General features: G+C 44.3%; 1 protein-coding gene and 1 long non-coding RNA gene across 2 annotated transcripts; one reads left to right on the plus strand and one right to left on the minus strand.

Moving 5' to 3' along the window:
• Positions 1 to 5,712: 5,712 nt before the first annotated feature.
• On the plus strand, positions 5,713 to 10,632 carry LOC123428963. The gene is made up of 4 exons (XM_045113043.1): positions 5,713 to 6,403; positions 6,544 to 6,779; positions 9,646 to 9,784; positions 9,824 to 10,632. The coding sequence occupies exons 1-4, from the start codon at positions 5,713 to 5,715 to the stop codon at positions 10,387 to 10,389; spliced, it is 1,632 nt and encodes a 543-aa protein (XP_044968978.1). The 3' UTR covers positions 10,390 to 10,632.
• A 49,503-nt stretch (positions 10,633 to 60,135) lies between these two features.
• On the minus strand, positions 60,136 to 60,714 carry LOC123431346. Its single transcript, XR_006623090.1, has 2 exons — positions 60,551 to 60,714; positions 60,136 to 60,467 (listed from the first exon to the last, which is right to left on the minus strand). It is a non-coding gene; the product is annotated as an uncharacterized LOC123431346 (long non-coding RNA).
• Positions 60,715 to 72,089: the final 11,375 nt, after the last annotated feature.

The raw sequence follows: 72,089 nt of genomic DNA on the forward strand, positions 1-72,089 counted from the left end.
AAGCTCTCTTGGCAAAGCAAGCATGGTGTATCCTGCAAGCTCCTTCTTCTCTTGTGGCAAGAGTGTTAAAAGCACGACATTTTTCTGATCACACTATATTGATAACCACCTGTCCCTCAAATGCATAATATACTTTTAGGAGTATTTTGTATGGAAGGGACTTATTAAGAGAAGGGTTGATTTGGAGAGTGGGAGATGGTTCTAACATCAACATTCATCATGACAATTGGATACCGAGGAGTGGAAGTCTGAAACCATTGGGACAAGAATTTGTACATGGAATTACAAGGGTGGCCGATCTGCTCACTAGTTCAGGGAAGTGTTGGGACACACACAAGGTAGACACCCATGTTCTCGGAATCGGATGCTTCAGATATAAAGCAAATCCTTGTTGGAGGCCCAAATGTTGAGGATTACTTAGCCTGGAATTACACAAAGAATGGTGTGTTTAATGTGAAGTCAGCTTACCATCTAAGGATGTCATTGGCAAGAACGAGAACTGGACAGCCACAAAGCTCGAGTTCAGTGGATAAACACAAAGGTTATCTTGCGCTGTGGGATACTAATGCTCCAGCCAAAGCAAAAATACATATGTGGAGGATGATTAGAAATGGCCTAGCAGTAGGCGTAGAGGTTCATAGGCGTCGGATCAAGCCCGGTGTTTTTTGTGTTGCGTGCGGCAGAGAGGAAACAATTATCCACAGGTTTTGGACGTGCCAACATTCATTACAGTTTTGGCAGATTTTGCGTTCAGAAAAGGGCGTCTCGGTGGCAACCCCACCGATTCAGATCGTCTCCCAGAGCGCCCTATCTCGCTGGCTGTTGGGATGGTTTGCCGGTGCTGCTGATGACAAGAGGGAAGCAATGGTGCTGGCTGCATATGGTATTTGGCTGGCTAAGAAGGAAGCAAGGGAGGGGAAGAAAATTGCTGTCCCGCATACTATTGTGGAGTCCGTAGCTTCTCACATCCAAGAGTGGAGGAGTAAACATGAGCACATAGTGCGCCTGCCAAAAAACTTGATAGTTCAGAGATGGGAGACGCTTGAGGAAGGACGGATTAAGGTCAACTCCGAGGTCGCTATGTCAAAAGCTGGATCAAAGGGAGGTGGAGAGGTGCAGTGCTGCGTGACCATAATGGTGCGTTTTTGGCTGGTGTCAGCCATTTTTTCAGCAATGTTGTGGATGCTGAAGCTGCTGAAATACTAGCATGCCGGCGTGCTGTGCAGCTTGCAAGAGAAAGAGGGATAGAAAAGGTCTATCTCGAACTAGAAAATAAAGGATTGGTGCTAAAGCTCAAGAATCAACAGAAAAACTTTGCTGCAGTTGGGCCCTGGCTTCAAGAGATAAAATCTCTGTTGAGTTCTTTTGCATATTTTAAGGTGGATTGGGTTCGTCGTTCAGCTAATGTTGCTTCGCATAAATTTGCGAAAATAGGAGTAGGGGATGAACTTTGTAAGGTTTGGTTGGGGGTTCCCCTGAATTTTGCGTTAGATGTAATTTTCTGATGACATTCCTAACTTTGTTAGCTAGTTAAATAAGAGCTTTGCTACAGCTACGGATGCTTTACAGGACTTCTACGGACGAGGCTGAGCTGGGTTATTTTAATTTGTGATTAGATGAGGCCGGTCCCACGGTGAGAATCAAAGGGATAAGATTAGTGAAGGAAAAAGTATAAGTCCGTAACTTTTTGTAAAATAAATCCGTAAGTCTAGCATTTTTGGTTAAATAAAGCGGCAACAGCAAGTTTAAAAAAAAGAGTTGGAGTGGCAGTTTTGTGGATCCAGGAATCATTTACGATCGGATGCCACCTCAAGCGCAAAGTGAGTCACGTACCGGTTCTTCCGTTGTGGGCCAAGCCCATCCTCTTTCCTCCTGTCTCCCACCGATCCTACCTGTTGAGCCGACTGGGCTCCAGCCGGCTCATACGAGAAGCCGAAGGCAGCGAGGCTTTTCCATCGATCCCTCATGGAAGAGAAAATTGGATATTTGCCACTTTCAATACCTGACTTCTCACAATTGCCACTTTCAACGTTAGCTTCGCAAAATTGCCACTCTGATCGTTGGCTTCTTGATTACCATACCACTTTACTCCTTTTAGTGATTTTCTTTTCCTTTTTACATTTATAAACACAGGAAAAGACCAAAGTACCCCTGATTATATGTAAGTACACGTACGTATCTGATTATCCGTATGGAGCAGGGAAGAACGAGCTGCAGGAATGAGCATCGTCATGCGACGCCGCCGCCCGCCCGCCTGCCGTGGTCGCTCGCTCCACCCGACCGAAAAAATTTGATGCAAATCCAAGAGTCAAAACTCACAACACCTATTTTCTCAGTAAAAAATCATGTTTGCATATTCCATCAGAGATATTGCAAGTTTGGGCTACAACCAGTGGCGGAGCCAGCTCGGCTGACGAGTCGGGGCAAAGTATACGGTGCTCCTGTCTGCCAGTTTTTTGCCCCTGCAAAATGATGATTAGCTCTCTATTTGCTGTTAGTATTGAAACGTGAATGCATTGGAGAGCCCGGGCAACCGCCCCGGGTAGCCGGGAGGTGGCTCCACCACTGGCTACAACTTCAGGTTTTTACTACTCGGACAGAATGATTATGTACAGTCGGGCGATCCTGGGACACATTGACATGTCGTTTTCATCTCTCAAAACTGCAGAAAGTGGAAGTAATAGAAGCATTATACTAGAAGACTGACCAACATTATGTGATAAGCACATATGCGTAGGTATAAAAAATGGACCAGATCAAGGCACCTTGCCCATCGGGGTGTTCCGCCACTCATACAAAGCTTTGTTAATGAGCTGTGAAAGGAGAGATCGATTTCTGAAGAAACGGGACAAATCTGAATACAATACCGTCCAGAATCCATGCATAAGGCGTCGACGAGATGGGCGGCACACGACGTTGACGAGAGCGTTGACGATATCGGCGGCGCATGATGATGAAGAGATTGGTGGCCCGCTGCATATGGGCGATTGGCGGCACGCGACGTCCTTGCGTCGAGGAGATCGGCGGTGCAGCACACATGTATTCTCGGCGGCAGGCACACTCTGTATCAATCAGAACGTGGATAGTACCTGAACATATAATCAGGGACTTGGAGAGATCCTTGGATTCCTCGCTGTGGTGATTTTCGGCCTATTACCCCTAAGAGGAATTGTCGTTTAAATAGAGTTTCAGACTTTTTGGACAATAATGGTGCTTGGATCACCCATCGTTTAGAGAAACATTTTTGGCATATGGATGTTACTGAGATTCTCAAAATCCGCACTTCCCCACAAAACAGATGCGACTATATCGGCTGGTTTCCCGAGCCACGTGGAGTTTTTACAGTTAAGTCGGCGTACAAATTAGCAACAGAAACTCACGATGAGGTATTTGCTTGTGGTGCGAGTAGCACCAATCCAGATGGTTGCCGAACCATATGGAGTTCCATATGGAAGTCTCAAGTACCTTTAAAAATGCGGATCATGGCTTGGCGAACAGCGACTGGATCACTAGCCACTAATTTGGCCAAGAATCGACGTCATATTCCAGATAACAGTACTTGTCCTATGTGTGGGAACGAGAGAGAAAGTAGTTTCCATGCACTTATTGCATGCATGCATGCTCGGCAAGTGTGGGAGGGCCTTCGTATTGTATGGCCACTACCTGATGATTCGATGTTAAGGGATACCGGCAAAGATTGGGTACTCCAGCTTTTGGTAAATTGTTCGAAGCAGGTTAGAGACCTTGTAATTATGACTATATGACGGATTTGGCAGATGCGCAATGACATTACGCATGGAAGGAGAGGGTGCACAGTGCAGGCAACTGTTGACTACTTAGACAGCTACTATAAATCTCTCAATCTTGCGAAGAAGTATAGCATGGAGGATATTATCAAGGGAAAGATGCCATCTTATGTGCACAGCCGAGTACAAATTACAAACACTAACCATCCTCCATCTAAGCATTGGCCTCCACCACCGACAGGATGGGTGGCACTCTCCGTGGACGGATCTTTCTCTGCTCAGGACGGATGTTCGTCGGCTGGGACGGTGCTACGAAGGGAGAATGGTTTGTTGATATTTGCCGCGTACAGGTATATATTCAACTGTAACGACGCCTTCGAATCAGAGATTCATGCCTTAATGCAAGGTATGGCACTGGCTTTGCAGCATTCGGATATGCCCGTCATTGTCCAATCAGATTCTTCAAACGCTTTGGCCACCATTGAGGGCGATGCTTGGTCTAGGTCGGCCTATGAACACTTAGTTGAGGAGATTAAATCTCTTATGGTTGATAGAGAGTTTATTCCTTTGAAAATTAGTAGAGATCAGAATAGGGTAGCACATCACCTTGCTCATTATAGCCGTATCAATGCTTGTACTGCAGTATGGTTGAATTCGAGCCCTCCGTTTTGTGAGGATTTGTTATCTCGAGATTGTAACCCGAGTTGTTTGGAATAAAACTCTCTTTAACCTCGCAAAAAAAAGGGATAGCTTGGTCTTTTCCTGTGCTTATAAATGCAAAAAGAAAAAAGAAATTTACTAAAAGGAGGAAAATGATATGGTAATCAAGGAGCCAACGAGCAGAGTGGCAATTTTACGAAGCCAACGTTGGAAGTGGCAATTTTGCGAAGCCAGGTATTGAAAGTGGCAAATATCCAATTTTCTCCTCATGGAAGAAGCTGGAGTTGGAAAAAATCTTTACCTAATAATAAAGAAACTATCGCTTCCGTCTGAAAACCCACCGAGGTCATTTTACAAAAAAAACCTTACTGTTTATGACATTAAATTCGTAGTATATATTAAATGTTTTTTAAAATACTCATATCTTTTAAACCGTAACTCCAAATTTAACATATTATATATGAAATTTTATTAGAAAAATATGTAGAATTTAAATATGATATTATTTTATCTGTTAAACGTTTAATAAAAATACTATCTAGGGTGCAATCTTAATAAATAAGTCATTATTCGTCTTTCTTTCATACCGGTACTCATCCGGGTTGGGGATGAACACGTCAACAAAATCATGATTAGAGATGAAACTGAAGGTCACTTGACTGATTCTTTGTACGTATTAAATCTATATGCAAGCCGTGTTAAAATAGAGGACCTGTGAAATTTTGGACTGCATTTTTGTAAGATAAGACCATCTTTATTTGTGTCGTAACTACAAATTCTCAGATTATAGACCATTTTTTATAAATTAAAAGCGTATGGTATTTCTTTCTCCCATTGCAACGCATGAGCCCTTTTGCTAGTAAACCCTAAGCTAGGCCGGGAGAGAGCGTCGGCGGCGGCGAGAAGAGCGATGGCGGCGAAACGACCATCCTCCTCGACGTTTCGTCCTGCTGATGAGCCGGTGGAGCGATCTGATCCATGCCCGGCGGGTCCGGCGGCGCCAGGGCATGAATCTCCGGCTGGTCCGGCGGCGCCAGGGCATGAATCTCCGGCTGGTCCGGCGGCGCCAGGGCATGAATCTCCGGCGGGTCCGCCTGCACGTCCACGTCCGCGCCCGCGCCCGCGCCGGGCTCTTGGTGAACCTGCTCGGGCTCGGCGTCCGCGGCCGCGCCCGGCGGTTTCTGTTCCGGATGAGCCAGCGAAAGTGGGCGATCTGTTCACCACCAGTAAGCGGACCATTGCAATGACGAAGCAGCCCCCCATCGTTGAGGAATTGAAATGCACTGGTGGTGTTGGGGAAGAAGATATGGATGAGCGTCAGGAGGATAAGATGCCAACATGGGAACAAGATATGGATGAGGAGGAGGAGGAGCGTCAGGAGGATGAGATGCCAACAGGGGAACAAGATACGGATGAGATGCCAAGAGGCAAGCAGCAGACTGAGAGCACGAGGAAGTCAAGCTCTAAATTCATTCAGCCCCAGCTTGCCATGTATGACTTAGATGAGTCGAGGGCTGTCACAGAGCTCAAACTTATGGAGCAGGAGAAAGAGAAAAACAGTGAGCACGAGATCCAAGAGCAGGAGGTATGTGAGGAGATGACTGATGAGGAGGACGAGGATGAGATGGACGGAGACGAATCGAGCTCCCTGATCTCCAAGCAGCATATCAGGAAACTCTGTGGGGAATTGCAGGCGACCTTGTCTTACTTGACAATTGACATCGAACCAGCAGCCCCGCTGAGCGAGGCGCCACCGCTGACAATCCACACCATCTTAGAGCAGTTTAAACTTTTGCGCCGCCAAATGTTAAAGCTTAGATGTCAGCTGCTTCCTTTCAGAGAAAGGTATGAAGAGGAGCTGTCCAGGAGGGATTCCTACGAGGGGTTGAGCGAGGAAGAGAAGGCCAGGAAGAAAATGGAGAAGGAGAAGAACTTCTTTGATAGCTACCGTGAAAGCACCGAGTTCTCCTCCCGCCGCGTTTCCTTCGAGCAACAAAGTTAGTTCACGCTAAACTCCATACGATGCAACTAGTTAACAAGAGTGCTTGTTCTTTGCTAAATTCTAATAGCTTTGCAGCAACATATATGCAATCAGCACTTCAATTTGATTGATCTGGTCTCTTAATTAATTGTGCAGCCACATTGAGCCCCATGTTCTTCACGCATTGCACCCCAGGACGGCCCTTGCCGTACCATGCCGAGACAGAAGGGATCAGCCTGCAGGTCTATTCTTTCAAGATTGCTGAGATCAGCGGCAACCTGCACTGGCCGCTTCAGGTGTACGGCGTCGTCGCCGCGCGAGACAACTCGGACCGCAAGCGCGACATCATTTTCAGTCGGCCGAGGCACGACTGCCAGGAGCTCACCTCAGCTGTATGTGCCGGCTTCCATATTCTGTTTTTTAATCTTCCTGTATTGTTTGGCTTCCTTGATGTTGCGTGTGTCTTAGTCCATACCCAGTTTTCTCAGAATAACGAAACTTGACAGCATACATGTTGGTTCATACCCAGTTTTCTCAAAATAGCCAAATCATGTCAGCAAACATGTTGGGACAGAAAATATCACATTTTCAACTTTTTCCTGCTTCTAGTACCCATGGCAGGAAGCTTACTCTTGCTTCTAGTTCCCATTGCAGGGCTATCTGATGGTGGTATTATTGTCTTAGCCTTGCCTTTTCTTTTTGTTGGTGTTGAGGCAGTTTTACTTGCAGCCACTTTAACTTGGGCAGAACCAGTCGTTGACCTACGCCCCCCTCCCCAAAAAAAAAAGCACAGATCTAATCAGAATGCGAATAAATTATGGCAACTCATTATTTAGTTTTTAGATTGTATCTAACTGACTTGGATGATGATGTTGCACTAGTACCATCAGCATTCTTCTTTGATCCCTTCTTTTTCGTGCATGAACATATAGGCATGTTTCCTCATAAAAAATGTAAAGATAAAGAAGAGGTAGTCTAAAATGAAACTAAATGAGGCAAAACTATGATAGTAATCTTACATAGATAGACATGGAAGAGGAAGTGCAGTTTGACTACCCCCAATTGCTTGAGGTGTAGCTACAGTGGTCTTCTTTTTCCTCCTTTTCCTTCTACATGAACAATAATCAGCATTTATTTATTAAAAAAAACAGAAGTAAAGATGCTTCAAGTTTAAAGAAATTACCTTTCCTTCGCCACATGAGCATATGCTTCTTTAGCTTCAGGATCAGCTTGTTTACAATTTATCCATCTATATTATGTCCATAGCCTTTGCAGATTGGGGCACTGGTGTTGGCCTCTTTTCCTCTTACTTGTGTTCTCAACACCAGACCTGTGTCTCTGTACCTTTTGCCTACCCGCAGATCCTTTAAGTATTCGAGGATACAAAAAGAAGTCGTTGGTATTGTTTGGCCATTGTGACCTGTCTGTAAGCACAGGAAGAATTGGACCATATGCAAGGGCAAACTTGGCAACACTATAGCAAGAATCAACATAATCATGTAGTGAAATCCCCTTAATATGGCTGACAAAGCAGATTTTGCATATTTACATGGCATCCCTGAGACTTGCCATTCTCTGCATGCGCATGCATTTTTCTCTAGATTAACAATGTGGCGTTTTTCATCTGGTCCACTCTCAGTGACCTCTGCCTCCATGTCAGATGGTCTTTCAAGTTCGAAGTCAAATCCTCTACTCTTGGCATGCAATTCCTTCATGACACTTGATAGTGTTTTGCGACCATTTAACTTTCTAGCAATTTTTCTTCTCCTGGCATGCATCTCTGTTATCTTTCTCCTGATCTTCTCCATCATTTCAAATAGCATTAAGCCTTTGTGCTTTTGGATCCAGTTATTAAAAAACTCAGCAAAATTATTTGTGACATAGTTCACTTTGCATGAGGTGGAGAACTTGCTCCTGGACCAAAACCTCTTGTGATATTTCTCCAAGTATCTTCTCGCTTGTGGCTTTGCGCCCTCTATGGCTGCCATATGACCCTCAAAAGCTTCCAAAGTCCATGAATAAGCAGCTGGCCACAAATGTTCATCAAATGCCTTGACATGAAACTTTTTCTTGAATTTTACAACCAAATGTCACCAAGGTTTTTGAGTCGATGAGTTGACGAGTCTAGACACATGGTCGACGAGTCGACATGCGATGAGTCGACGGTGATTTAAGCAGCAGCAACTAGGGGAGGAGCAGAACAACAGCAACAGCAACCAGGAGAGGAGGGGAGGAGCAGACCAGCAGCAGCAGCAACCAGGGGAGGAGGGGACGAGCAGCAGCAGCAATCTGGGGAGGAGGGGACGAGCAGCAGGAGCAACCAGGGGAGGGGACGAGCAGCAGCAGCAGGAACCAGGGGAGGAGGGGACGAGCAGCAAACCAGGGGTGGCGGCAGCTGCCAACGAGAGGGTTGGGTCGGGGGGACTTGTTTGATCTAGGTTTCCAGGGGGATGGGCAAGCAAATACAGTAAAGAAAAACATATGACAGGTCGGGCTAAAAAAAAAGAGTCGTTCGACCCAAAAACCATGACTAGTCGTGACTAGTCGCTCGACTCATCCCAAGAGTCGAGTCGAGAGGTTGAGTCGACCCTGGAAGTGCGACTCATCGACTAGTCGCGGCTAGTCGAGCGACTCAAAAAGAAGAGAGTGTCACATGCATTCCCTATGTTTTGCATGTGAAAACACCTCAATGGCAGTGTCAATCCATTTGCCAGCATCTGAACATATTGTTAGACCAACCGGGGTTCCGATAGCTTCATGGAGCTTCTCCATAAACCACACCCAGTTCTCTGTAATCTCTAGGTTAATATCTGCAAATATGCTTGCGGTGCGGCGGGGCGGCGCATGATCGGGCGGCTGGGCGCCGATGCTGGACTGGTTGTCGGCGACGGGGTCACCACCATATGCGTGCCGTGGGGTGGGCTTAGGCGATCGACGAGGAAACGTGGGGTCTTCTCTATTCATGGGGGAAAACTGGGTGTTCTTTTCTTTATTTTGGCATAAAAGGGGAGTGGCTTTTTTTAGGATAGGTAAGGTCAGTTTTAGAAATTACCCAAAATACTGACATGCCAAAAAGGTTTAACGGAAGGCTAACGGAGATGGCATATTGTCCATAAACTTCATTTGTATTGTGGCATATAAGCGAGACATGTTTGTGTTTGTTTGATGATGTATCAGCAATTGACTCCTCATGGATGGCAAATAATCATGTTTTTTCTTAGAAATGTATGATGATGTTGTCATTGTTGTTGCTTGCAGGACCCTTTCTTGCGCTTGACTGGACCGTCTCGGGCGATTATGGCACTGAGCCCAGTTGACTTTGAAGTCCAGCTGAAGCTTAAGGGTGCGACGGAATCGGCCGACAGGGAGTTGATGAATCGGCGAGATCATTACATTGGTAGTACTATTGATAGTGAAGATGGTACTGACACTGAAGATGGTATAGAAACTCTTACCTTTTCCAACTATCTTTGCACAGCTGAGCTGAGAGTGGAGGAACTACATGGTTCTGTTCAAGCCACTTTTCTGGGTGTGCGTGTCGTTGGAGGAGGTCCATGGCCTTTTGAATACGGAGGCCGGATTGCTTGCTGCTCACCAGCTCACGAGATTGTGTGTGTGGCTTGTGATGGCATTGCAGAGGTTGTAGATGTTTCCTCACGTTTCCAAGTTATTCTGCTCGATTCTCGTGACTGTCATCTAACAAACAGAAAAGATCCTCGTGGCTGTGTGCGTGGGGAAATGCCAATTGGCAAAGGTGGTTACCTTGATCTCTCAAGATGTTTTGTTTCTGTTGAAGTGCGGAAAGAGAATCGCCGACAGTACAAAGATAGCCTGAAAGTTTTCCTTCAATCATACTCAGAGTCTGGTGGTATTGCTGCGCAATCCCATGTCAAGATCAGGCCCAAGACATGCAACATAAGCCGGCACACTTGTGACCTTGGTGGCTCTAAGGTGGAGATTACCATTGCTTGGTCGGCCATTGTCAGGACAGACCGTTGTTAGACGATCTGATTTAGTATCATGTTGGATGGTGCTCTGGTGGCCTGAATGCTATGGAGTGGGATAGGTACATCTATCTATCTCTGTTTTGCCAGTGGCTGTTTGTTGAAGTAATCATCTGCTGTATCGGTGAGCTTTGTAAGATATGTGCCAGGTACTATTTGTGCGTCAAACAGCTATGTAGTAGGATGCCCAGCTAGTCTGTGTGTGGAACTTATGAGCTACTCTAGAAGTAGGATGCTGAACTATGTGTGTATCGACTTTAAAAGTATGAGTCAAGTCTAGAATATTTCTACATCCATCTCTGTTGCATGCTGTGCTTTGCCTCGGTCGCATTATGCAATGTGCCTGATTGTTGTTTGTTAATTTTCTATATAGGATGACGTTTGTTTTATCTCAGAGTTAAACCATAACTGCAAACTGCCTAGTCACCAGCAGAAGTATGGTTTGTGAGCTCAGTTTTCACTCATGACATGTCATCAGTTGCTCATAGTATGCAGGCATGTCAGCTTGTTCATGAACCAATGTTCTGTCTTGTTTAACTTGTACTGTGATTAGCACAAGGGACTATCACACTAATCAGAACTAAATCTTGCCATCTTGGTCAGATCAGATGGACAAACTAGTCGACATTCTTCTTAGTATACTGAAACTAGTCGACATGCTATTCATCTTCGGGAAACACAAAACTTGTCAAGGTTTCGACCTGGCTTGGCAGCTCTGGGTACATGGATAGCTTAGCTCCTGGGCTTATTCTCGTGCTGTTGGAATACAATCCCCACTGAGTAACTGTTAGACCATAACCTTTCTACAAAAGATGAAACAAAATACTCCCTCTATATCAAAATGTAAGGCGTTTTTTCCGACAAAAAATAAAAATAAAAATATATAAGGCGTTTTTTTATACTCCCTTCCAGGACAAGGGGTGCGTGAAAGTTAGCTATCCACGTTTCAGAGCCATGACTTGGCTTCGAGATCTTATGAGTTTCAACTCTAGCCTACCCCAACTTGTTTGGGACTGAAAGGCTTGGTTGTTGTTGTTGTTGTTGTTTGATACTCCCTTGTATAAGAAAAGCCTTATATATAAGGGATTTGACACCATATTCCTGTCCAGTCATGCGCTTGCTTCTTAACACTACACCGCACCAAAACATAAACCATGGAGTAAAAGCATAAAATCTTTGTTACTTAGTTCAATGCTTCTTTGTTTCCTTTCAGCTTCATCATGCTGCTTCAGAAATACGTACCTTCAATTGAGAATGGCGTTTTGGCACTCGGCCTTCATGGAGGTCGGAATTTTTGAAAAAAATCAAAATTAAAGAAGTTTAGTTTTAAAAAATCTATTCTTTTTGTACAACTAAATAAGGGTGTGATCTGCGCGTGTGTAAAATTTCAAGCCGAAATACTTTGAAATGCGATCTGTATAAAAAAGACAAATTCATGGTCTCGAAAGATGAATAGTATGATGTGTTAAAGAGCCTTAGATTTGTCTTTTTTAAATAGCCCTCATTTTAACGTATTTTGTTTTGAAATTTTACACGCTTGTGTACTATACCTTCATCTAAGCTTATCCAGCAAGCCAAGGAGTGAGCCAATTCCATATCTATGTATTTTTTTTCAGAATTTTTAAAAATATTAAAATATGAATTTTCACAAAATTTGATGTTTGTCCTTGAAGGCCTTCATGAAGCTCGGCCTCCAAAAGTAATTTTCGCCTTCAATCTCAGTTTTTGATTATGCACTTTCCTTTCTTATTATTAAATCATTGCCACTATTTTTCCTTATTCACACGTTACCTTTTAGAGTAAAAGCATAAAACCACCACCCTTGCAGCATCATTAGCAGAAAACCACCACTTTTCCTTTTGGGGGCAAAAACTAGTGACAACTTTTCACGGAAAAGCACTCGATGACTCGTTGAGCGCTCTTTGATGGCGTTTTTGACTAGTGGCAGTGGGGCCTGTCCATTGAGCTGAGTTGGTAAAAAAATGCCACATAGGAATGTCTACTTGGTATTGGAGTGGCGAATCTCCGGTAGGGGGTCTCGAACTGGTAGCCTAGATACGATGGTAACAAGAGACGTGAGGTTTTATCCAGGTTTGGGTTCTCTCGAAGAGATAATACTCTTCTGCTTTTGATTGTATTGATTGTCGATGGAGTGCAATGTATAGATTTGTCTACCACAAGATAGTCTATGAGCCTCTACGTGCCCTACCCCTAGTTTATATAGGTATCGGGGGACGGGGGTCTAGGGTTATAGATATGTCGTCTACGTATTTGGTAGATTGTGTTGTCTTCGACAACTAAGTCTTAGGGGTATGCGCAGTCTTCGAGAACCTTCCTTATACACGTCGTGGGTCTTCTAGGTGAGGCCCATCAATAAACCATCATGGGATCCTCGACCCGATCCACATGTTCGGGAGAGGACGTGGTGAGTATCCACATGGTTCATGACACCATCAATAACTCCTGAACCGGTCTTCAAGTCACGAGTCACTGAGGTGTATCCGAAGAGTTCACATATCGGACACCAGAGGAGCTCCTTCCGAGTTCCCTTAGCCTCAAAGTGTCTCCACACTAAGGCCGACCCGTCTTTCCAGGCAATAATGGTGTGTCGTCATTTTGACTATCATCACCTCGTATGAGCGTGGATCAAGGCCTCACTATTGTCACGTCATATCAGCAAAGGACATCGTGCCTGTTGGGGAACGTCGCATGGGAAACAAAAAAATTCCTACGCGCACGAAAACCTATCATGGTGATGTCCATCTACGAGAGAGGATTTCCGATCTACGTACCTTTGTAGATCGCACAGCAGAAGCGTTAGTGAATGCGGTTGATGTAGTGGAACGTCCTCACGTCCCTCGATCGGCCCCGCGAACCGTCCCACGAACCGTCCCGCGATCCGTCCCACGATCTAGTGCCGAACGGACGGCACCTCCGCGTTCAGCACACGTACAGCTCGACGATGATCTCGGCCTTCTTGATCCAGCAAGAGAGATGGAGAGGTAGATGAGTTCTCCGGCAGCGTGACGGTGCTCCGGAGGTTGGTGGTGATCTAATCTCAGCAGGGCTTCGCCCGAGCTCTGCAGAAACGCGATCTAGAGGAAAAAACGTGGAGGTATGTGGTCGGGCTGCCGTGGAAAAGTTGTCTCAAATCAGCCCTAAAACCTTCGTATATATAGGTGGGAGGGGAGAAGCCTTGCCTTGGGGCTCAAGAGGCCTCAAGGGGTTCGGCTGATGGGGGAGGAGGATTCCTCCTCCAATCCTAGTCCAACTAGGATTGGAAGGTGGAGTCCTTCCCTTCCTTCCCACTTCCTTTTTTTTTCCTTTTCTCTTTGATTTTCTTATCTCCTGCGCAGGGGCCTCTCTCGGCTTGCCCACCAGCCCACTAAGGGCTGGTGCGGCACCCCTAAGGCCTACGGGCTTCCCCGGGGTGGGCTGCCCCCCCGGTGAACTCCCGGAACACATTCGTCTTTCCCGGTAACTCCGAAAACCTTCCGGTAATCAAATGAGGTCATCCTATATATCAATCTTTGTTTCCGGACCATTCCGGAAACCCTCGTGACGTCCGTGATCTCATCCGGGACTCCGAACAACATTCGGTAACCAACCATATAACTCAAATACGCATAAAACAACGTCGAACCTTAAGTGTGCAGACCCTGCGGGTTCGAGAACTATGTAGACATGACCCGAGGGACTCCTCGGTCAATATCCAACAGCGGGACCTGGATGCCCATATTGGATCCTACATATTCTACGAAGATCTTATCGTTTGAACCTCAGTGCCAAGGATTCATATAATCCCGTATGTCATTCCCTTTGTCCTTCGGTATGTTACTTGCCCGAGATTCGATCGTCAGTATCCGCATACCTATTTCAATCTCGTTTACCGGCAAGTCTCTTTACTCGTTCCGTAATACAAGATCCCGCAACTTACACTAAGTCACATTGCTTGCAAGGCTTGTGTGTGATGTTGTATTACTGAGTGGGCCCCGAGATACCTCTCCGTCACACGGAGTGACAAATCCCAGTCTTGATCCATACTAACTCAACGGACACCTTCGGAGATACCTGTAGAGCATCTTTATAGCCACCCAGTTACGTTGTGACATTTGATACACACAAAGCATTCCTCCGGTGTCATTGAGTTATATGATCTCATGGTCATAGGAATAAATACTTAACACGCAGAAAACAGTAGCAACAAAATGACACGATCAACATGCTACGTCTATTAGTTTGGGTCTAGTCCATCACATGATTCTCCCAATGATGTGATCCAGTTATCAAGCAACAACACCTTGCTCATAGCCAAAAGACCTTGACTATCCTTGATCAACTGGCTAGCCAATTAGAGGCCTGCTAGGGACGGTGTTTTGTCTATGTATCCACGCATGTATCTAAGTCTTCATTCAATACAATTATAGAATGGATAATAAACGATTATCTTGACACAGGAATTATAATAATAACTTATTTATCATTGCCTCTAGGGCATAATTCCAACAGTCTCCCACTTGCACTAGAGTCAATAATCTAGCCCTCACATCACCATGTGAATTACATTGTAATAAATCTAACACACATACAGTTCTGGTGTTGATCATGCTTTGCCCGTGGAAGAGGTTTAGTCAGCGGGTCTGCTACATTCAGATCCATGTGCACTTTGCATATATTTACGTCCTCCCCTTCGACGTAGTCGCGGATGAGGTTGAAGCGTCGTTTGATGTGTCTGGTCTCCTTGTGAAACCGTGGTTCCTTTGCTAAGGCAATGGCACCCGTGTTGTCACAGAACAAGGTTATTGGATTCAGTGTGCTTGGCACCACTCCAAGATCCTTCATGAACTGCTTCATCCAGACACCCTCCTTAGCCGCCTCCGAGGCAGCCATGTACTCCGCTTCACATGTAGAATGAGCTACGACGCTTTGCTTGGAACTGCACCAGCTTACCGCACCCCCATTAAGAATAAATACGTATCCAGTTTGTGACTTAGAGTCGTCCGGATCTGTGTCAAAGCTTGCATCAACGTAACCTTTTACGGCGAGCTCTTCGTCACCTCCATACACGAGAAACATCTCCTTAGTCCTTTTCAGGTACTTCAGGATATTCTTGACCGCCGTCCAGTGATCCACTCCTGGATTACTCTGGAACCTTCCTGACATACTTATGGCCAGGCTAACGTCCGGTCTAGTGCACAGCATTGCATACATGATAGAACCTATGGCTGAAGCATAGGGGACGGTGCTCATATGCTCTCTATCTTTATCAGTTGCTGGGCACTGAGTCTTACTCAATCTCGTACCTTATAAAACTGGCAAGAACCCCTTCTTGGACTGTTCCATTTTGAACCTTTTCAAAACTTTATCAAGGTATGTGCTTTGTGAAAGTCCTATCAGGCGTTTTGATCTATCCCTATAGATCTTAATGCCTAGAATGTAAGCAGCTTCTCCTAGGTCCTTCATAGAGAAACTTCTATTCAAGTAATCCTTTATGCTTTACAAAAACTCCACGTTGTTTCCAATCAACAATATGTCATCCACATATAATATTAGAAACGCCACAGAGCTCCCACTCACTTTCTTGTAAATACAAGATTCTCCAACCACTTGTATAAACCCAAATGCTTTGATCACCTCATCAAAGCGTTTATTCCAACTCCAAGATGCTTGCACCAGTCCTAAATGGATCGCTGGGGCTTGCATACTTTGTTAGCATTTTTAGGATCGACAAAACCTTCGGGTTGCATCATATACAGCTCTTCCTTAAGGAAACCGTTAAGGAACGCCGTTTTGACATCCATCTGCCAGATTTCATAATCGAAAAATGCAGCTATTGCTAACATGATTCTGACTGACTTAAGCATCGTTACGGGTGAGCATGTCTCATCGTAGTCAACTCCTTGAACTTGTGAAAAACCCTTTGCCACAAGTCGAGCTTTATAAACGGTCACATTACCGTCAGCGTCAGTCTTCTTCTTAAAGATCCATTTGTTCTGAATAGCCTTGCGGCCCTCAGGTAGTACTTCCAAAGTCCACACTTTGTTTTCATACATGGATCCTATCTCGGACTTCATGGCCTCCAGCCATTTGTTGGAATTCGGGCCCACCATTGCTTCTTCATAATTTGCAGGCTCATTGTTGTCTAACAACATGATTGATAAGACGGGATTACCGCACCACTCTGGAGTAGTACGTGGTCTCGTCGACCTACGAGGTTCGATAGGAACTTGATCCAGAGTTTCATGATCATCATCATTAACTTCCTCCTCAACTGGCGTCGCAACGACAGGGGTTTCCCCTTGCCCTGCGCCACCATCCAGAGGGATGAGAGGTTCGACAACCTCATCAAGTTCTATCTTCCTCCCACTCAATTCTATTGAGAGAAACTTCTTCTCGAGAAAAGCTCCGTTCTTAGCAACAAACACTTTGCCCTCGGATTTGAGATAGAAGGTGTACCCAACTCTCTCTTTTGGGTTACCTATGAAGATGCACTTTTCCGCTTTGGGTTCCAGCTTTTCAGGCTGAAGCTTTTTGACATAAGCATCACATCCCCAAACTTTAAGAAACGACAACTTTGGTATTTTGCCATACCACAGTTCGTATGGTGTCGTCTCAACGGATTTTGATGGTGCCTTACTTAAAGTGAATGCAGTTGTTTCTAATGCATAACCCCAAAACGATAATGGCAGATCGGTAAGAGACATCATAGATAGCACCATCTCTAATAAAGTACGATTACGACGTTCGGACACACCATTACGCTGTGGTGTTCCAGGCGGTGTCAACTGTGAAACAATTCCACATTGTTTTAAGTGCGCACCAAACTCGAAACTCAGATATTCACCCCCACGATCAGACCGTAGGAATTTGATCTTCTTGTTACGATGATTTTCAACTTCACTCTGAAATTGCTTGAACTTTTCAAATGTTTCAGACTTGTGCTTCATTAAGTAGACATAACCATATCTACTCAAATCTTCAGTGACGTTGAGAAAATAACGATATCCGCCGCGTGCCTCCACGCTCATCGGACCACACACATCGGTATGTATGATTTCCAACAAGTCACTTGCACGCTCCATTGTTCCGGAGAACGGAGTTTTAGTCATCTTGTCCATGAGGCATGGTTCACACGTGTCAGGTGAATCAAAGTCAAGTGACCCATCACAACCACTTTGAGTTCTTGGTGATGCCTTTCGGCCTCTCCAATGCACCGGCGACATTTCAGGCCTTGATGAACGATGTTCTCCGCACCTACTTGCGGCGATTTGTGCTCGTGTTCTTCGACGACATCCGCCGCCCCACTACAACGGTCGCGGATGCGCTATTCCTTCGGCAACGCCTCTCCGAGGGCTACTTGCCGGCACCATGGCACCTGGACGATGGACTACTCCTCCATGATCGGTGCCTTTTCATGCCGGATAATGACGATCTCCGTCACTAGGCCCTACTGCAGGCACACTCTGCCGGATACGAGGGTGTGTAAAAGACTCTCCACCGCCTACGCGCCGATTTCTACGTCCCACGTGATCGTGCATTGGTACGAGACTGGATGCGCTCTTGCGTTACATGCCAGCGCAACAAGCCGGAGACTCTACGGCCGGCGGGCCTGCTACAACCCCTTGAGGTTCCTTCCCAGGTCTGGGCCGACATCTCCATTGACTTCATTGAGGGACTTCCCACGGTGGGCGGCAAGTCCGTCATCCTCACGGTGTGGACCGTTTCTCTAAGTATGTGCACTTCATCCCCCCCCCCTCGGCCACCCCTACATAGCCACCTCCGTCGCGCGTGCCTTCTTTGATGGCATCATCTGTCTCCACGGGTTTCCATCCTCGATCTCATCGACCGTGACCCAGTGTTCACCGGCCATGTTTGGCGTGATCTTTTTCGGAAGGCACGCGTCAAATTATGCCTCAACACTGTTGGGGAACGTTGCATGGGGAACAAAAAATTTCCTACGCGCACGCAATACATATCCATGGTGATGATCATCTACGAGAGGGGAGAGTGAATCTGCATACCCTTGTAGATCTCTAAGCGGAAGCATATATAACGCGGTTGATGCAGTGGAACATCTTCGTGATCCAAATCGCAACCCGTCCCGTGACCCCATCACCATCCATCCCGATCTAGTGCCGAACGGACGACACCTAAGCGTTCAGCACACGTACAGATCAATGACGATCCCCGCCTTCTTGATCCAGCAAGAGGGGCAGAGAGGTAGATGAATTCTCTGGCAGCTTGATGGTGTGATGGTGATGGTGGTGGATCTATTCTAGCAGGGCTTCGCCTAAGTGTTGTTGAAAACCGATCTAGAGGAAGAACTACAATCTAGAGGAGAGGGTTGCACGTGGCTGAAAAATCTGTGCAAAAACCCTCAAAAACTCTAGTATATATAGGAGGAAGTAGGGAGGAGGCTTTCCCATCAAGGGAAGCCTCCCTTGGCTCGGCCGAAGCAAGGAGGGAAGAGTCCTCCTCCAATTCCACTTGGAGGAGGACTCCTCTCCCACTTGTCCACCTCTTTTGGATTTTCCACCTTTTTCCTCATGGGCCTTCTTTGGTTGATTGGCCAGCCCACCAGGGGTATTGTGCCATACCAAAGTCCATGTGGCCCTCTCAGGGAGGTTGATTGGCCAGCCCACCAGGGGTATTGTGCCATACCAAAGTCCATGTGGCCCTCTTAGGGAGTGGTGGGCTGATCTCAGCTATGCTTCCCCGGCTACGGCGACAGGAATAGTCGTGTCGACGGCACTAGGAATCCTTCTGCTACGGCTATGGAGCCTTGCGTTTGTGTTCCCTCGAAGCGGAAAGGGTGATGTAGCACAACGGTGGTAAGTATTTCCCTCAGTTTGAGAACCAAGGTATCAATCCAGTGGAGGAGTATCTCAAGATCCTGCACAAACACAAAAGCTTGCTCCCAACACTATGAAGGGGTTGTCAATCCCTTATAGATTGTTTGCCAAGTGAGAACTGAAAGCAACAAAGTAACAAAGCAAAGTAAAAGTGGGGGTGTAAACGATGGATGTGAATAGACCCGGGGGTCGTAGTGTTTACTAGTGGCTTCTCTAATGAAAGACAGTAGACGGTGGGTGAACATATTACTGTCGAGCAATTGATAGAACCGCGCAAAGTCGTGACGATATCTATGCAATGATTATATCTATAGGCATCAAGTCCAAAAAAAGTAGACCGATACTTTCTGCATCTACTACTATTACTCCACACGTCGACCTCTATCCAGCATGCATCTAGTGTATTAAGTCCATAAGAACAGAGTAACGCCTTAAGCAAGATGACATGATGTAGAGGGATAATCTCAAACCAATGATAAAACCCCCATATTTTTACCCTTGATGGCAACTACTTGATGTGTGCCTTGCTGCCCCTACTGTCACTGGGAAAGGTCACGACATGGTAGAACCCAAAACCAAGCACTTCTCCCATTGCAAGAATCATAGATCTAGTTGGCCAAACAAAACCCAAGACTCGGAGAGACTTACAAGGATATCAAATCATGCATATAAGAAATCAACAAAGACTCAAATATATATCATAGATAATCTGATCACAAATCCACAATTCATCGGATCTCGACAAAAACAACGCCAAAGAAGATTACATCGGATAGATCTCCATGAAGATCATGGAGAACTTTGTATTGAAGATCCAAGAGAGAGAAGAATCCATCTAGCTACTAACTACGGACCCGTAGGTCTGAAGTGAACTATTCACGAGTCATTGGAGGAGCGATGATAATGATGAAGAAGCCCTCCAACTCCAAAGTCCCCACCGGCAGGGCGCCGAGAAGGGTCTCCAGATGAGATCTCGCGGAAACGGAAGCTTGCGGCGGCGAAAAAGTATTTTCGAGGCTCCTGTGATGTTTTGCTGAATATTTGGGAATATATAGGCCAAGGATCTAGGTCAGGGGGCGTCCAGGGAGGCCACAAGCCTTGACCCCGCCGCCTCCCCCCTGGTGGCGGAGTGGGAGCTTGTGGGCTCCGTGGAGCCCACCTGGCTTGGCCGGGAGGCCCCCTGATCTTCTTCCGTTCGGGAAAAAATCATTTTGGGGTTTTTATTCCGTTTGGACTCCGTTCCAAAATCAGATCTGAAAAGAGTCAAAAACACAGAAAAGAACAGGAACTGGCACTTGGCACTGAATTAATAAGTTAGTCCCAAAAAAGATATAAAAGGTACATAAAACATCCAAAGAAGACAAGATAACAGCATGAAACCATCAAAAATTATAGATGCGTTTGAGACGTATCAAGCATCCCCAAGCTTAACTCCTGCTCGTCCTCGAGTAGGGAAGTGATAAAGAATTAATGTTTGATGCTTTCATGCTACCTAGCATAGATGTCTTTTGTAATTCCTCTTATGTGACGTGAATGTTCAGATCCATTAGATTCAAAACAATAGTTTGCTATTGACGTGGAAACAATAATAATTCAAGCAAACTAGCAAAGTAATCATGAACTTTCAAAGTAACAAGGCCAAAAGAAAGTTATCCCTACAAAAGCATATAGTCTGGCTATGCTCTATCATCATTGCACAACGAATTTAAATCATGCACAACCCCGGTATTGGCCAAGTAATTGTTTCACACCTTTACTTTCTCAAACCTTTTCAACTCTCACGCAATACATGAGCGTGAGCCATGGTTATAGCACTATATATGGTGTGAATGTGGTGGAGGTTGCAAGACAAAAAAGGAGAAGATAGTCACATTAACTAGACATATCAATGAGATGTGGAGATGCTCATCAATAGATATCAATGTGAATGAGTAGGGATTGCCATACAAATGACGCACTAGAGTTATGAGTATGTGAAAGCTCTTAAAGAAAACTAGTGGGTGTGCATCCAACTTGCTTGCTCACGAAGACCTAAGGCAATTTTGAGGAAGCCTATCATTGGAATATACAAGCCAAGTTATATAATGAAAATTTCCCACTATCTATATGGTGGTGACAAAACGAGAGACTCTCAATCATGAAGATCATGGTGCTTAATATGCACAAGTGTGGAAAAAGTGGTAGCATTGTCCCTTCTCTCTTTTTCTCTCATTTTTTGGTGGGCTCTTTGGCCTCTTTTTATTTATTTATTTTTTTATTTTGGTGGGCTTCTTTGGCCTCTTTTATTTCCTCACATGGGACAATACTCCATTAATGATGATCATCACACTTTCAACTCAAAACTTAGAGCAACTATGACTATATATGGAATGCCTTCGGTAGTGTACCGTGGCAATGATCTAGCATGGCATAGACATCAATGGAAACATCATGCTAGCTATCTTATGATCATGCAATGGCAATGTAGACGTGGTGGCACATGTCATGGTGGTAGTTGCATGGCAATATATCTAGGAATGACTTTGAAAAAGCCATAGTAGGTAGGTATGGTGGCTGTTTTGAGGGAGGCTAATGGTGGGTTTTATGCACCGGCGAAAGTTGCACGGCACTAAGAAGATAGTGATGGTGGAAGGTGAAAGTGCATCTAAGCCATGGACTCAACATTAGTCATGAAGAACTCATATACTTGTTGCAAAAGTTTTATTAGTCATCAAAACAAAGCATTCAACGCATACTCCTAGGGGAAGGGTTGGTAGGTATAAACCATCGCGCGATCCCGACCGCCACGCAAAGGATGACAATCAATAGACTAATCATGCTCAGATTTCATCACATAGCGGTTCACCATACGTGCATGCTACGGGAATCACTAACTTCAACACAAGTATTTCTAGATCCACAACACCTTACTAGCATAACTTCAATATTACCATAACCACAACTCAAAACTAATTGAGATGAATCAAACTTCTCTAACTATTCAATGCACATGAAGGTGGAAGTTTTCGTATCCCTTTGGATAACTACCCCTTTTGAGACTACTTTTAAAGCAGAGATCAACTACCAAGCCACACACCGCTGCGCTCTAAAAGATATAAGTGAAGCACATAGAGCAAAAGTATCTAGCTCAAAAGATATAAGTGAAGCACATGTGAGCTGAATCGTCTACCAAAAGATATAAGTGAAGCTCGACAAAATCACGGTGTGTGCATGTCTCTCTCTCTCTAGGTGTGCAGCAAGGATGATTGTGACACAACAAAAATAAAAGACTCCTACGATACAAGACGCTCCAAGCAAAAACACATAACATGTGGTGAATAAAAATATAGCCCCAAGTAACGTTACCGATGGATTGAAGACAAGAGAGGGGATGCCTTCCCGGGGCATCCCCAAGCTTAGGCTTTTACGACATCCTTGAATCTCTTGGGGTGCCTTGGGCATCCCCAAGCTTCAGCTCTTGCCACTCTTTATCTCTTTGTCCATAAGAACTTCACCCAAAACTTGAAAACTTCACAACACGAAACTTAAAGAGAAACTCGTGATAACATTAGTACAAGAAGGCAAACCACCACTTCCTTAGGTACTGTAGAAAACTTAAATTCTACTTGTGCTGATGTTGGGTTACTGTACTTTCAATCTTCCATGGCTAATACCCCCCGATACTATCCATAGTTTCATCAAAATAAGCAACCAACACAACAAAAACAGAATCTGTTAACAGCAGACCAGTCTGTAGCAATCTGTATATTTCGTATACCTCTGGTACTTCAAACATTCTGAAAAATTACGACAGCCTGAAGAATTTGCGTAGCAATCAGCAGCAAAAAGAATAAACTCAAAAGCTCTTACAGAAAAAAATGAACATTCTTTTCGTGAGCAGAAAGTTTCTGTCTTTTCCAGCATGAGCAAACGATCATCCCCAAGACTAATCATAACGGTTTTGCTTGGCACAAACGCAAAAGGAAACACAAAAAACACAATCATAACAGAATTATGATTGTGTGAAAAACACAAAACAGAAATAAAAAGGATAGATTCGTTGGGTTGCCTCCCAACAAGAGCTTTTGTTTAACGCCCTTAGCTAGCCATTCAATGATGCTCTCACAAAAGACAAGAATTGAAGCACAACGAGAGCATCCTAAAGCATGTGAAAATCACATCTAAGTCTAACATAATTCCTATGCATAGGCATTTTATAGGAAAACAAATTGGCAAGACAACCAAAAGTTACCAAATGCATGGAAGAAGAAAGAGACAATAGCAATCTCAACATAACGAGAGGTAATTTGGTAACATGAAAGTTTCTACCACAATATTTTCCTCTCTCATAGAAATTACATGTGGGATCATATTCAAATTCAACAATATAGCTATCCCAAAGGATATTCTTTTCATGATCCACATGCATGCAAAGTTGTTGCTCTTCAAAAATAGTGGGATTATCATCTAAAGTCATGACTTCTCCAAACCCACTTTCAATAATATTGCAAATATCATATTCATCTTGAGGCTTGAACAAATTTTCAAGATCAAAAGAAAAATCCTCACCCCAATCATGATCTTTGCAACAAGTAGTGGTCATAGCAAGACTAGCATCCCCAAGCTTAGGGTTTTGCATATTTTTAGCATGATTGTCACTAATAGGATTTATAGTGAAATCATTGCAATCATGCTTTTCATCCAAGGAGCCCTCGTGAATCACTTCATGAATTTCTTCCTCACAATTTTTAGATTCACGCATCTTAAGCAAAACTCCATAGAAATAGTCAATTGCCCTCAACTCACTAGCAATTCGTTCCACATAAGTGGGTCTCTTAAAGAGATTAGCAAACGAAGATGCAAGCATATTGAAGGCACATGGCACACAAGCGAACAGAAAGCAAGCAAGAGAAAAGGGCGAACGAAAAAGGCAAAAGGCAAATGAAAACGGCAAAGGAGAAAGGCAAATGAAAACGGCAAATGTGGAGTGGGGGAGAGGAAAATGAGAGGCAACTGGCAACAAAAGTAAATGCAAGAGAAGAGTTTGTGAGACCTACTTGGATAGATCTTGATTTCTCCTCCCCGGCAACGGCGCCAGAAAAAGGCACGTTGACGGGAGAATATTCTTGACTTGATCCTCCCCGGCAACGGCGCCAGAAATTCTTCTGATGTCAGTTGTGCTTTGCCGGCAACGACGATAGGAATAGTCGTGTTGATGGCACCAGGAATCCTTCTGCTACAGCTATGGAGCCTTGCGTTGGTGTTCCATCGAAGCGGAAAGGGTGATGTAGCACAGCGGTGGTATGTATTTCCCTCAGTTTGAGAACCAAGGTATCAATCCAGTGGAGGAGTATCTCAAGATCCTGCACAAACACAGAAGCTTGCTCCCAACGCTATGAAGGGGTTTTCAATCCCTTATAGATTGTTTGCCAAGTGAGAACTGAAAGCAACAAAGTAACAAAGCAAAGTAAAAGCGGGGGTGTAAACGATGGATGTGAATAGACCCGGGGGCCGTAGTGTTTACTAGTGGCTTCTCTCATGAAAGCAAGTAGACGGTGGGTGAACAAATTACTGTCGAGCAATTGATAGAACCGCGCAAAGTCGTGACGATATCTATGCAATGATTATATCTATAGGCATCACGTCCAAAACAAGTAGACCGATACTTTCTGCATCTACTACTATTACTCCACACGTCGACCTCTATCCAGCATGCATCTAGTGTATTAAGTCCATAAGAACAGAGTAACGCCTTAAGCAAGATGACATGATGTAGAGGGATAATCTCAAACCAATGATAAAAACCCCATCTTTTTACCCTTGATGGCAACTACTTGATGTATGCCTTGCTGCCCCTACTGTCACTGGGAAAGGTCACCACATGGTAGAACCCAAAACCAAGCACTTCTCCCATTGCAAGAACCATAGATCTAGTTGGCCAAACAAAACCCAAGACTCAAAGAGACTTACAAGGATATCAAATCATGCATATAAGAAATCAGCAAAGACTCAAATATATATCATAGATAATCTTATCACAAATCCACAATTCATCGGATCTCGACAAACACAGCGCCAAAGAAGATTACATCGGATAGATCTCCATGAAGATCATGGAGAACTTTGTATTGAAGATCCAAGAGAGAGAAGAAGCCATCTAGCTACTAACTACGGACCCGTAGGTCTAAAGTGAACTACTCACGAGTCATTGGAGGGGCGATGATGATGATGAAGAAGCCCTCCAACTCCAAAGTCCCCTCCGGCAGGGCGCCGAGAAGGGTCTCAAGATGAGATCTCGCGGAAACGGAAGCTTGCGGCGACGGAAAAGTATTTTCGAGGCTCCCCTGATTTTTTGCTGAATATTTGGGAATATATAGGCCAAGGATCTAGGTCAGGGGGCGGCCAGGGAGGCCACAAGCCATGACCCCGCCGCCTCCCCATTGGTGGCGGAGTGGGAGCTTTTGGGCTCCCTCGAGCCCACCTGGCTTGGCCCAGAGGCCCCATGATCTTCTTCCGTTCAGGAAAAAATCATTTCGGGGTTTTTATTCCGTTTGGACTCCGTTCCAAAATCAGATCTGAAAAGAGTCAACACAGAAAAGAACAGGAACTGGCACTTGGCACTGAATTAATAAGTTAGTCCCAAAAAGATATAAAAGGTACATAAAACATCCAAAGAAGACAAGATAACAGCGTGAAACCATCAAAAATTATAGATACGTTTGAGATGTATCATGGGCCCACTAGGTGGACCCCCGGAACCCATTCGTCACTCCCGGCACAGTGTTGGTAATGCCCGAAACCTTTCCGGAATCCAAATACCAACTTCCTATATATCAATCTTCGTTTCCGGACCATTCTGGAACTCCTCATGACGTCCTGGATCTCATCCGGGACTCCGAACAACATTCAGTTACCAACATCAATAATTCAACTATACCGAAAACATCACCGAACCTTAAGTGTGCAGACCCTCGGGTTCGAGAACTATGTAGACATGACCGAGACACCCTCCGGTCAATACCCAATAGCGGGACTTGTACGTCCATATTGGATCCTACATATTCTATGAAGATCTTATTGGTTGAACCTCTATGTCAATGATTCACACAATCCCGTATATCATTCCCTTTGTCCTTCGGTATGTTACTTGCCCAAGATTTGATCGTTAGTATCTCCATACCTATTTCAATCTCGTTACCGACAAGTCTCTTTACCCGTTCCATAATACAAGATCCCGTGACTAACTCTTTAGTCACATTGTTTGCAAGGCTTGTTTGTAACGTTTTATTACCGAGTGGGCCCCAAGATACCTCTCCGTCACACGGAGTGACAAATCCCAGTCTTGATCCATGTCAACCCAACAGATACCTTCGGAGATACTTGTAGAGCACCTTTATAGTCACCCAATAACATTGCGACGTTTGATACACACAAGGTATTCCTCCGGTGTCCGGGAGTTGCATGATCTCATGGTCATAGGAACAGATACATTGACATGTAGAAAATAGTAGCAACAAACTGACACAATCATATGCTACGTTTATAGTTTGGGTCTTGTCCATCACATTATTCTCCTAATGATATGATCCCGTTATCAAGTGACAACACTTGTCTATGGCCAGGAAACCTTGACCATCTTTGATCAACGAGCTAGTCAACTAGAGGCTTACTAGGGACAGTGTGTTGTCTATGTATCCACACATGTATTTGAATTTCCAATCAATAAAATTCTAGCATGGATAATAAATGATTATCATGAACGAGGAAATATAAAAATAACCAATTTATTATTGCCTCTAGGGCATATTTCCAACAGTCTCCCACTTGCACTAGAGTCAATAATGTAGTTCGCATCACTATGTGATTGTAATGAATCTAACACCCATACGGTTCTAGGGTTTGATCATGTCTTGCTTGTGAGAGAGGTTTTTAGTCAACGGGTCTGAATCCTTTAGATCCGTGTATGCTTTACAAATCTCCATGTCATCATGTAGATGTTGCTACCTCACGCGATTTGGAACTATTCCAAATGATTGCTCCACTATACGAATCCGTTTTACTACTCATAGTCATCCGGATTAGTGTCAAAGCTTTCATCGACGTAACCCTTTACGACGAACTCTTTTATCACCTCCATAATCGAGAAAAATTCCTTAGTGCACTAGTTACTAGGGATAACTTTGACCGTTGTCCAGTGATCCATTCCTGAATCACTCTTGTACCCCTTGACAAACTCATGGCAAGGCACTCATCAGGTGTGGTACACATCATGGCATACTTTAGAGCCTATGGCTAAGGCATAGGGGACGACCTTCGTCCTTTATCTTTATTCTGTTATGGTCAATCTTTGAGTCTTACTCAAATTCACACCTTAAAACACATCCAAGGACTCCTTCTTTGCCGATCTATTTTGAACTCCTTCAAAAACTTATCAAGGCATGCATTTCGTTGAAAGTTCTATCAAGCGCTTTGATCTATCTCCATAGATATTGATGCTCAATGTTCAAGTAGCTTAATCCAAGTTTTCCTTTAAAAAACTCCTTTCAAACAACCCTTCATGCTTTCCAGAAATTCTACATTATTTCTGATCAACAAAATGTCAACCACATATCCTCATCAAAATTTCTATAGTGCTCCCACTCACTTCTTTGGAAATACAAGTTTCTCGCAAACCTTGTATAAACCGAAAAACTTTGATCATCTCATCAAAGCGTATATTCCAACTCCGAGATGCTTGCTCCAGTCCATAGAAGGATCGCTGGAGCCTGCATACTTGTTAGCGTCCTTAGGATTGACAAAACATTCTCGTTGTATCACATACAACCTTTCCTCAAGGAAACCGTCGAGGAAACAATGTTTTGACATCCTATCTGCAAGATTTCATAAATAATGCAGCAACTGCTAACATAATTTCAACAGAATCTTAGCATCGCTACGAGTGAGAAAGTATCATCATAGTCAACTCTTTGAACTTGTTGGAAACATCTTTCCGACAAGTCGAGCTTTTCTTAATGGTGACTTTTCACCATCATCGTGTGTCTTCCTTTTAAAGATCCATCTGTACTTAATAGTCTTACGACCATCAAGTAGTTCTTCCAAAGTCTACACTTTGCTTTCATACATGGATCCTCTCTCGGATTTCATGGCCTCCACCCATTTGTCAGAATACGGGCCCACCATCGCTTCTCCATAGCTCATAGGTTCATTGTTGTTCAACAACATGACCTCCAAGATAGGGTTACCGTATCACTCTGTAGCAGTACGTGACCTTGTCGACCTACGAAATTTGTAGTAACTTGATCCGAAGCCTAATGATCACTATCATCAGTTTCCACTTCAACTGGCGTAGGCACCACAGGAACAACTTCCTGTGCCCTGCTACACACTGGTTGAAGTGATGGTTCAATAACCTCATCAAGTTCCACCACCCTCCAACTCAATTCTTTCGAGAGAAACTTTTCCTTGAGAAAGGACCAGTTTCTAGAAACAAACACTTTGCTTCCGGATCTGAGATAGGAGGTATACCCAACTATTTTGGGTGTCCTATGAAGATGCATTTATCCGCTTTGGGTTCGATCTTATCAGGCTGAAAATTTTTCACACAAGCGTCGCAGCCCCAAACTTTTAAGAAACGACAGCTTAGGTTTCTCCAAACCATAGTTCATACGGTGTCATCTCAACGGAATTACGTGGTGTCCTATTTAAAGTGGATGCGGTTGCCTCTAATGCCTAACCCAAAAATGATAGTGATAATTCGATAAGAGACATCATAGTATGCACCATATCTAATAGGGCGCGGCTATGATGTTCGGACACACAAGCCCACCATGGTGTTCCAGGTGGCATTAGTTGTGAAACAATTTCCACATTGTCTTAACTGTGTACCAAACTCGCAACTCAGATATTCATCTCTATGATCATATCGTAGACATTTTATCCTCTTGTCACGACGATCTTCATTGTGAAATAGCTTGAACTTTTCAATATTTCAGACTTGTGATTGATCAAGCAAATACTCCCGTATCTACTCAAATCGCGAGTGAAGTAAGAACGTAACGATATCCACTGCATGCCTCAGCACTCATTGGACTGTACACATCAAAATGTATTACTTCCAACAAGTTACTTTCTTGTTCCATCTCACTGGAAAACGAGGCCTTCAGTTATCGTGCCCATGTGGTATGATTTGCATGTCTCAAGTAATTCAAAATCAAGTGAGTCCAAACGATCCATCTGTGTGGATTTTCTTCATGCTTTATACCAATAGGCATGGTTCGCATGTCTCAAATGTTTCAAAAACGAGTGAGTCCAAAGATCCATCAGCATGGAGCTTCTTCATGTGTTCTATACCAATATGACTCAAGCGACACTGCCACAAGTAAGTGGTACTATCATTACTACTTTGTATCTTTTGGCATCAATATTATGAACATGTGTATCACTACGATCGAGATTCAATAAACCATTCATTTTAGGTGCAAGACCATTAAAGGTATTTTTCAAATAAACAGAGTAACCATTATTCTCTTTAAATGAACAACTCTATTGCGATCAACACAATCTAATCATGTCTATGCTCAACGCAAACACTAGATAACAAATATTTAGGTTTAACACTAATCCCGATGGTAGAGGGAGCGTGCGATGTTGATCACATTAACCTTGGAATTACTTCCAAAACACATCGTCATCTCACCCTTGCTAGTATCCGTTTAATCCGTAGCTATAATTTGGAGTTACTAACACTTAGCAATTGAACCGGTATCTTATACCCTGGTGCTACTATGAGTACTAGTAAGGTACACATCAATATCACGTATATCCAATACACTTTTCTCGACTTTGCCAACCTTCTCATCTACCAAGTATCTAGGGTAGTTCCACTTCAGTGACCGTTCCCTTATAACAGAAGCACTTAGTCTCGGGTTTGGTTTCAACCTTGGGTTTCTTCACTAGAGCAGCAACTGATTTGCCGTTTCATGAAGTATCCCTTCTTGCCCTTGCCCTTCTTGGAACTAGTGGTTTTACTAACCATCAACAATTGATGCTCCTACTTGATCTCTACTTTCACGGTGTCAAACATCACGAATAGCTCAAGGATCATCATATCTATCCTTGATATGTTACAGTTCATCATGAAGCTCTAGTAGCTTGGTGGCAGTGCCTTTGGAGAACCATCACTATCTCATCTGGAAGATCAAATCCCACTCGATTCAAGTGATTGTAGCACTCAGACAATCTGAGCACATGCTCAACGATTGAGCTTTTCTGCCTTACTTCGTAGATAAAGAATCTTGTCGGAGGTCTCATACCTCTTGACGTGGGCATGAGCCTGAAATCCCAATTTCAGCTCTTGGAACATCTCATATGTTTTATGACGTTCAAAACGTCTTCGATGCCTCAATTCTAAGTTGTTAAGTATTACGTACTGAACTATCACGTAGTCATCAAAAACGTGTATGTCAGATGTTAGCAACATCCAGAGAAGACATTCGGGGTTCAGCACACCGAGCGATGCGTTCAGGACATAAGCCTTCTGTGTAGCAATCATGACAATCCTCAGTTTACGGGCACAGTCCGTATAATTGCTACTATCATCTTTCAACTAATTTTTCTCTAGGAACATATCAAAAAAAGTGGAGCTACAGTGCAAGCTACAACATAATTTGGAAAATACCTTATGACTATGTTCATGATAATGAGTTCAATTAATCATATTACTTAAGAACTCCCACTCAAATTAACATCCCTCTAGTCATTCGAGTGTCGGATGATCCAAATTCACTAACTCAAGTCCGATCATCACGTGAGTTGAGTTTAGTTTCAATGGTGAACATCTCCATGTTGATCATATCAACTATATGATTCATGCTCGACCTTTCGGTCTCTTGTGTTCTGAGGCCATGTCTGTACATGTTAGGCTCGTCAAGTTTAACCAGAGTGTTCCGCGTGTGCAACTGTTTTGCACCCGTTGTATGTGAACGTTTAGTCTATCACAACTGATCATCACGTGGTGTCTTGAAACGACGAACTGTTGCAATGGTGCACAGTCACGGAGAACATAATTTTATCTTGAAATTTTATTGAGGGATCACCTTATAATGCTACCGTCGTCCTAAGCGAAATAAGGTGCATAAAAGGATTAACATCACATGCAAATCATAAGTGACATGATATGTCCATGAACTTGTGCTTCTTGATCTCCATCACCAAAGCACCGGCATGATCTGCATCGTCACCAGCGCCGCACCATGATATCCATCATCATGATCTCCATCATCGTGCCGCCATCAAGGTTGTCGTGCTATCTATGTTGTTACTACTAAAGCTACCGCCTAGTGATATAGCAAGAGCATTTGCAAGCGCAAAATAAATTTAAAGACAACCCTATGGCTCCTGCCGGTTGCCATAGCATCGGCGTGCAAGTCGATATTTAACTTTTACAACATGATCATCTCATACATCCAATATATCATATCATGTCTTTGGCCATATCACATCACATGCCTACCCTACAAAAACAAGTTAGACGTCCGCTAATTGGTTGTTGTATGTTTTACGTGGCTGCTATGGGTATGTAGTATGATCGCATCTTACTTACGCAAAACCACAACGGTGATATGCAAGTTGCTATTTAACCTTCTCCAAGGACCGCCTTGGTCAAATTCGATTCAACTAAAGTTGAAGAAACAGACACCCGCCAGTCATATTTATGCAACAAGTTGCATGTCAGTTGATGAAACCGGTCTCTCGTAAGCGTACGGGTAAAGTTGGTCTGGGCCGCTTCAATCAAATAATACCGTCGAATTGAGAAAAGACTAAGGAGGGCAGCAAATTGAACATAAACGCCCATAAACTCTTTTGTGTTCTACTCGAGATATCATCTACGCATGAAGCTAGCTCATGATGCCACAGTTGGGGAACGTTGCATGGGAAACAAAAAAATTCCTATGCGCATGCAATACCTATCCATGGTGATGATCATCTACGAGAGGGGAGAGTGAATCTAAATACCCTTGTAGATCGCTAAGCGGAAGCGTATATAACGCGGTTGATGTAGTGGAACATCTTCGCGATCCAAATCGCAGCCCGTCACGCGATCTCATCACGATCCGTCCCGCGATCCCATCACGATCCATCCCGATCTAGTGCCGAACGGACGGCACCTCCACGTTCATCACACGTACAACTCAATGATGATACCCGCCTGCTACTTCTCAAACAATAGTGCCAGAAATTGACACGTTGACGGAGACTGGTCTTGCGTTGGTTTTTCCCTTGAAGAGGGAAGGGTGATGCAGCACAGGAGCAGTAAGTATTTCCCTCAGTTTGAGAACCAAGGTATCGATCCGGAAGGAGGGTCTCATCAAGTCCAGAGTACCTATGCAAACACAAACAAGCTTGCACCCAACACTTCAAAGGGGTTGTCAATCCCTTCAAGATTGTTTGCAAAGTGAGATCTGAAGGCGAAAAGTGCAACGAAGTAGAAAGTGTAAGGCTGAAAATATAGTGTGGAGTAGACCCTGGGGGCCATAGTGTTCACTAGAGGCTTCTCTCAAAATAGCAAATATCACGGTGGGTGAACAAATTACTGTCCAGCAATTGATAGAACCGCGCAAAGTCATGACGATATCTAAGGCAATGATCATACATATAGGCATCACGTCCGAGACAAGTAGACCGATACTTTCTACATCTACTACTAGTACTCCACACATCGACCGCTATCCAGCATGGATCTAGTGTATTGAGTTCATGACGAACAGAGTAACGCCTTAAACAAGATGACATGATGTAGAGGGATAATCTCAAACCAATGATGAAAACCCCATCTTTTTACCCTTGATGGCAACAACATGATGCGTGCCTCGCTACCCCTTCTGTCACTGGGTGAGGTCACCGCACGGTATGAACCCAAAACCAAGCACTTCTCCCATTGCAAGAATCATAGATCTAGTTGGCCAGACAAAACCCACAACTCGAAGAGAATTACAAGGATATGAAATCATGCATAAGAGAGATCAGAAGAAACTCAAATAAGATTCATAGATAATCTGATCATAAATCCACGATTCATCGTATCTCGACAAACACACCGCAAAAGAAGATTACATCGGATAGATCTCCATGAAGATCATGTAGAACTTTGTATTGAAGATCCAAGAGAGAGAAGAAGCCATCTAAATACTAACTATGGACCCGTATGTCTATGGTGAACTACTCACGCATCATTGGAGAGGTCATGGTGTTGATGAAGAAGCCCTCCGTATCCGAATCCCCCTTTCGGCAGGGCACCAGAACGTGTCCCAGATGGGATCTTGAGGAGACAAGCTTGCGGCGGCGGAAAAGTGATTTCGATGATCTCCTGATTTTTTTGGGATTTTTAGGGAATATATAGGCGCAACCCCTAGGTCAGAGGGCGCCTAGGGGGCCCACAAGCCTGTGGGCCGCGGCCTACCCCCCTGGCCGCAGGGTGGGGGCTTGTGGGGCCCCTGAGGCTCCCCTGCCTTGGCTCTCAAGCTTCCATATCTTCTTCTGTTACGGAAAAAATCTTTTCAGGGATTTTCTTCCGTTTGGACTCCGTTTCAAAATCTCCTCTGAAAGGGGTCAAAACATGGAAAAAATAGGAACTGGCACTTGGCACTGAGTCAATAAGTTAGTCCCAAAAAAATATATAAAAGGCATGCAAAACATCCAAAGTTTGACAAGATAATAGCATGAAACCATCAAAAATTATAGATACATTGGAGACGTATCATCGCCTTCTTGATCCAGCAAGAGGGGCGGAGAGGTAGATGAATTCTCCGGCAGCGTGACGGCGTGCCAGTGATGATGGTGGATATATTCCAGCAGGGCTTCGCCTAAGTGCTGTTGAAAACCGATCTAGAGGAAGAACTACGATCTAAAGGAGAGGGGTACCACGTGGCTGAAAATTCTGTGCAAAAACCCTCAAAAACTCCAGTATATATAGGAGGAAGGAGGGAGGACGCTTGCCTACCAAGGGAAACCTCCCTTGGCTCGGCCAAAGAAAGGAGGGAAGAGTCCTCCTCCAATTCCACTTGGAGGAGGACTCCTCTCCCACTTGTCCACCTTTTTCCTCATGGGCCCTCTTTGGATGATTGGTCAGCTCACCAGGGGCTATTGCGCCACCCCAAAGTCCATGTGGCCCTCTCAGGGAGTGGTGGGCCCACTAGGTGGACCCCCAGAACCCATTCGTCACTCTCGGCACACTGTCGGTAATGCCCGAAACCTTTCCGGAATCCAAATACCAACTTCCTATATATCAATCTTCATTTCTAGACCATTCCGGAACTCCTCGTGATGTCATGGATCTCATCCGGTACTCTGAACAACATTCGGTTACCAACATCAATAATTCAACTATACCAAAAACGTCATTGAACCTTAAGTGTGCAGACCCTGCGGGTTCGAGAACTATGTAGACATGATCGAGACACTCTCCAGTCAATATCCAATAGCGGGACCTGGACGTCCATATTGGATCCTACATATTCTACGAAGATCTTATCGGTTGAACCTCTATGTCAAGGATTCACACAATCCAGTATATCATTCCCTTTGTCCTTTGGCATGTTACTTGCCCAAGATTCGATCGTCGGTATCTCCATACTTATTTCAATCTCGTTACGGGCAAGTCTCTTTACTCGTTCCGTAATACAAGATCCTGTGACTAATTCTTTAGTCACATTGCTTGCAAGGCCTGTTTGTGATGTTGTATTACCGAGTGGGCCCTGAGATACCTCTCCGTCACACGGAGTGACAAATCCGAGTCTTTATCCATGCCAACCCAACAGACACCTTCGGAGATACCTGTAGAGCACTTTTACAGTCACCTAGTAAGGTTGCGACATTTGATACACACAAGGTATTCCTCTGGTGTCTGGGAGTTCCATGATCTCATGGTCATAGGAAGAGATACATTGACATGCATAAAACAGTAGCAACAAACTAACACGATCATATGCTACGTTTATAGTTTGGGTCTTGTCCATCACATCATTCACCTAATGATATGATCCCGTTATCAAGTGACAACACTTCTCTATGGCCAGGAAACCTTGACCATCTTTGATCAACGAGCTAGTCAACTAGAGGCTTACTAGGGACAGTGTGTTGTCTATGTATCCACACATGTATTTGAGTTTCCAATCAATACAATTCTAGCATGGATAATAAACGATTATCATGAACAAGGAAATATAATAATAACCAATTTATTATTGCCTCTAGGGCATATTTCCAACAAGCACGGCATTTCATCCACAGACTGACGGCCAATCCGAGGTAGTCAACAAGGTGATTGATATGTACTTACGCTGTGTTGGGAGTACTACTACAACACCTCCTACCACTCTGCCCTGCGTGCAACCCCCTTTGAGGTGGTCTATAGTCGTCCTCCACCTCCCATCCTGTCGTTCCAACCTGGAAAGGCTCAGACTGAGGCGGCGGGCGCCCTTCTTCGTGGCCGGGATGAGATCCTTGCCGAGGTGCGCCAGCGTCTTCTCTAGGCCCAACAACTGTCCAAGAAATACTATGACGCCCACCACCGGGAGGCGGAGTTTGTAGTGGGAGACTGGGTGTGGTTGTGGATTCTCCACCGCTCTATGCAGTCACTCGACCCTCACGCCAAGCGAAAGCTAGGTCCTCGCTATGCTGGTCCATTCCCGGTGTTGGAACGCATCGGCACCGTCGCCTATCGCCTGCAACTGCCGCCAGGCGCTCGCATCCACGACGACTTCCATGTGGGTTTGTTGAAGCCCTTCCACTGTGAGCCACCGGATCTTCCACCGACCTTCGAGGGTCGCCTCCTTCCTGGTCCAGCACCGGTGTTGAAGGCCCAACAGAGTCGCGACATGTGGCGCCTCTTGATCCAGTGTCATAGCCTTGTCGAGGAGGACCCTATTTGGGAGCCCCTCGATGAGTTTTGCAAGCACTTCCCCAACTTCCAGCTCAAGGACGAGCTGTTTGCGCAGGCGTGGAGAGATGTTATGACCGGTATTCATTATAACCGGAGGGAGCCTAAGGGCGCAGCCACTTAAGGGCCTAGCCCAACTTATCTTATTATTATTAGGGGCTTAGCCCAGTTTATCGTATTTGTTAGCGCTAGGGAGATTATGTATACTCATGTAAGGACTCCGTTTTGGTTAAGCAAAAGCAATCGTATTTGCTTGGCTCCCCCAGGAGCCGGCGCCCTAACCCTAGCCGCCTCGAGTCTCTCTCTCTCTCGCGCGCGATCACGGCGCCCCACCGCCGTCGACCGTGCGCCTCGCTCCGCCAACCTCTCTTCCACCCATATAACCTAATCCCTCTCCAAATTCGATCAAAATCAACACAAATTCGAAGGAAATTCATAGTTTTCATTGAAATTTGTATAAAATTGAAATAGAAAACATAATTAAACATAACTAAACTACGTTGCCGCCGACCGACGCCGTCGCCATCTACATGCCGAGGAGCTTGTAGAAATTGGTGTAGTCACCGCCGTCGTCGTGCGCTCCGCCGATGTCCTTGCTGCACCCCTGACTTGGGTTGCCATGGCGAATGGGTTGGAAGGCCCTCGCGCCTCCTCGTCGCTGTCGTCGAGGACGAACACGCCGACCTCCTTGCGGCCTCGATGCCGGGCGGCGTTCTCCTCGAGGGCGGGGCGTTGGCACTCCATCTCCTCTCGGATGTAGACGTTCGGCGCCCATTTGAGGGTGGTCTCGTGGGCGGCAGCCATGGCCAAGTGCTCCTGCTTGACGGGGAGGAGCCCCGACTCCATCTTCGTCCTGGCGAGGCGAGAGGAGGTGTCGGGCTCGTTGATGACGATGTCGGCGCTGCGCCTGCATCGCCCTTGCGACATCTAATGCGGCTCCGGCTTGACGGGGAGGAGCACCAGGGACCCAGAGGAGAGGGAGCGGGAGCCGGACGAGGAGGATGATGCCGTCTCCATCCTCCTCGCCATCCATGAGCTGTCGCGGCGGCTGGAGAAGGCGCGTGGCGGTGGGTACTCGTACCTCGGCAAGTTGCTGCCCTCGATGTGCTTGAGGACGACCTCCAATGTGCGGCCGGGGACGACCCACCACTAGCGGCACCCCTCGGAGTTGTGGCGGCTGTGTGATTCGACCCCGTGGGTGGCAGCGAGTTGGTCTGCGTGCCGACGTTCGAAGTGCGCCGTCCACAACGTGTTGCTGTCGGGGGCGTAACGCGGCAGGTTGCGCGAGCTCTCCGGCAGCCACGACCGGATGCGCGTGATCTCCGCCCGCGGTCTGCTCCACTGGGCGGTGGTGGCACCAGGACACCGTCGGCGCTCAGCCCCCACGAGCCCAACACCCGCATGTCCGGTGGCGCCCGGTAGTCCGCCTCGTAGAGAAGGCGAGCCTCGTCCTTGCGGAGGTGTCGGCGGCTGAAGCCATTGGCTGCCGCTCCATCGCCGGGGTAGCTTTCGGTCATTTGACTCGGGAGTAAAAGGGAGAAGAGGCGCTGGTGACGAAGAAGGAGAGGAGAGGGCGTCGGTGGAGAGGTCTGTGTGGCCACTGGTGGGGAGAGGGCACCTTATATTGCCGCGGGCAAGCGGGCACGCCGAGCTGCGGCGTGTGAACGCGTGCCAGGAACCGCCGGGACGTGCGTCGCCGGGACGCGCGTCGCCGCGCCTTCACTGCGCCGCCCGTGAATCATTGGAAGGTTGATCAGCGGCGTAGCCTTCGCATTGATTCCCACGGGAAACGAGGCAATGAGGACGACGACCCCGCGCACGAGTCGCTGACTCGGCGGGCCAAGGGTTTTTTCGCGCCAAAAAAGTTTCCGTCGGCGTCCCCGGGCGACCCCAACGCGCTGGGTTCGGGCTGGGACCGCCGGGGCCAAATTCGGCCCTAACCGACGAAAAACGTGCTCCTGGGGGCGCGACTAGGCCCTTTTTGGCTCGCCGACGGAAAAAAATGGCCTGGGGAGGGCGTGTGGGGGGCGCGGCTGGAGAGGCTCTTAGACGGAGGTGGGAGTGGCATGTCGGCACAACGACCGTGTGCAGTGTCGCACTGTTGGTTGTGCAGGTCCGGGCCGAAGCCCGACCCGGCCCGGGATATGCCTAGGTTTAGCTCCGCCCCTAGATGGCATCAGGCCCCGCCCTGGGGAAGGGCAAGCGAGGCGGCCGCCCCTGGCTATTTAACGCATGGGACCGAGACGTGCATATACATGGTGTGAGTACTGAGTCATTTTTTCTAGGTAACTTTTCGCGGCGATGCCCTTAAAGCTGGGCGCACAAAAATGAATTGAACGAAGGCTTCCAACTCACATGGACCTTAGGCCTTTTTCCTTGGTCAATGATGTAAAAACTAAATTACCTGATATTTTAGAAAAACGCTATTCTCCAAATCATTGTGATGAATTGTCGGGGACTCGCACAAGGCAAGGATGCTAACAATGACAGATGGGTCGGTCCAGTTACAGCGAGTCGGTTTTTGTGTATTTTTTGTTTCCTTTTTCTTTCCTCTTTTCTATCATTTTTTCATTTTCTTTCCTTTTTTGTCTCGTTTTTTCTTTTCCTTCTATTTTTATTTCATTTTTTCTTTTCTTTTTCAACAAGTCTTGAGAAATTTTAAAAAATTGGCATTATGAAAACTTTGTTTGTTTTTTCAAAAATGTTCATGCTTTGAAATTATGTTCACAAATACCAAAGAAATTTGAATTCTAATATATTTTCTTGAATTTACAAGAAATGCTTCAAAAATCGAAAAATGTAGAATATCATATTTAGAAAATATTTGCAATTTTAATTTTATTCATAAATTCGGAAAATGTTTGAGAATTTAAAAAGATGTACCCCCTTTAAATTTTGTTCGCAAATTCAAAAAATGTTAATATTTTGAAAAAAAAATCTTAACTTAACAAAATGTTCAGGGGATCTCAACAAATATTCGCCTTTCAAATTTTGCTCACATATTTGAATAATGTTCTGGATTCATTTTCCAAATATGGTCATAAAATAATAAAGCCATGTTTTCAACATGAATTCACCAATTCAAAAGAATTTCACATATTTCCATAAATTTTGAAAATATTTTTATTTCTTCGAAGTAACTCAAAAAATGAAAAATTGTAAGCATACTCAAATTTGATAAAAAATTCACAAATTTTATTCAAATTTTTATAAAATGTTCCGAACATTAAAATTTGTTCAGATTTTCAAAATATCTTCAATGTTCAAAATTGAGTTCAACTTTTCCAGAAATTGTTTGCAATTTACACAAATGTTTTAAATATCAACAAAAATTCAACTTTTAAACTAAGTTCACTTTCGAAAATTGTTTTGAAATTTGGACAATGTTCTTAATTCAAAACAATGTTCCAAATTTCCTAAAATTGTTTATAAATTGAAAATTGTTCTGGCTATTCAAAAAATGGTAATTTTCTTAAATAATGCGAATGATTTTGTTGAAAATTTCCATAAAATATTTAAAAATGTTTTGGCATTAACAAAAATGTTCCCATTTTCAAAACTTGTTCGCAGATTGGATTTTTCAAAAGTGTTCCCTCTATCACATATTTGCTCACATTTTAATACTCCTGAAAAATGAAAATATGAACAATATTTGAAATTTATTGAAAACCTGAATAGTTTTCAAAAATATGGGGACAATTTAGGAAAAACTTTCCCATTTTTTATTAAACTATGAACTTTTTTAAAAATTCTTGAAGATTTTGTGAAAATGTACTTTTTTGAAATTTCCAAAAAAATAAGTTCATTAACAGATTTTAGTTTTGTTTGTTCTCAACCATTTTTAAAACATGAACAAATTTTTGAAACACGAACTTTTATGAAATTGTGGATAAATTTGAAAACAGGAATTGTTCCTAAAATTTCTGAACTTTTCCGAAACACGAACAATTTTTAAAATTCTGTACAAATTTTATCAATGAGAACATTTTTTGAAATTTTGAAAACCCACAGGGGCACGACAAATAGTCGAGCAAACGCACGGGGGCGCGACAAACTAGAATGGCCCATCTCCTTCTGCAGGTTTCTACTTCATTTTTTTGTCCTTTTTTCTGTTAATTTTTTCCTTTTCGTTTTTCTGCTTCCGATTCTTTTTTCTCCCTTTTTCTATGGTTATTTTTTAGGGCAACGCTACGCGTCCACCGGCGGAGTATTTTCAATGATCCGTCACCTTCACAGACGTTTGATTTAGTGCATCCAGCCGATCTCATCCATCTGATCCGCACGCGGGGCTTTGGTCTAATTCCTGAAACGATGCTCGAGTTTCTGAAACAATCGCTTTGTTGTAGTTTTTTTTCTTCACGCGCTTCGGCTGGGCATCCGGTAATTCCTGAAACAACGCTCGAGTTTCTGAAACAATCGCTTTGTTGCATTTTTTTTTCTTCGTGCGCGCTTCGGCTAGGCACCCGATAATTCCTGAAATAACGCTCGAGTTTGTGAAACAATCGCTTTGTTGTAGTTCTTTTTCTTCGTGCGAGATTCGGCTGGGCACCCGGTAATTCCTGAAACAACGCTCGAGTTTCTGAAACAATCGCTTTGTTGCAGTTTTTTTTGTGCACGTTTTGGCGTTTTCTTCGTTTTTATGTTTTGCAACGTCTGTATTGTTGTGGAGGAAAATTTTACAACACAGGTAAAGTTACAGGAAAGAAACACGTGTCGTATAGAGGAGCCAGCGGATCGCTCGCGTGCGATCGGTCGGCTGAACGTAAACTTTTCCCTATTTGTTAACCTAAGTTTATGTTTTAAAACTTTTCTTGAAATTCAGAAAATGTTCTTGATTTAATAATTTTTTTCTAAAATCAAATATTTGTCGTTTTTCAAAAACATTCCTAGCATCCAAAAATGTTCGGGAATTTTTTCAAAAATGTTCTTTTTTCAGGAAATGTTATTGTTTCCTTTTTAATTTTTCCTTCTCTTTTTTTCCTTTTGCTTTTACTATTTTCCTGTTTGATATTTTATAATTTTTGTTTCGAATTTCATAAAATGTTCTCGTATTCACAGTTGATATTTAAATGTCCGTGCTTCCAAAAATGTGTTTATATTTTGAAAAATGGTTATGCTAGAAAAAAGATTCTCGTACTGGAAAAACTGCACAATTTTTTAAAAACTGCTCCTTTTTTCATAAATTGTTCGCAATTTTTAAGAAATGTTCTTCTTTTTACATTTTTATAAAAACTGTTCCTGTTTTACGAAAAATGTTTCTATTTTCACTAAATTTGTTCACCAATTGAAAACTTTGTTCAGAAATTGTTCCTGTTTTATGAAAAATGTATTCACAGTTCCTGTTTTATAAAGTGAATATAAGTTCAAAAATTGTTCCCGTTTCAAAAATTGTTCACAAATTAAAAAAATGTTCTTTCTTACAAAAAAATGGTCTACGTTTGTAAAATGCTCCTGTTTTCAAAAACAATTATAGACTAAGAAATTGTTTATGTTTTCCAAAAAACATTGTGTATTTAAAAAATTGTCCACGCTTCCAAATTCGTTGACGTTTTTTTTAAAAAAAGTTCTTGGTTTCAAAATTTGTTCTCAAAATTCAAAAAATGTTTGTTCTTTATAAAATACTTCGGTCTTTCAAATCTTTTTGGGGTTTACAAAATTGTTCTCCTTTTCAAAATTTCCTTCTGAAGATTCAAGAAATGTTTGTGTATTTATCAAATTGTTGGCGCTTCCAAATTTCTTCATGTTTTTTTAAATTGTTCTCGGTTTCAAAATTTGTTGTTGAAATGCAAAAATTGATCATGCTTCAAAAATTTGTTCACTCTTTCAATTTTTTGGGGTTTTCAAAATTGTTCTGCTTTTCAAATTTTTGTGCTCAAGATTAAAAAATGTTCGTGCTTTAAAAAATGGCTCGCACTTCAAAATTAGTTCACTTTTGTAAAAATGTACTCAGCTTCAAAAAAATCTCAAAATTCCAAAAATGTTCGGGCTTTACATATTCCTCCGTGCTTTCAAATTTTGCCGGGTTTTTCAAATTTTGTTCTCCTTTTCCAAATTTTGTTCTCAAGATTCAAAACATTGTTCACGCTTCCAAATTTGTCCACATTTTTTAAAAATTGATCTCGGTTTTAAAATATGTCCTCAAAATTCAAAAAATGTTCGTGATTAAAAAATTAGTTCGCGCTTTCAAATTTATTCAGGGTTTCTCAAAATTGTTTTCCTTTTCAAAATTTTGATATCAAAATTTAAATAATATTCATGATTTAAAAGTTTGTTTACGCTTCCAAATTTGTTCTCAATTTTTCAAAATCGTTATTCAAATTTGAAAAACGTTTTTTCTTCAAATAAAAAAGAATAGGAAAAAGTAAAGAAAAAAAACTGGGAGCTCCCCTATAAGAGCTCCCAATATTTTAGGTGGGAAAACTGGGTGGGCCAGAATTGAAGCGCTTGGAGCTAATTTTGAAAAAGCAAAACAACCCAATTAAGAAAGAAAAAAAATAGAGCTAGATCTGCTGCTTAACACCGCTTCAATTATGTTAAAAACACTACGGTAAGGTGTGATTTTAGTATAATCGTCCCCTTGTTTAACCCAAAGATCATCTCCTTGCTCTCATGTTAGCATGTTCGGTACAATTGTTGATTTCATTTAGCAGTCACGTACTTTATTAGCAAACAAATTACTTTGGTTTAACCACTATTTCCTATGCATAATATCAACTCTGTCATACCAATATTTTAGCTCCTCCTCCCTCACTGCTCTACACTTAGTTCGTAATACTGGATCTAGCCCAAATTTGTAACCCACTGAAAATCCGGGTGCACAACACAACACACCATACTAGCATCGTCCTCATGATGTTTCGTTTGATCTCGATCAGGTGGTCTCTTGCAGGGCCGGCCCTGGGTAGGGGCAAGAAGTGCGACGCCCTAGGGCCTAGCCTGATGAGGGGCCCCAGCTTGTGTTGTACGTATGATATACATCCCATCGTTTTGTTGGAAATATGCTCTAGAGGCAATAATAAATTAGTTATTATTATATTATTTTGTTCATTGATAATCGTTTATTATCCATGCTATAATTGTATTGATTGGAAACACAAATACATGTGTGGATACATAGACAAAACACTGTCCCTAGCAAGCCTCTAGTTGACTAGCTCGTTGATCAAAGATGGTCAAGGTTTCCTCACCATGGACAAGTGTTGTCACTTGATAATGGGATCACATTATTAGGAGAATCATGTGATGTACAAGACCCAAATTATAAACGTAGCATGTGATTATGTCATTTTGTTGCTATTGTTTTCCGCGTGTGAGGTATTCATTCCTATGACCATGAGATCATGTAACTCACTGACATCGAAGGAATGCCTTGTGTGCATCAAACGTCACAACGTAACTAGATGACTATAAAGGTGTTCTACAGGTATCTCCGAAGGTGTCTGTCGTGGGTATAAGTCTGACAGTAGAAGTATGTGGTACGAAACGATGGGCAGAGCCTTAGCTACGGCGAGGATGTATGAGTTCAGGCCCCTCTACGGTGGAGGTAAAGCCCTACGTCTCAGTGCTCTTGGGAGCTTAGTGTCGAGTGGATTATAGGATTACAGCAAGTGCCAACCCTTGCACCGGTGGGGAAGGGCGGCTTATATAGAGTGTGCTGCCCTTCATAATGGCCCGGTGGACAAGGGTGGAATAGTGGCGAATAAATGCCTACGTTACACGTAATGTAAGTCTTAAATGCTAATAATGGTGTATGAAAACGTAAGACCATTGCCCTCCTGGGAGGTTACGATGTACAGAGTGGATTCCAGTTGGTACGTTAAATATGCTCCGAGTGGATCGTCGCCGACTAGATGATGGGGGCGTCCTTAGTTCAGTCGGAACTGTCTAAGGGCCTTGTCTTCTATGAAGGGTAGTCCTTGGGTAGGACATATAGGGCAGGCCTATGACCCTACCCTGGGACTATAACCCCATCATTAGTCCCCGAATGGATCGGGGTTGAAACGATGAAGTGATGTCTGGAGTATGGAACCGACTGGTATGGAGGTGACTTTAGCGCTGTTTGCCTCGATCCATTTTATCCTTTCAACCAGTGATCCGAGTGAATATACCAGTGAAACGAACCATCAGGGACCGAGTGCTTCGGCGGAATCTTTCGACATATCTGGTCAAACTGACAGCGCCGGATTTTCCGGGATCCTCAAATTTCGGTTGCCGCGCGCTCAGCGGGGATGACGACATCGCCATCGAGTAGGTTTTGCCTCCTCGATTACCGCGCCTTTATCTTCTCCACTAATCTTGCAGTGGCCAGTTGGGGGATAAGATCTTGGGTCCACCTGTTAGTGACCCAGTCGGAAGCCTATTTAAGCCCCCCCCGGCGGGATTTCCTGTTGCGCTGCTCATCCTCCTCTCATTAATCTCGCTCCTCCCGCAGCTCTCTGCACACCTCAAGCCTCCTCCTTCCCCTCCTCCTCTGCGGATCCGTCGTCCTCGCCATGACGAAGGGGCAGACCAGCAAGCTCGAGTCGTAGAAGAAGAAGAAGAAGGGGGCGGCTCCTACTCAACGGCGACAGCGGGCGCTGCCGGCGGGTTGGATCCAGGGGGATTTCCTCCCCTCCTCGGTGACGGAGAAGGACGTGCTGGAGCTGGTGGAGCATGGCATGGTCGTCAACAAGTCCTGGAGGTTGTCGGAAGGCGAGACGGAGCCGGCGCCGAAGGAGGGGGAGCGCGTTCTGCTGCTCAGCCATGTGGCCAGAGGCTTCTCCTTGCCTCCCCATCCTTTCTTCCGAGGTATCATGACTTACTTCGGGGCGCAGCTCCATCACTTTCCTCCGAACGCAATAGCTCACCTTGCTGCATTCGTCACCCTCTGTGAGTGCTTCATTGGATGTCCTCCCCACTTGGGGCTCTTTAAGTATGTCTTCTCCGCTAGATCCCAAACCGTCAAAAAGCTTAGCCAGTCGGACGATAAGACCCACATCTTCCAGCTCTACGGGGGTTTAGGCTTCCAGAAGAAAACAAAGAGTAGCTATCCCTCCCTCCAGCTATCCGAGTCAATTAGGAACTGGCAATCGTCCTGGTTCTATTGCCAGGACATTGCTTGTCCGAATGCTTCGAGCGGGTTGCCACCTTTCAGTTTGGACCGTCCGGGCCCTCCAGGAAGCTTGCGCTCTCTAAGGGAGAAAGGATCCAGATCCAGCCTTTGGTCGACGCGCTGAGAGCCGTCGTCCGTAAGGGAGTCACTGGCACGGACCTGCTGGAGATTTTTCTGGGTCGGCGCATCCAGCCGCTGCAGGGCCGACACCATGCCATGTGGCACTACACGGGGCCTTCGGATTCCACTCGGTCTCATCCAGAGGACGTGAGCGGGGAGATTGTGAGTGTGTGGGTCCGCGGCATCATAGGCGCGTGTGATAACCCCGTGGGAGCCCGGCGGGTGAAGCCCTTCCGCGCCAAAAATCCTCCTCCGAATAAGGTGAGTACATGTTGTCGAGTGCTTTTAATCTTCTCAGCTTTATTGGTTTTCTTGTCCCGCTGACTGACGTTGCCGACTGTGTTTTGTGCAGGAGTGAACTAACTGGCATTCTGCAGTCTCGAATGGGAATCCAGCCGAGGAAGAGGAGGGCAGCTAGGAGGGCAGTGCGGATAGCGCCGAGTACGTCTCTGACAGTGGGGAGACGGAGGAGGAGACGGAAGAGGAGGAGGAGGAGGATGGGGAGCAGAGCTCGCCACCCTCACCACCAGAGCACCGAACCAAGCGCCGTCATGACCCCGCTGCTCCGCCGGCTCCGAGTGCTCCGCTAGCTCCTCCCGTGGCTCCGAGTGCTCAGAGCGTGAAGAGGACCAGGGGTGCTTCTGCCGAGCCCGTGAACTAGCCGTCCAAGGTGGCCAAACCTAGTGGGCCTAAGCCTCGGAAAGCTTTGCCTCGGATGAGGATTGTTGTTCCGGTCGCCTCAGCGTAAGTGTCTTGTTCTTCCTTCTTCCTTCAGTATCTGATTGAACTCCTCTTTTTGGGAACTCATGCTTATCCGTCGAGTGGATTTCACTCAACAGAGCTGCTACCTCCGCCACCTCTATGCCGCGCCAGGACGATGATCCCATGGACACGGATAATGCCGCCACATCCCAGGAAGGTACGTTGTCACGACTCCGAGAGATGTATTATTGTTTTGCGAGTGCTGTCTTTGATCTTGACCTTTTTCTATAATTTCATTTTGTTCAGTCGGGCTTCCTTCGGAGGTGATCCATCTGGACGACGACGACCAAAGGAGGTCGGAGCCAGCTTTGGCGCCTGTCCCTGGGGTTATCCCATCTGCAGCCAATCCCACCATGAACGTGTTGCCTACTGAGACGGTGCCGCCGACCGAGACGGTGGCCCTCACGACGGAATCGACTCGAGCGGAGCTCGGGATGCCCAGGGAGTCTTCTGCTGCGCCGGGTCCGTCGGCCGTTCAATATGATGCCTGGCGCCTCCCGGAAGATCAGGTAGGAGCCACCAAGGACGCCATGATGCAGGTGGAGTTGATGGTGGGCGACGCCAAGGGAGCGTATGACTCCATCGCGTCCCTGTACAAGAAGAGCTTGGAGCTTCGGGACGATATCCGAGTAAGTGCGCTAGTAAGTGTTTACTTTCCTCTTGGTACCCACTAGGGGTTTTAGCGATATACTCGGATACAGTAGGATGATTTTGCAGTGGGTTCACTCCGAGTGAACCCAGTGGGTGTAGTCCCTGAGACTTCTGCCGAGTGCTTGCGCCGGCAGTTGTCTTTATATGTATTTTTCGTAATCTGAACAGATCAGAGCTGATCTGCCCGAATGGTACCAGTGGGGGCACTCCGAGTGCACCCACTGGGTGTAGTCCCCGAGAGTAGTGTTACTCGGGTCGAGTAATAGTAATCTCATAGTGTTGTTGGTTTGCTATGGAGCTCAATAGGGCCGACCTGTTCGAGCTTCATACCAGTGGGGTCACTCTCAGTGAACCCACTGGGTGTAGTCCCCGAGACTGTTGTCGATTGCTTGCATCGGCAGGGGTCTGAAGAATTTTGAGCTTTGACTGTTTTGCCATATCTGTGGAGACTTTTTCCTTGTTGAATGTGGCTGATACTCCCTTTGTGTCTCTTTGGCAGAAGACTTGTGAAATGGGATCTGCATACAATGCTCTGAAGGCTGAGAAGACTCAGCTTGATGCGGTCATGGAGGTGGCTGTGAATGACCTGGCTGGCGTGAAGAAGGCTCTTGCTGACCGAGAGAATTCTTTGGAGGAATCTCTGGGACCAACAAGGCACTAGTGGCCGAGGTAGAAAAGATGAAGAAGGAGAGATCTGATTGGATGGCCCAGCTGAAGGTGATGAACACTCGGTGCAGAGCGTAGGAGAACTATGTCAGCGACTGGGCGAGGAAGATGGTCGCACTGCTTGGTGGTAAGTTCTTGCCGAGTGCTTTTTGACTTTGGAGTTCACTCCACGCTTATTTTCTGCTTGTCTTTTCTTTGCAGATTTCTGTCGGGACGTTGAGACTGAAGCAGCCGAAATTGAACGGTCGCTTGTTCCGAACGTTCCACTCGGCGATGAAGCTAACCGGGACATGCTCCGAGCGCATTCTCGCCTTAACAGGGTGGACCCTTTCATTGGTCGCCTGAGAAAAGTTGTCGGCCGGATCGACAAGGAGCTGTGGCCTGAAGACGACTCCCGGAGCGAAATAGATGGGTTGATGACTCGGCTGGAGGATGTTCCAAGCAGAGTGCAAGCATGGAAGAAGTCTGTTGCTCGGTGTGGTGCGGACGTGGCGCTCTCTCTGGTCTGAGTGCACTGCAAGGAAGCTCGCGAAGACAAGCTGAAGACGTTGCAGGTCGCCAACACCAAGAAGCTTCGATTCGAAGATTTCATGGAGACCTTCCTCGACACAGCCACTCGCATTGCAGACGGAATCGACCTCGACACCTTTGTGGAGCCTGCCAGTCCCGGCGACGCTTGAAAAAACTTTATGGTGACATTTACCTCGGTATGCCGAGTGGAATCTGTATTAAACTTTGGCCACTGCTGTTGGCCGTCACATTCGTGGTTCGGTGTGGATAAACTTGATTCACACCGAGCCGACTGATCGTAGATCCAACTTGAATTCGAAACGGATCTTTTGTTCTTCTTTCGCTGAGTTTTTTTTTGAAACGATTTTGGCTCGTGGTTTTTGTTTGGCGTCTCTTGGTGAAGTCAATGGCAAACATGCGGAGCATGTAGTTGTCAGTTGTCTTCACATCCACATGAGCCTCAATGAGGGTCTGCTAAGCCTCCGAGTGTATCTCGAGTGCCCACTCGGAGGAAGCTTTTTACTTAGGCGACTCTGAGTCGCAGCTAAGTCCCCGAGTGTGACTTTTCGGGCACACTCGGAGTGAGTTTGTACTTAGGCGACTCTGGGTCACAGCTAAGTCTCCGAGTGTGGCTGTTAGTGCGCACTCGGAGCGAGTTGCTACTCATGTAGTTGTCAGTTGTCTTCACATTCACATGAGCCTCAATGAGGGTCTGCTAAGCCTCCGAGTGTATCTCGAATACACACACGGAGGAAGCTTTTTTACTTAGGCGACTCTGAGTCGCAGCTAAGTCCCCGAGTGTGACTTTTCATGCGCACTCGGAGTGATTTTGTACTTAGGCGACTCTGGGTCGCAGCTAAGTCTCCGAGTGTGACTGTTAGTGTGCACTCGGAGCGAGTTGCTACTCATGTAGTTGTCAGTTGTCTTCACATCCACATGAGCCTCAATGAGGGTCTGCTAAGCCTCCGAGTGTATCTCGAGTATACACTCGGAGGAAGCTTTTTTACTTAGGCGACTCTGAGTTGCAGCTAAGTCCCCGAGTGTGACTTTTCGTGCACACTCGGAGTGAGTTTGAACTTAGGCGACTTTGGGTCGCAGCTAAGTCTCGGAGTGTGACTTTTAGTGCACACTCGGAGCGAGTTTTTACTTAGGCGACTCTGGGTCGCAGCTAAGTCCCCGAGTGTGACTTTTAGTGCACACTCGGAGCGAGTTTGTACTTAGGCGACTCTGGGTCGCAGCTAAGTCTCCGAGTGCGACTTTTACTGCACACTCGGAGCGAGTTTTTACTTAGGCGACTATGGCTCGCAGCTAAGTCTCCGAGTGTGACTTTTAGTGCACACTCGGAGTTAGTTTTTTAGACCGGAGTCTGCAAACGCGGAAGAATTTTGAATCAGCAAGAAATCAATCTGCTTTGTATTACTTCAATGATACTTATTATTTACATTGTCTCCGTCGGCAGTTATGTGTAGAAGCGCTTCAGTAGATCTCCATTCCATGCTCGCGGCTCGTCCGTTTCCCTGTTGAGGTTGTAGAGCCGATATGCTCCGTTTTTCAGTAGCTTAGAGATGATGAACGGTCCTTCCCAGGCGGGAGCCAACTTGTGTGGTCTCTACTGATCCACTCGGAGCACCGGGTCGCCTGCTTGGAATGTGCGGCTCCTGACGTGCCGCGCGTGAAATCGCCGCAGCTCTTGTTGATAAATTGTTGAACGGATCAGTGCCATCTCGCGCTATTCTTCTAGAAGATCCACTCCGTCTTGCCTGGCTTGCTCTGCTTCGGCTTCAGAGAAGAGTTCGACTCGTGGAGAATTGTGAAGCAAGTCACTCGGAAGGACTGCCTCTGCTCCATAAACGAGGAAAAACGGGGTTCGCCCTATCAATCTATTCAGAGTTGTGCCGAGGCCCCACAGAACCGAAGGCAGCTCGGAGACCCATGCGCCGGCGGCGTGTCCAACTTCTCATAGGAGTCGAGGCTTCAACCCTTGAAGAATAAGTCCATTCGCCCGCTCTGCTTGCCCGTTTGTTTGGGGGTGCGCCACGGATGCAAAATCCACTCGGATACCTTGGCCTATGCAAAAACCTTTGAACCTGTCCGAGTCAAAGTTTGTGCGATTGTCGGTGATTATGCTGTGCGGAACCCCGTATCTGGCGATGATGTCTCTGATAAATTTGATGGATGTAAGGGCATCAAGCTTCTTGATGGGCTTGGCTTCAATCCACTTGGTAAACTTGTCGACTGCTACCAGCAGATGAGTGAATCCTCCTTGGCCTGTCCTGAATGGTCCGACTGTATCTAATCCCCACACGGCGAATGGCCAAGCAAGAGGAATTGTCTTCAGCGCAGACGTTGGCTTGTGGGACTTGTTTGAATAGAACTGACAACCTTCGCAACGGTCGACCATATCTTTTGCCATTTCACTCGTCCGCAACCAGAAGAAACCAGCTCTGAATGCTTTGGCGACGATTGCTCTTGAGGAGGCATGATGGCCGCAGGTTCCCGAGTGAATTTCTTCCAAGATTAACTGTTCCTCCTCAGGAGAGATACACCGCTGAAGGACGCCTGAAACACTTTTCCTGTATAACTGGTCATCAATGACGGTGAAGAACTTAGACCTGCGAACGATCTGCCTAGCTTGGACTTCGTCTTATGGTAATTCTTGCCTCATGATGTACGCAATGAACGACACAGTCCACTCGGGAATGACAACTAGAATCTCCATGATCAAATCAACCACAGCGGGGACCTCGACTTTAGTCTGATCTGTTGAGCTCTTCGGTTGTACTGGTTCCTCCATAAAAGGATCTTCTTTTACTGAGGGGAGGTGTAGATGCTCGAGGCAGACATCACTCGGTACTGGTCTCCGAGTGGACCCAAGTTTTGCCAATTCATCTGCTGCTTGGTTTTTCAGTCGGGGAACATGGTGAAGTTCCAGACCTTCGAACTTCTTCTCGAGCTTCCTTACTGCGTTGCAGTATGAAGTCATGGTGGGGTTCCTTACGTCCCATTCCTTCATTACTTGATTAACCACCAGATCTGAGTCGCCATAGACCATCAGGCGACGGACGCCGAGTGTGATGGCCATGCGCAACCCGTAAAGGAGAGCTTCATACTCTGCTTCGTTGTTGGAAGAATCAAAATGTATCTGCAATACATACTTGAGTTTATCGCCTTTTGGGGATATGATCACTACGCCGGCGCCGGAGCCATTCAACATCTTGGACCCGTCGAAGAACATGGTCCAATGAGCCGAGTAGATGTGAGTCGGTTGCTGTTGTTCTACCCATTCTGCTATGAAGTCAGCCAGAGCTTGATACTTTATAGCTTTCTTGGCTTCGAACTTGATGTCGCAGTATAGCATCTCCATTGCCCACTTTGCCACTCGGCCTGATGCGTCCCGATTGTGGAGAATTTCCGACAACGGAGCATCAGATATGACAGATACCGAGTGGTCTTGAAAATAACGAGCCACCTTCTTTGCAGTCATGTAGATCCCATAAATAAGCTTCTAATAATGGGGATACCTCTGCTTGGAAGGAGTCAAGACTTCGGAAACATAATATACTGGCCGCTGAACCTTGTACGCTTTGCCTTCTTCTTCATGTTCGACTGTCAGAACGGTGCTGACGACTTGATTTGTAGCCGCGATGTACAGAAGAAGGGGTTCTTTACTGAGCGGGGCAGTAAGAACCGGCTGGGTGAAAAGCAGGGCTTTGAGGTCGTCGAATGTGATTTGGGCTTCGTCTGTCCACTCGAAGGTATCGGACTTCTTCATGAGTCGGTACAGAGGTAACGCCTTCTCGCCGAGTCGAGCGATAAACCTGCTCAAAGCCGCTAGGCAACCTGTGAGCCTTTGGGCATCATGTACTCTTACTGGCCGCTCCATTCAAACAATGGTCCCGATCTTTTTGGGGTTGACATCGATCCCTCGTTCGGAAACGAAGAAACCGAGTAACTTCCCGCTGGGAACGTCGAATGAACACTTGGCTGGGTTGAGCTTGATATCGTACCTACGTAGGTTGGCGAATGTTTCTGCCAAGTCAGTCAGCAGGTCAGAATCTTTGCGTGACTTGACTACGATATCGTCCATATATGCCTCCACATTTCGACCGATCTGGTCAAGGAGGCATTTTTGGATCATGCGCATAAAAGTTGCTCCTGCATTCTTCAAACCGAATGGCATAGTGATGTAAAAGAAACACCCGAATGGGGTGATGAAGGCTGTTTTTAATTCATCTGGACCATTCAGACGGATCTGATGATAGCCCGAATAAGCATCAAGGAAGGATAAACGCTCGCAACCCGCAGTCGAATCAACAATTTGATCAATGCGGGGGAGCGGGAAATGATCTTTCGGACAGACCTTATTGAGATGCTTGAAATCGATGCACATACGGAGAGACTTGTCCTTCTTGGGCACCATGACGACATTAGCGAGCCACTCGGAGTGGTGTACCTCGTGAATGAAGTTGGCTGCCAAAAGTTTAGCCACCTCCTCTCCGATTGCTTTCCTCTTGTGCGCGCCGGACCGATGCAGGCGTTCTTGGACGGGCCGAGCGGCAGGATCCACATGCAGTTGGTGCTCAGCCAACTCCCTGGGTACACCTGGCATGTCAGCACGCTTCCATGCAAAAATGTCCCAGTTCTCACGGAGGAATTGGATGAACTCGGGTTCCTATTTTGGATCAAGGGTGACGGAGATGTTTGTCGGGGTGGCGGTGTCGTCCGTCAGATGGATGCTGACTTTCTTCGTGTCTCCCGCCGACTGGAATGCGGACTCGGAAGCTGGCTTCTTTGAAAGCATCAGGTCAGCGGGGTCGGCGGCCTTCTTGTACTCATCCAGCTCGAGAATAGCCATCTGCTGATCAGCAATCCTCGACCCCTGCTGCAGACACTCCTCGGCCCGCTGCCGATTGCCTGTGACCGTAATCACACCTTTAGGACCTGGCATCTTCAGCTTCAAATAGACGTAACATGGACGGGCCATGAAACGCGCATATGACGGACGGCCCAGAATCGCATGGTATGCACTCTGGAAGTCTACCACCTCGAATGTCAGCTTTTCCTTGCGGAAGTTCTTGTCAGAGCCGAAGACGACATCCAATGCGATCTGGCCGAGTGATTTGGCCTTTCTTCCTGGGACGACTCCGTGGAACTGCATACTGCTCTCGCTAAGTTTGGACATCGGAATGCCCATTCCCTTGAGAGTGTCGGCGTACATGATATTCAAGCCGCTGCCGCCGTCCATGAGGACTTTGCGCAGCCTGACTCCTTCCACCACCGGGTCGACGACCAGAGCCTGCCTCCCTGGGGTGGGTACGTGTGCTGGGTGGTCTGACTGATCAAAGGTGATCGCAGTCTGTGACCACTTGAGGAACATGGGAGTGGATGGGGTTGCCATGTTTACCTCCCTGTTGACCAGCTTCAGTCGACTTTTGCTTTCCACATCAGAAAAAATTATCAACGTTGCATGGACCTGGGGGAACGGATCCTCCTTGTCCTCATCATCCTGCTCGGTGTCCTTCTCACTCGGCTGCCCTTCACCGAATCCTTGGATCAGGAGGCGACACTGCCGAGTGGTATGCTTCGGCAATATGGCATTGCCTTCTTCATCCATCCTCGTGTGGATTGGACACGGTTGATCCAGGATGGAATTTCCTGACTGCCTCTTCTTGGGGGTGTACTGAGCTTTCCCCTTGCCTTTGAACTTGGCATTTGTAACGGCGGTTGCCTCTGCCTGCGGAGTGGATTGAGCTTTCTGCTTCTGCTTCCGACTGCTGTTCCCATCTCCATCGGCGACTGACTTATGCTTGCCGCTACGTATGCAGTCCTCTTCTTCGCCATTTGCATAGCACGCGGCTATCTCCATCATCTTGCTCATGGAGATGTCGCCTGTCCGACCGAACTTCAGATACATGTCTCTGTACCGCACGCCTGCCTTGAAGGCGCAGACTGCTTGGTGCTCTGTGACGTTCTCCACCGTGTGGTAGAGGGTCGTCCAGCGCTGGATGAAATCGCGCAAGGGCTCGTTCTGCTTCTCGACACAGTGCTGGAGCTCTACGAGACCAGCAGGGCGTTTGCACGTACCCTCGAAGGTCCTGATGAAGACTCGGGACAGATCTGCCCAGCTGTAGCTGCTTGACGGAGCTAACTGGTTCAGCCAAGCTCGCGTCGGGCCGTCGAGCGTCAGGGGGAGATGTTTCATGGCGACATGGTCATCTCCGCCACCGATCTGGACCGCCACTTTGTAGTCGTCCAACCAAGTTTCTGTCTTGGACTCTCGTGTGAACTTGCTGATTCCCGTCACCAATCGGAAGTTGGGAGGGATGTCAGCTGAGCGGATGGCCCGACTGAAGCACTCGGGGCCAGAAACAACGGTCCTGCTTCCACTCGGACGGTCTCTATCATGACCATCACGGTGGGCTTGACTTCTGTCGACCTTCTTCTGGGCGATGTACCCTCTTGCATCAGGCCTTCGATCATGCGCGTCACCGACCGAACGACGATCATCGTGATGTCGGGGCCCGTAAGGCCCACCCCGCAGAGGAGTACGCGTACGGCGATGATCTTCGGGATGAGACCGAATGGGAAGCGGATTCTGACTCGGGTCCCTGGAACGGCTGCCCCCTCTGCATCGCTGGTGAGAGTCAGGACTGAAGACCGACCGATGCGTGTTCGCATGAACAAAACTATTGTGGATCCTGTTGTGCGACTGGGAGACCGCCGAATTTTGCTGCTGCGCCGTATGCAACAAGGCACAGATCTGCTCGATCCCACTACCAGCCTCTGAATCAGTTGGCTGGAGAGAATCGGCTATCCTGGCAGCCGCAGCCAAGTTGAGGATGGGTGTGCGGAACACCTCGACGTTGCTCTGGCGAGAGCGTCGACTCGAAGAACGATGGTGCTGACGACGAGTGTTGGATGTTTCTCTGAACTCACGCTCGTTCCGACCAGTCCCGAGGGGACTTTCATGGGAATCGGCCATGAGAACTTCGGCTGCAGGCCCGCGACCCGGGTACTCGGAAGGTAGCTTAGTCGGAAGTGACTCCAAGCACTGGGATGGCGGAGGGACCACAACCGATTCGAGCACCGCCACTTGAGAGGACGCGCTCTATCGCGCCTGGGCGTGTCGCACCCAATGCTGGAGCCGCGGACGACGGGATCGCTTGTTGCGGCGCGTGACGGGGGCGAAGATCGACACTGGGGTCGATGGCTGGAGAAGAAGAACACCGCGGGAACTGGCACGGAAGTGCATAGCCCCGCGACTGGGAAGCGCCTCGACATTGATGGGCGCATCTCGAAGCCATGCCGAATCGTCGGCGATGAAGGAGAGAGCACCGAAGAGGATCTGATGACCCATGCACAGATCTCCACCGGACGACATGACGAAAGTATGAAATCGCAAACTCGCCGGAAGTCGCTTAGACGCCTGCCCCACGGTGGGCGCCAACTGTCGTGGGTATAAGTCTGACAGTAGAAGTATGGGGTACGAAAGGATGGGCAGAGCCTTAGCTAAGGCGAGGATGTATGAGTTCAGGCCCCTCTACGGTGGAGGTAAAAGCCCTACGTCTCAGTGCTCTTGGGAGCTTAGTGTCGACTGGATTATAGGATTACATCAAGTGCCAACCCTTGCATCGGTGGGGAAGGGCGGTTTATATAGAGTGCGCTGCCCTTCATAATGGCCCAGTGGACAAGGGTGGAATAGTGGCGAATAAATTCCTACGTTACAGGTAACGTAAGTCTTAAATGCTAATAATGGTGTATGAAAACGTAAGACCGTTGCCCTCCTCGGAGGTTACGATGTACAGAGTGGATTCCGGTCGGTACGTTAAATATGCTCCGAGTGGATCATCGCCGACTGGATGATGGGGGCGTCCTTAGTTCAGTCGGAACTGTCTAAGGGCCTTGTCTTCTATGAAGGGTAGTCCTTGGGTAGGACCTATAGGGCAGGCCTATGACCCTACCCTGGGACTATAACCCCATCAGTGTCCATTGAGTTAGTATGGATCAAGATTGGGATTTGTCACTCCGTGTGACGGAAAGGTATCTCGGGGCCCACTCGGTAATACAATATCACACATAAGCCTTGCAAGCAAAGTGACAAAGTGTAGGTCACGTGATCTTGTATTACAGAACGAGTAAAGAGATTTGCCGGTAAAGAGATTGAAATAGGTATGCGGATACCGACGATCAAATCTCGGGCAAATAACATACCGAAGGACAAAGGAATGAGATAGGGGATTATATGAATCCTTGACACTGTTCAACCGATAAGATCTTCGGAGAATATGTAGGATCCAATATGGGCATCCAGGTCCCGCTATTGGATATTGACCCAGGAGTGCCTCGGGGCATGTCTACATAGTTCTCGAACCCGCAGGGTGTGTACACTTAAGGTTCGATGATATTTTAGTATAGTTGAGTTACATGTGTGGTTACCGAATGCTGTTCGGTGTCCCGGATGAGATCACGGACGTCAGAGTGTTTCCGGAATGGTCCGAAAACAAAGGTTGATATATAAGATGGTTTCATTTGGTCACCGGAAAGTTTCGGGCAATTTCGGCAATGTACCGGGAGTTCACCGGGAGGGGCCCACCCACCCGGGAGTAAGCCCGGGGCACTAGCGTGGCGCCACAAGTCCTTAGTGGGCTGGTGGAGTCAGCCCAAGGGGCCCATGGCGCCACATAAGAAATACCAAAGGAAAATAAAAGAAAAAGGGAAAGAGGGAGGTTGGAAGGAAGAGGAGGACTCCTCCTTCCCAAACCGAATTGGAGGAGGGGTCCTCCTCCTCCCCTTGGCCGGCGCACCTTGAGGGCTTGTCCCTCAAGGCTAGCCCTCCCCCTCCCTCCTATATGTAGTGGTATTTTAGGGCTGATTTGATACAACTTTTGCCACGTGCAACTCAGCCCTAGACCACATAGTTCTACCTCTAGATCGGATTTCTGCGGAGCTCGTGCGGAGCCCTGCAGGAGTAGATCATCACCACCACCGGAGCTCCATCACGTTGCCGGAGAACTCATCTACTTCTCTGTCTTGCTTGTTGGATCAAGAAAGCCGAGATCATCGTCGAGTTGTACGTGTGTTGAACGCGGAGGTGTCGTCCGTTCGGCGCTAGATCGGAACGGATCGTGGGACGAATCGCGGGACGGTTCATGGGACGGTTCGAGGGACGTGAAGACGTTCCACTAAATCAACCGCGTTTCTTAACGCTTCCTGTTGTGCGATGTACAAGGGTACGTATATCCAAATCTCCTCTCGTAGATGGACATCACCATGATAGGTCTTCGTGTGCGTAGGAAAATTTTGTTTCCCATGCAACGTTCCCTAACAGAATGGAGCAAGTCTCCCTTACGAAGCACTAAACCCTAAACTCCCGCTCACCCTGTGGACACATATCTGGTTGCGATTCGAGGGTGGACTTGCATCTAGGACAAAAAATGTTGGGTCCGAGTTGTGAGTTGAGAATGAACCTGCAACTAGGACAAAAAAGTTTTGGGCCTTAGCTGTGAGTCAAGGGTGAACTCGCAACAGGAACAAAAAAGGTTAGCTAGTTATGAATTGACGGAATACTTGCTACCGGAACAACAAAATTGACCCCAATGGTGAGTCGAGGGTGGACTATCAAGTTAGAAAAAATAAATTAGACACCAGTTATGAGTGGATGTTAAACTTGCAACTGGGAAAAAAAAAGTAGGGCTCTAAATACAAGTCGATGGTGGACATGCAATCTCTTCCTAATAATAGAGCACGTAGTGCTTCTGTCGTCCGTTGTGGCTATTTTACAGATAAGTCCCTGTCGTTTTCCATAATTAACCCTCAGTCCATCTTTAAATCGCAGCCGAACCGTTTTTGCAATTTTTAGAAAATCCCCTGATGTTTTAGGTAATCAACCCGCCATCCTTATTTTAGTCAGCCGATACGTATTTTTCGTTTTAACAAAAAAAACTGACTTTTCAGTTAATCAATCCACATTTTAGGCCTTGTTTGGTACTAGTGTTTTTTAGGGAATTTACGGGGATTATTCCGGTCAAACCCCTCAATCCCCACATATCCCGTAACACCATTCGTTTTTAGTGTATTTGACATGTTTCATCCCCACATTTCTCCTCAAATTCCCAAATTATAGTGTATTTTTCTCAATATCCAATACACTACCCCTACCTAGTGTATTGGGGATAAATGGGGATTTGAAGGGATTGGGTGAAGGTTGGGTTTCACCCAATCCCTTGGGGGATTATCTTCATCAATCCCCTCAAAAACACTAGTACCAAACAAGACCTTACCTAAAACAAAATTATCTATATCTTTTAAACCGTAACTCCGATTTTAACATGTTATATAAAAAATTTTATTAAAAAAATATGTAGAATCTAAATAGGATGTTATTTTTAGCAGTTAAATACTTCTTAAATATTATTTTTCGTGCAAACTTAATCTGTAGTGCACGATCCTTTTTTTCTCTTTTTCCGGCGATGATACGAATTGCAATAAACATCCATTAAATTAAACCAAATTGAGAGGGAAGAAAACATCGTTAACCACACATGCACACCTTTGGAATACCTCATGGGGAGAAACAACATATTTTTCATCTTATACCGAGTGTGTGTTATTTTCTCTTCGGTTGCAACGCATGGGTCCTTTTGCTAGCTGGGACTAAAAGATATTAGGCTACAGTTGTAATTGTAAGTTACGAAAGTATTTGCAACTGAGACAAGAGAAAAATAGCTCCACGTTTGATGATGAACATTCAATTAATAGCGATGAGAAAGTTCAACAATTTTTATAAAAATGTTTTTTAAAGGATTAAAGAAAAATAAAAAGTAAGTAAAATCATGAATTTTAAAAAATTATGAATTTGAAACAAAAAATGAAAAAAGAAGCAAAAGAGAAAACAAAAAACAAAACAAAAACAATCACTTGTGGACGAAGTCCAGGCGGAGGCAATGCACCACGCCACAAGCAGGGCCTCTCACGCGAGCGACCAAAATAAAAAAAAAGACAGAAAATAATACGAATCTTGATGTCTAAATTACATGGTTAAAAGGTTAGATGTGAGAAAACTATTTTACATCTAGATGTGAAATAACAAATCTGTTATTTTTTGCTAGGACAATCGTGGTGTCCAAGAAAAATAAGGGAGACGCGTCGATGGTTCATGTAGATTGTTTGTCTCCGACCAGGGCAATGAAATAAACGATAAAATGAAAAATTGGAGCAAACACAAACGCCCTACACCCTACAGGACACAACATTATTCCTATAAAGAATGACGGAGTACCCGCTTCCCTAGGCTCCTTGCTCGCAAGCAGAGCCTCCTGACCGTCCGTTGGCTGGTGGCGTGCTGCGGTAGTCACCTGGGACCGACACAAGCCGTCTAATCTGCCCGGACGGCTTGAGCTCGGACGACCCAGCTGGAGGGTCCATGACGAATACATACCTTGTGCATCTCTACTTTTGCTGGAATGTACGTATGCAAAACCTACTCGTATGAGAACCTTCAAGTGATTGAGCCGGCGGATCGGATCTTCGCATTGACAAAATCACCACATTATCAACAGGACGTCATCTCACTACCACTCTATCCATCCAATCACATGTTGGTTTTTTGACTTTAGAAACGTACATGTTGGATGTCTCAAATCAACTGTAAGTATAGTTTGTACTCCATCCGTTCTAAAATAAATGTCGGACATTTAATATTTAATTAACACAAATTTAATACTGAAACAACGATACTTATTTTGAAACGAGTACTCATGGTCTATAGCCGGGCATCTCCAATGTACCGAAAACATGGACCATAAGCAAAACCACCCACCCTAGAGCATTCTGAGAAGGGGTCAGCTATAAATACCGGCCACAGTACTAAAAATAAGCAAAAGCTGACAAATAGGGAGTATTAAGCATATGAGGACTTCTACTTTGCTACAGCACATTTAGTGGGGACCAGCTTATGAACGACTTAGGAATTAACTGATGCTTGGTTAGGAAATGGCTTTTTGGAAAGCAATTTTTCAGAAAAAGGTGGTTGGAAATATCAACTTTTGCATCATTGTGATGCACACATACACAGTTGTGGCCAACCAGCCGTCAGAAAGTATTTCTGAATTATGTGATGTGAGTAGAGTTTTACTGTGAGAGATCATTAGATTTTATTGGAAAAAAAAGTGCATTTCGTTTATAATTAACTAGAGTTTTATTGCGAGAAGTCGAATTAACTCTAAATTTTGCATAAGCATGTCCATAATTAACATGGACGGTCAATCCATCGACTGATGAGCAGACATGGAAATTAATAAATATGGACTAATCCTTGGAGCAGATGTGGCAATAGCAAGCCCCGTCCAAGGGCGCAAGCGATCCATCATTCATGCACGCGGCGGACTCGAGCCTGATGCAGTCCGGGCACACGTACTCCTGCAGATGCTTCTGGCAGTTGGCCATGCAACTTTCTTGAGTGCACAAGTGCTTCGGAAGAATGGCCTCATATTTGCACCACGCATCAGCACCTGCATACATGCAAAATATACTTAGTGGATAGCTGGATATAAATCTAGAGCACTTGCATGATTGACCATGCATATGCACGCACCGGATGAGATCATGATCAAGGCGATGGCGAAGAGCGGCAGCAGTTTAGACCTCCTCATCTGATCTGGTCTGGATCTGATCAGCCGACTTGCTTTGGTCGATCAAGGAAAATAATGGCGCAGATGGTTGGTGATGGATGGTAGTGGAAAGTGGATTGGTGGTGCCAAAGACATAATCGGCAGCATTTTATAGTGGATGCAATCGGCAACAATTAATACGGATTAAGTTCTTGCCAACTATTCCCTCCGTCCCAAAATAAATGACTCAACATTGACTCAACTTTATACTAATTTTAGCATAAAGTTAAGTCATTTTTGAATCATTTATTTTGAAATGAAGGGGGTATATTTTGGGAAGCAATTAATGTCAAATAGGGTACAAACGTATGGATGACCCCCCTGTTCAGTTACACCCCGTTGTTCAGTGCGTTACATCATCTGCTACTCTCTCTTCTTGTTTTTTTTTGCGCATCGTCTGCTACTAAATTCAGGCGAGAGATTAGCTTCAAGAGTCGCTAATTTGGTGGACTGGTTCTGCATGTCACGATGCCTGCGTTTGTTTTCTCTGCCTACTAAGGACAAATACAACGGTGCTATCTTAAAAATGATACGTAGGATAAATATTGAAATATAAGAGAAATAATTCATAAGGAAATGCTTGTCTTTTCTGAATTAAAAGATCATCTCTTAACACAATATGTCTTATCATCTTTTTAGGAACCATTAATCATTATCGATAATGCTAGAGGTAATAACTATAGACATCAGCTCTAAACTACATGCAAGCCTTAAGATAAGATTATCTTATCAACCACTCTACATATCCTAGTCTGGCGCTAATATTATGGATTGATGAGCAATGTGACTCCCCCTATTTTAGGAAACTAATCCCTATTTTTTAGTAGTAAACAATGTTTCATATGTATTTCAATTGGGAATAATTCCCTTCAACCGACCTATCATTGTGCGACAGTCCGTCGCCTCCATATCCATTGGTTGGGCTCGTAATTGGGAGACAAGCATGTTCACCTTCTTTAACTCGTTCATTGTTTCAGAAAGGGTTCTACAACTAGCCCCTTGTTGCCAACCGACCAAACTAGATTCTGCAACGGTCCATGTTCTAAATAATATTCTACAACATGATCCATGCTGTAATTTATTTTTCCTGCAACAAGATCCATGTTACAAAAAAAATCCCTCAACACAACCTATGTTACAAAAAATCACAACATAAATTTTGTTGCAAATGTTTCCACAACATGAGCTCTCTGTTGCGAAGTACATGAATACGTTTGGCGGTTGAATTGTGTTAAATCTAACGGCTCACCAGGCGGCGGATATTTTAAAAGGATACACCGGCCGACGCGTAGCAGGCCCAGTTACAAAGAGTTCTACTCCCTAACCTTTTTGGTATGCTGACATAACAATGAAATCGTGTTTATGACCATTGAAGAATTTGCGTCCAGTTGCAAAATATTACTCAAGTGTGCTCTGCGGAACGCGAGTCTTATTTTCCTCTTGGGCGGGCGACCAGAAATCCTTACCTCCGCAGGGGAGTCCATCTGCGGCTTTCTACAACGGCATCCATCCGATGGTGACCTCGGTTGTGAGTGATGAGAGAAGTCGTCGGACCTATGGATCAGGTAGCTTTAGGTTATGTCCTAGTAGCTTAGGTTTTTTGTCGTCCATCGTCTTGGCTTCAGCGAAGGCGATGGTAGAGCAGAATAAAGAAGCTTCATATCTCCCACCAATAAGGCAATGTGTTTTATTGTTGGAGATGGATATGGAAATATGTTTGTTCAAGCTAGGATGGCATCGCGATGGCGGCATCATTGTGGTAAACTTGTGTCTTTGGGCTCCGCTGTTGCGACAGTGTTTGCTCAAGTGCCAGCACTGAGTTTGGGAGGTAGTTCAGGAGCGGATAAAACTGTGGTCTTGATCGACGACATGTGGTATATGGTGAATCGTATGCTGGGATCATGGTTCGTGGAAGGCAGTTATGTTTTCTCTTTTGACATCTTTGTCCTGTGGGGGTGCCAGATTTAAAGTGCGATGTCGTGCCCGGGGTGTTCCCTGGTTTGATTCATTCAATGGCAATGGTTTCGCCTTTTGTGAGCCACTTTGGAGGTCCGCAAAGTTGCATATCAGCGTTGGAGTTGCGTCGCGCTTGGGCGAGGAGGTGAGCCGCCATTGTTTTTTTGGTGGTCGTCGTTGTGGTCCGAAGGAAGGTGACGAGCGATTGTTTTAAACTCACGGGATTCTTCTTTCTTGATGGTAATTTTCTTTCTTGGTTGGAGTTCCTTTGTTCAAAGGCTAGTGTTCTTCTATCTTGTACTATGATCTTTATGATATAAATGCGGCCCCTGTTCCATGCAAAAAATATATAAAAAGAATTAGCTTCCAGGGTTAATTTGATTTGCTTCAATTTGCTTAAAAAATATCAACCAGAAACTGTACTATTGCTTCCAACATAATAGGAATTTGTTTCCATGAAACAACACAATTATTTTCCTTATCATAAAGACACCTGCTTCAACCAAATTGGAGATGTGCATGTAGGGAAGTAAAATTTAACTCCCATCCACGGGAGAATTTGCTTCTGTGAAGAAAACAACTCATATTATAATCACAACATTTTTTTATAAGATCACAAATACTACTATCGATTGTGCCAGATGCTTCCTACTAGCTTCTCATTTTCTTTTGTGTGAAGCACATAGAGTATTCTAACAAATCATGATGAACACGTGTCTCTCTCAAATAGTTTGTTCTCAATTTTTTAAAATAGTTATTCAAATTAAAAAAATGATTTTCTTCAAATAAAAAAGTATAGGAAAAAGGAAAGCAAAAACGAATCAAAAAAAGAAAATGAAAATAGTAACAGAGAAAAGAAACCGGGCCAGCCTAGTAGGGATGCCTGCCGCAGTAAGTGGAAGGTAGGGGCTCTCCAATAGGAGCTCCCAATATTTTAGGTTGAAAAACTGGATGGGCCAGAATTGAAGCGCATTGCTGGAGCTAATTTAGAAAAAGGAAAACAACCCCTATGGAAAGTAAAAGAAAAATAGCGCTAGATCTGCTGCTTAACACCGCTATAGTTATGTTAAAAAAACACCAATGCAATTCTGGTAAAAAGGGTAAGGTATGATTATGTTTTTGCACCCGAGCTCATATGAGCTCGGGGTGAATAGTAAATTCGACAAATATTGTAAAAATGTTCAAACAAATCTATTTTTTTAGCAAACTCTAACAAATGTTTTAAGTGCCCATAAAATTTCATCATGAAATCACATTTGTGGAAGTCGTGGCAAAAAAAAAAAATCGAAAATTTGAAAATGCTACTTTCAAAGCATTTTGCATCGCTAATTTTGTTTTTTTGCCACGAGTACAAAAAATGTGATTTCGTGCTGAAATTTTACAAGTTACTAAAACATTTGTCAAAGTTTGCTGTAAAAAAATTCAGATTTTTTTAAACATTTTTCAAATAATTTACGAATTTACTGAGCTTGGGTGTAGAAGTGCATTTTCCTTTCTATAGTCCCCTTGTTTAACCCAAAGATCATCTCCTTGCTCTCATGTTAGCATGTTCCGTACAGTTGTTGATTTCATTCAACAGTCACTTACTTTATTAGCAAACGAATTACTTTTGTTTAACCTCTATTTCCTATGCATAATACCAACTCTGCCATACCAATATTTTAGCTCGTCCTTCCCCACTGTTGTACACTTAGTTCGTAATACCGGATCTAGCCCAAATTAGTAACCCGCCAAAAATGGTGGTGCACAACACAACACACCATACTAGCATTGCCCTCATGATGCTTCGTTTGATCTCGATCAGATGTGTCGTCTCTTGTGTAATGATTTGTTTTTTATAACATTGTGTTAATGGAGATACCGTATCGTCGAGAGGCGAGATCCGATCGAGTCACTAGGAGAAGAAGTACTTTTGATTCTTAATGGTGGGTGACATATTTTGTTAAATACTTTTGCACCTATCACTTTGAATATAGGACAGTAAGAAGAAAATTTCAAGGTTTATAAATTATTTAATGTTAATATTGCTTTTGCTTACACTATAAATGGTTTCTAGTACTCCCTCCGTCATAAAATAAGTGTCACTGCTCTAGTATTAAATTTATACTAAGTTAGTAATAAATCTGCGACACTTATTTTAGAACGAAGGGAGTACCATTTTATATCTACATATATTAACTATTATTTGATGCATATAGTAAGGGCCTTTCGATTCTAGTTTTGCCCTGGGCCTCCGAAATCTCAGGACTGGCCCTGGATGGCATCGGCGGAGCAGGAGCTGAGAACCACATTTGCATTTTCCGCTTGAATTATGCCCTAATAAAGGAAATAACTGAAATACTTTCGCTCGGCAAAGTACGTGCCTAGTGTCCCATAACCATTCCGGCCCAACACTGGCCTAGTTGAGCTGAGTAACCTTTGCATTTTTGGGTCAGTCTTTGTCTCGCTTCTCATGCTACAAATGAACGCATTGCCTCAAGATAGCTTGGAACGTGTCAGGCTAGTCAACTAGCCCCAATTTTTGTTCGGTTTAGTTATTTACTAGCAACGAAGATGCGCAGCAAACGCCGCGCCCGTCGAATGCCTCGTTTATATTTCAAATTTGTACTTGAATTTATATTTTTATTCCATGTAGTTTTTTTTCATGCTTAGCTGGTTGTATTTGTTTTGTTTTATAAGATGAAAAGGACGTGTAGATTCGTTTTGGTACAGTTCATCGGTACAATAAAAGTTATTTCTAATATATTTACATTCGTTGTAGTTACTCTTTTCGTCGTTGCATGTAGAGATGGTTGACTTGTTTATTTTGTAGAGAGACAAATACCGTTGTCTGTGGCGTCCATTTCATGTTTTTAACAGAACGAAAGTGCTTTTAGATTTATGGTATTGAAGTTTTGAACGAATCGTGATTTATTTATACCAAAGAGTTAAATATTACATGTGGGGTAAATAACAAAGCATTCTAAATACGGTCCAAAAAGTTCAAAATATTTTTTTAGTCTTTCTGTGGGTCAATCATAAGTGTTTTGCCTTTTTATCCTTTCGGAATTTCTTCAACATGTGAGGCCTGGCGATATTCAATAAAAGATGCAAAATCAGTGCTATATTATTTCTTATTTCGGTGTCACAGACATCTTCTTCCATGACCTCTATGTATTATATTTCTGTCTGGACCGCCATGTGTTCATCCTACTAATGTATGAGTTTTAGTAGGCGAGCAATGTTGGAATCAGTAGCATCAAAGGCATTTTTGTAGGTGCGAGTACTGCCGATAGAGTGAGATTTTTGTTATCTTGCATGGTGAGCGAAGGATGATGATGTTAGCGACCCTCATAATTGTTATGGAACTTTAATAGATCGTAACTCAACAATTGGTAACACGAAAAAAGGAGGAAAATAATCCTTAATGGTTGTTATAAAAAACTCAAGTTCTTCTTTTTGTATTTTCCTCGGATTATTGTTCATGCGGATGCACTGTACAGGTTCTTCTTTTTGTATTTTCCTCGGATTATTGTTCACGCGGATGCACTGTATTGGTGCTATTACGGTTTACATTCAGGTATTCTTCGTACAAACTTTTATTTTTATTCCTGGGGTGGATATGGGTATATTCCAATTTATTCAGTGGGCGTGGAAACATTGGTTACATGAAACATTCGCGCATACGAAGTTACCATTCTGAAAATAGTGTTTCGGTTTATTCGGGTTAGCTGTTCCGGTTTGTTAGGTTTATTGCCCTCTTAAAATCAGATTTCACTCAAACCATTAGAAGAAAATAAAATCCTGGGTCAACGTTTCATAAGAATGAATCTAAGAAAAAAACTAAAATGAGCAATATCATTTTAAACAATAAAAAAAGGTTGACACCCAGGATGCGATCTTTTCTTCAGATTTTGGCTTTGTAGTAAAATTGAAGTGGAAAGACGATCACTTTATCATCAGGAGCATGCCAATAGGTAAAATTAATTATTACATAATATCAATATATATTAGATCAAAGTAAGTTGGTATTTATTAGGCCCATATTTTTTTACTCTAAGAGCAATGACAATTAATTAACAAACAATATGGATACAAATCAAATCAAACTAAATTGATATTTGTTCATCTTTTTTACCTCTGTATTTTAAGTAATCTATTAGAGCTATGTGCTTTCTACTTTAGTTCATTATCTATATGTCAGTCCAAAAGATAGCATGATATAATTGTATTAGGAAAACCCCATAAACAGTTTATGAGGCAGGAACAATAATAATTATAATATCGGTGTACTTGTACGTGTAAGAGGGCAATAAAATATACTTGAAGATCTCCTATTTGAAAATTTTAAAACCTGTAATGATATACAATGCGTAAAGAAAGGCATTTTTATGGGTATTGTTCACACAAATACTATTCATGTTACTATTAACTATTGGATAGTAAATGAACAGTGAAAGATTGGAAAAGGTCAAAAAAAGAGAAAAATGAAATGCCTGCAGCTTTAGTATCTGTGCTAGTTTTTTCATTGGAATACTGTTCATAATAGGGGTAATGTTTACACGTAATTGCTATTCATGGATGGACACGTAAAATGAACAGTGAAAGGTTGAAAAAAATTCAATACAAGGAGAAAAAGGGATAGCTCCGCGCGCGTGGAATGCCTCGTTTATATTTCAAATTTGTACTTCAATTTATATTTTTATTCCATGTATTTTTTTCATGTTTAGCTGGTTGTATTTGTTTTGTTTTGTGTGGGTTTTATAAGATGAAAAGGACGTGTAGATTCGTTTTGGTACAGTTCATCGGTGCAATAAAAGTTATTCCTAATATATTTACATTCGTCGTAGTTGCTCTTTTCGTCGTTGCATGTAAAGATGGTTGACTTGTTTATTGTATAGAGAGACAAATACCGTTGTCTGTGGCGTCCATTTCATGTTTTTATCAAAACCAAAGTGTTTTTAGGATTATGGTATTGAAGTTTTGAACGAATCGTGATTTATTTATGCCAAAGAGTTAAATATTACATGTGCGGTACAGAACAAAGCATTCTAAATACGGTCCAAAAGATTCAAAATCTTTTTTTAGTCTTTCTGTGGGTCAATCATAAGTGTTTTGCCTTTTTGTCCTTTCGGAATTTCTTCAACATGTGAGGCCTGGCGACATTCAATAAGAGATGCAAAATCAGTGCTATATTATTTCTTAACTGTATTGTTTCTTATCTCGGTGTCACAGACATCTTCTTCCATGACCTCTATGTATTATATTTCTGTTTGGACCGCCATGTGTTCATCCTACTGATCTAGGATTTTTAGTAGGCGAGCAATCTTGGAATCAGTAGCATCAAAGGCATTTTTGTAGGTGTGAGTATTGTTGATAGAGTGAGATTTTTCTTATCTTGCATGGTGAGCGAAGGATGGTGATGTTAGCGACCCTCATAATTGTTATGGAGCTTTAATAGATCGTACATGAAGATCTCCTTTTTGAAAATTTTAAAACCTGTAATGACATACAATGCGTAAAGAAAGACATTTTTATGGGTATTGTTCACACAGAGTACTATTCATGTTACTATTCACCGTTGGATATTAAACGAACAGTGGAAAATTGGAAAAGGTCAAAAAAAGAAAAAGGAAATGCTTGCAGCTTTAGTATTTGTGTTAGTTTTTTCTTTGGAACACTGTTTACAATAGGGGTAATGTTCACACGTAATTGCTATTCATGGGTGAACACGTAAAATGAACAGTGAAAGGCTAAAAAATATTCAATAAAAGGAGAAAAAGGGAAAGCTTCCAGCTTTAGTATATAGTATATATATACAAAAAAGTCATTTATATACAATATTTTCTATTGCACAATTTTTCTGATTTTTGTCGCTGCATTTTTATTTCTTATATATATTTGTAAAAAAAATAAAATACATATACTTGAGTTGGAAAAATGTGAACAAAGTGTAAAATTTGTGTTACAGTAACTTTAAAAACTTCTCCATATGTCCCTTGAGCGCTCCTGTTGATATCTAACACAACTTACCGACAGCCTGACGACAAAACAAAATTTTGAATGCCCAAATCATCCCGAGGGAAAGAGCCTCCCGGCAATCTACCGCTTCTAGAGTGGGTGGGTCAACAACTCCTTCCACCACTAGTGCAAAACTGTCCATATAGTTTCCTCCCACGTCTTTACAAACAGCCACAACTGAACCTCCTCTCCTGGTTAGAACTCCTGCATCTACATGTATCTTGCAAAATGTGACAGCCCGAGATCGTCGCTTCAGAAGATTCCACTTTTATTCCGTTGCCGCCTTGTGATTAGATTGTATGTCGCATTCATCATCGCATCATGCGCATCATCTGTATTGCATCGACACTCTGCTGCCGTCAGTTTTCAAAACTTGCATCCGTTATTAGCTGTCGGTTCTCTTAGTTTTCATCGTTGACCATTTCGAGACCAAACACACACGCACACGCCCGTGACATCGTTTAAATCTTGTTTTTATAATTGTGTTTAAAATATTATCGGATTGAGTTGAAACTTGACGTGTGGTCTTATTTTTATGTAGGTAGGCCGCCTGCCAAATTTCGTCGCAATCGGAGTCCGTTTGATACCTGAACGATCGACCTTAGCGGCACCGTCATTGGTTATCGACGGACGTTTTTTGGTGTTTTAAAATATCGTGTCGGGCCGCACATTCCCTCTCATCTCCGCCTAGCCACTCTACACAGCCCACCTAACCCTCCGCGCGACCGGGACCGTCCGATTCCGATCCTACGGTGGAAATCAGAGCGAAAAACCCCCAACCATAGCAAATCTGCTATAAATAGATGCCCTACCACTACAAGGAATATGCTAATACACGATGCTATTTTTTCGTCGCTACATCATCACGGTTTTTAATTTACGACGATCTCACGACGAAAAACCAAGCATCGTAAACGAAGTGTCACAAATGAACAACAACGACGTTTTGATCAAAATCGTCGTAACTTTTACGACGATTCCTGGATTGTCGTAACCTTTACGACGATCCTAAATCGTCGTTGGCAATCAAACCCAGTCGTACGTGGCAAAATTACAACGAAATCAAAACGTCATGGTTGAAATCAGCCCAACCCATTTCATTTGATCACATGGGCTGGTTTTATTTTTTTGGGCTTTTTCTTATTGGGCTTCTTTTGGGGCCTTAGCATATTTACAGCCACTACTAGTGTTTTTTCAAATTTTGGTTTGTGGCCTTTTACTTTCTATTGATTTTCTTTTTTTGCCATTTTATTTTTGTACTGGTCCCACATGTCATGTTGATCTCAAATAGTCCCACACGTCAGAAATTTCACATTTTGTCAAATAAATATCATAACTTGGTCCCCTTGTCAAGTTGCCATTTCATAGGTATTCAAATCACATTCAGAATCAATATTTCAAAGTGGCTAGGGAGCAGATGAAATTCGTCCAAACCAACATTAAATTTGTCTATTACAATCTTTACACTACACCACAACCCAGATATACCTACTACTGCCTACTATTACAATACATATGCTACTCTTTGTTGATACGCTTCATAGCTTCACACTTGGCTTTGTACTTCACCTGTGCAAAAAATAAGAATAAGATGTGAACTAACACTGCAGGTATTTAAATAACAACATTTACAAAACTAAATAACAACATGATCTCACATCCAAGCAGCTCTTATATGTTATAACTACACCCAAGAGTTGTAAACAACCAACTTACATATATTACTACTATAGCAAACGATCTTGAATGCATATATTTAGCTATGAAAAGGGAAGGAGAAGAAAAATGGCACATGAGCAGTAACCACAAACCCTGCAAATCCAAGAGGAAGTAGAACCATCCTCTGAATCTGTAACTAGACAAAGGAGCGCTATAAACCGAGTCTCTGCATGTTAATCACGGCCACAAAAGAAGAATATGAACACCGTCTATTCATCGGAGCAGCAGTAGGTCCTTCTACACCTCACAGACGCAAACGGCAAACTGGTTACTACTACTCTAGTCCAGAATATACAGGAACTGAACGAGGGTGTAAAAAGTACACCCGTGTTGATTTGCAGTTTTGCACTGAACAGAATATACAGGAACCTTGACTTAGTTTTTAGAGGTAAGCTTAGATTTCTTTATGTGTTGATGTCAATATTTCCCTCTATCACAGCAGGCCTGTTTTAATCACCGAATATATATCATCAGGTACCGAGATGATAGACTCGTCTTGGTACGTCTGGCTTAGGAATCTAAATATATCATGAACTACAATAAGAAACTAAAATGGATAGGTGTATGGAATGTTCTGTTCCAGAATTGTGACAATCACATCAGATATAAGGAAAAGAGACTTCAGCATCGAGGCTGCTGCATGTCTCACAGGTTCAAACTATATGAGCAGTTAAACTAAATCATGTGATAACAGACTTAGCTAAGTATCAAGAATTACTACATAAAAGAACGAACGAAAATGGCACTGTTCCTCCTCCTCTACCTGCTACTCCAACGGTGTCGTGAAGCTGTTGCTGTCGATGAACTCTAGTGTGATGGTCTTGCCGGTGAGCGTCTTCACAAAGATCTGCATCTGCATAATTGGAAATTGCAAGTAGGATAAGTCAACAAGTAAGAGGCTTACATGAACATATCAATCGATTAACAAAGTCATGAGACAAAGAGCACCAATATAAAAATTCTTTGATAGGTATGCATGTTGAAAATTTACAAACAAAGCATCTTTAATTGACCAAGTTAGAGGGTCTATGAACAGAACAAGGGTGACAGAACAAAGACTTCGGTGTTCTGCAGTTAAAATTAACCATCAATAACAAAGACATACAAATAATCTAAACCCCATGACAAACAATAAATCTATAGATCAAAATTTACAAATAATAACCGTGGAGCGATAATGAAACGTGGAACTCGAAGACAATAAATACCTTAATTGTTAGGATCTATTTCCAGTTTAAATTAAGCAGATTTGTGCGACAAGTCAATTGAACTGTAGAAGATACATTGTAAGGATAATAACATACACATGCAGTACAACGAGAATGAGCTTGACTGAGACCCAAAAGGCAGAACATGGGTCCATAACAATCAGAAGATTCAGCATGAGACCATTGGCTAGAGGAATAATAATCTAATGCAGGAATTATCAAGAATCTACAACATCGGATTGACTCAGTACCCACTCATCTTAATTCAACAATTATAGATGAACCTTCACGGTACAGCAATTGCATCCAATTGAAATCTATGTAGTTTGTTAGTTCTGGCCTACTTATTAAGTAGTATCTTTTCTCCCTTCTCAATAAGAAAATACTATTGCAGTGACCTGCATATAACTTTTAAGACAGTCTGACCTACATATATAAAAAGTTTAACATCTATAAGGTCTTTTTTCTTCACGTACTAGGCTAGACATGCCAATTAGCCCTACTTCTACCTTATCTCACCAGGCTAAATATCATTGTCAACTCTGGAGCTATTCCTGCAGCATTAGAAAAACTTTTTCAG

The sequence above is a fragment of the Hordeum vulgare genome, chromosome 2H (genome assembly GCF_904849725.1).
Source record: "Hordeum vulgare subsp. vulgare chromosome 2H, MorexV3_pseudomolecules_assembly, whole genome shotgun sequence".
NCBI classification, from domain to species: Eukaryota; Viridiplantae; Streptophyta; class Magnoliopsida; order Poales; family Poaceae; genus Hordeum; species Hordeum vulgare.

What these genes read in the sequence shown, in the direction of transcription:
- LOC123428963 (XM_045113043.1), top strand. Translation starts at nt 5,713, where the DNA reads ATGGATGAGCGTCAGGAGGATAAGATGCCAACATGGGAACAAGATATG. An exon ending in CGTTTCCTTCGAGCAACAAA is followed by an intron (nt 6,404 to 6,543) that starts GTTAGTTCACGC and finishes TTAATTGTGCAG; the next exon opens with CCACATTGAGCCCCATGTTC. An exon ending in TCGGCGAGATCATTACATTG is followed by an intron (nt 9,785 to 9,823) that starts GTAGTACTATTG and finishes CTGACACTGAAG; the next exon opens with ATGGTATAGAAACTCTTACC.